The sequence below is a fragment of the Malania oleifera genome, chromosome 11 (assembly GCF_029873635.1).
Source record: "Malania oleifera isolate guangnan ecotype guangnan chromosome 11, ASM2987363v1, whole genome shotgun sequence".
Taxonomy (NCBI): domain Eukaryota; kingdom Viridiplantae; phylum Streptophyta; class Magnoliopsida; order Santalales; family Ximeniaceae; genus Malania; species Malania oleifera.
Genome location: NC_080427.1, coordinates 11358396 through 11424068, shown reverse-complemented (window position 1 = coordinate 11424068; position 65673 = coordinate 11358396). Strand labels below are relative to the sequence as shown.

General features: G+C 36.2%; 1 protein-coding gene across 2 annotated transcripts; it reads right to left on the bottom strand.

Moving 5' to 3' along the window:
- Positions 1 to 27438: 27438 nt before the first annotated feature.
- On the bottom strand, positions 27439 to 52647 carry LOC131168676 (uncharacterized). 2 transcript variants are annotated; one of them, XM_058128299.1, is made up of 9 exons: positions 52248 to 52529; positions 50456 to 50653; positions 50146 to 50268; positions 49938 to 49978; positions 49684 to 49852; positions 45145 to 48642; positions 44925 to 45050; positions 44565 to 44701; positions 27439 to 27804 (listed from the first exon to the last, which is right to left on the bottom strand). In XM_058128299.1, exons 1-9 carry the CDS (start codon positions 52326 to 52328, stop codon positions 27567 to 27569), a joined length of 4611 nt encoding a protein of 1536 aa, XP_057984282.1. In that variant the 5' UTR covers positions 52329 to 52529; the 3' UTR covers positions 27439 to 27566. The 2 variants fall into 2 exon arrangements, with proteins under 2 accessions (XP_057984282.1, XP_057984283.1); XM_058128300.1 differs by lacking the exons at positions 49684 to 49852; positions 49938 to 49978; positions 50146 to 50268 and having other exon boundaries at positions 52248 to 52647.
- Between the last annotated feature and the right edge of the window lie 13026 nt (positions 52648 to 65673).

The following is a 65673-nucleotide window of genomic DNA, read 5'->3' as shown; positions in this document are numbered from 1 at the left end:
ATAGAAATTTAAAAGGGGCATCAGTAGGGATTTGTTGACGAACTCAGGGTCTTCGTCGACAAATGTTCTTCTGGGCCTCGTCAACGAAGTACACGTGACTCATCGATGAGGATATACTGAGAGTAGAGAATTTCAGGCGATTAAGGGTTCGTCAACGAACCCATTACATTCGTCGGCAAACGCCCTTTTGTGGTTCGTCGACGAGTACACGTGTCTCGTTGACAAAGTGTCATGGTCCGACTATTTTCAAACCATTGTGAAGGGCCGTGCGGTGCTAGCTAAAGCACTTTTGCTTAACTAGCCAACCTATTGTTTACCAACATTCATCCACAAAAGCACTTTCATTAACATTCATTCAGATAGCAGCGAAAACAGTAATCAATTCATGAAAGTCGTGGCAAGTAAGCAATAAACATTGAATCAAACGTAATTCATTAACAAATCCTCCGTTGACATGTTGTACTTAGCGAGGGAGGCAAGTAGGCTAAGCACGTTGACAATTGCTAGTGAGTTTTACAATGATTGATGAACACTCACCCTCCCTTAAAGAGGTTTTTATGTAATTATTATCCTGGCACTAGGAAACATCAAAGTGACCGAGGAGTCATACTACCTTATTTGGCTTACAAAGACTCTACTAACAGAAAATAACCCTACACTAGTATTTACATGATGGAAACCCATCCTAAGCACACGAGATAAGCGGTCATAGGAAAGCATAATGCCCTGAACAAGCTTAGCTCATGACATTCTCCCCCACTTATGCAGTCGACGTCCTCGTAGACTTTTGGTGGTAGGTACATTTCAACTTTGTCCACGAATGGCTTCAAATCTTCCACAGAAATTCAGCTGATTTCTTTGTCATCAAGGCACTTCCACTTCACTAGGAACTTCTGTCGCTTCTTCCTTGAGGATATGAACTTTCTATCTACAAGGATCTCTTCAACTTCATGTCTGTCAAGTTGCACTGTCTTCAACTCTGTGCTATTTGTCTGACTTCTGCTTAGGTCCTTGGTGTTGGCGTTAAATGGCTTGAGGCAATTGACATGAAACTGCGGTCTTCTTTCCTGATCTGCCCACTTCTTCATCTACTCAGAAGCTTTCTCCAGATAGGTTTGGGCAAACTCTGCATTCTGTCTTCCTTCACCGATGAAGATGTACACCCTAGGACTCTTTCGTCTGTACGACTCGCCCACTGTGTGAGGTAACAACAGCAGCTGGCCTGTAACAAGCTCAAAAGGGCTCTTGTTGGTTGTTAAGCGCCTTTGGGCATTGCCACAGAATGGAGCCACATCAAGTAGTTGCACGCCATTCTTCTGGTTGTCGTTGATACAATGGCACAAGTGTTTATCTAGTAGCTCTGAATCTCTTCATTTGTCTGTTGGTGAGAACTCGAAGAGATGTCAATATGTGACCTGAATATCCTGAAAAATTCTGTCAAGAAGTTGTCAGTGAACATTAAGTCTCGGTCACAAATAATAATTTGGGGAACACCCCAATGTTTCACAATAGTCACAAGGAACAATTGTGTCGTCCCCTTTGCCGAATAGTACTTTGGTGCGGCCATGAAAGTACCATACTTCTTCCACTCCCCCTTGTCTTGCTGGCAAGTGAGACAAGTTTTGGTATAATCAACCACATCATCCCGTGTGTGCGGCCAATAATACCTTCCCAGTAGTCCTGTCATTGGAGTCATTCTCTGCGAATACCCCTCAATGAACTTCCTGCAGTGTTTAGTAAGGCCAAGAAAAGAACGCAACTCCTTCACTGTCGTGGGGATCTTCCATTCTTAAATCATCCTTACCTTCTCCATACCCCTCCAGATACGACCTTGTTCAACCACCTGACCAAGGAATTTGTTGCTCCGCTGAGTGGAAGAGAAATTCTCTTTCTTCACATCCAGACTATTTTCCTTCAGCCCGTTGAACACCTTCCGTAGATGCTCTTTATGTTTCCATTGAAACAACACCGATGCCCCCAACGGTGTTTTGGAAGGGCGAACACATGCCACTTCCAATTCATCAAGTTGCTTCCCCAACTCCACTATCTCTCGAGGCGCAATCCGACATGGCCCTTTAGCAGGTGGTTTCACTCCTGATAACAACTCGATCTCATCCTCCACAGTCTATCGTGAAGGCAAATTGTGAGGCAGCTTATCCGACAACACCTCCTTATACTCATCCAACACCGCCTGGATGGTCGTAGGCTCCAGCTCTTGGCCTACTTCTTTGTTTACCACCACCGTGGCTAGACGTGTCTACTCACCCTGACCCAATCCATCATTGAGTTGTATGGATGAAAGGGACTTCCCATCGTCTCCTTTCGTTGCAATGACTTGCACCATGCATGAGTGATCTCCCATCAGACACAGGGAACCAGCTGAAAGCATCAGCACTGCCCTCGTCCCCCTTAGGAACTCCATTCCTAAAATGACTGGAAAGTCATCCAATGGCACCACTGTGAAATTCGCATGACCTTCCCACTGTCCAAGCTTCACAGTAACTTGCTTGGCTACTCCCAGAGTAGGCTGGGCTACAGAGATAACTGCTTTCATGCGTCCTGTATCCTTCTCTAAGGATAAGTTGAGTCTCCCTACTTCCAACTGCGAAACAAAATTATGAGTAGCCCCCGTATCCACCATAGTGCGAGTACTCTTACCATTTATCCTCAAGTCCACAAACATTAACCCTTTTGCTCATGTAACTTTCAGTATTTTTGCCTGCTTTTCTAATGCGTTCACCAGCCGCACTGAACCCACCCTTGGGGCATGATCCTCTTCCCCATCGTCTTCCACTGCCTGTTCTATAATGGAAGCCTGTAAAGCATTGAGTGATGCTTTGTGAGGGCACTCAAAAACTCTATGAGGACCTCGACACAAGAAACACTCAAGTTTACCCTTCCCCTTTCCATTGGGTGTGTTGAACCCTTGAGACGACGAAGCTTCCTTTGAGGTGGATGGTTTAGAGTCGGCTCCCCCACTCTTGGGTTTGCCATTCTTGAAAGACTTTCCACTATTTCCCTGTCTGCCAAATCGATTGGACAAAGCGGTATCATCACCAGTGTAGTCAGTTAAGTGTTCTGCAGCCGCTTGTGCAGTTGACAAGTCTTGAACCCTTTGTTTATGAAGTTCCGTTCTTGCCCACGGTTTCATAACCTCAAGAAAATAGAACAACTTGTCCTTCTTCGACATATCCCGAATATCCAACATTAAAGCATAAAACTGTTTCACATAATCGCTGATCGACCCCGTATGCTTGAGATCTCTTAGTTTTCTTCTTGCATTATACTCAACATTTTCAGGAAAGAATTGGGTCCTAAGCTCTCTCTTCAAGTCTGCCCAATTATCAATTACACAACATCCAGTTTCAATCTCCTGGTACTTGGTACGCCACCACAGTTTGGCATCACCAACCAAGTACATGGTCGCAGTATCCACCTTTGCCTGTTCTGAGGCCATCCTCACAGCGTGAAAGTATTGCTCCACATCAAACAAGAAGTTCTTTTAACTCCTTGGCATTTCAAGCACCCCCATAAGTCCTGGGTTTTGGCACCTTAGTTTTTCTAACTCCTGGAGTGTTGGAGTTCCCCATAGCAAGAACCATCAGGTTCATATTTGCATCCAGATCTGCCATCCAGGCCTGCAAAGTTTCAACTGTGTGGTGAAAGTCCTCTAACATGTCGCCTATCAAACTTGCTTGATGTTTTTGTGATCCCATCACCTCATCAACAAGTTCTCTCATCTGGGCCACCTCCGTGGCCATAGTGTTGGTTGTTGTCTCAACTTGTGCTTCCAGCACGCTGATCCTCTCAATAGTGTTTGGTGCCATGGTCACTTACCAAAGCTTTCCAAATCCAACAACGAAGGCAATCGAATTCATATAGCAACTCAACCTTGGGCTCTCACCAAGTGTCACCGACTTGGCTCTGATACCAAATGTCACGGTCTGACTATTTTCACACCATTGTGAAGGGCCGTGCGGTGCTAGCTAAAGCACTCTTGCTTAACTAGCCAGCCTATCGTTTACCAACATTCATCCACAAAAGCACTTTCATTAACATTCATTCAGATAGCAGTGGAAATAGTAATCAATTCATGAAAGTCGTGGCAAGTAAGCAGCAAACACTGAAGCAAACGTAATTCATTAACAAATCCTCCATTGACATGTTGTACTTAGCAATGGAGGCAAGTAGGCTAAGGACGTTGACAATTACTAGTGAGTTTTACAATGACTGATGAACACTCACCCTCCCTTAAAGAGGTTTTTATATAATTATCATCCTGGTACTAGGAAACATCAAAGTGACCGAGGAATCATACTGCCTTATTTGGCTTACAAAAACTCTACTAGCAGAAAATAACCCTACACTAGTATTTACATGATGGAAACCCATCCTAAACACACGAGATAAGTGGTCACAGGCAAGCATAATGCCCTGAACAAGCTTAGCTCGTGACAAGCCGCGTGGCCAATAGTCCACACACACACACACACACACACACACACACACACACACACACACACACACACACATACATATATATATATATATATATATATATGTTAAAAACCAGATTTTCAGCGAAAAAAACTCTTCTCTCTTCTCTCTCTCTAGGTTCAGCTAGCCCACATTCTCTCTTTAGATCCAGCTCTATTTTACCCCGTTTCGAGGATCAGAAGTTACCACGATGATCCCGGGGTGATTCTCTACAAGATATCCGGAGCGAATTATTGATTTAGGGTTCTTGGGCACCATCCCAAAATTAGGGTAAATAAGGTATTTTAGGGTTTAAGTGCTTATTTGGAGTATATAGTGCTTAGGAAATGCTAAATGAGAAATATTCTGGGGTTGAGTTGATTAAACTAGAGGTAAATGCAATTTCAGGATTTGGAGTACTGAACGCCGCAGGCGTGATTTAGGGTCTTTCAATAGGCTTCTTAGGAAACATGTAATGGGATAGACTAAGTCAGATATTTTCAGAAAAATTATTATTGAATATATAGTATTTAATTCTGAAATTTATATATATGATTAGTATAGTTTTTGGGAATACTGATGTTGAACTAAGAAAACCCTAGAATAGATCTAATAATATTTTTTTTTAACTAAATATGCTTTTCTTATACAAATAGCATATTATATATAGTAGCACTCACTCGTGTGGCATGAGTATATATATTTTACAGCATTAATTGGTTGTCAAAATATTTATGACTTTACAAAACAAACATGCTCCAACGAAAGTTTTTATAAAAATTATAAATAGAACATAAATTATATTTTCAGTATATTGTGATATTCATCCAGCAGAGATGTCGTGATATTCAACCGGAGCAGATGCTGTGATATTCAGTCGGTGCAAATGCCGTGATATTTCAGCCGGCCCAAATGCCGTGACTAGATATGTTATAACAGTTATTCAGGAAATATTATCATTACAAATGTTATACATAATTATGAAGTATATTATATGATAGTAGAACCTGGATGACTTAGTTTAGATTCTGAGTACGGTATCGTCGCTATCAAATCAGGTAGTGCTACCACATGTCTCAAATAGAGTGTGGGAGATGGATAGTCGATTGAGCCAAGAGTAGAGTAGTGTGCCCCCATGGCAGTCCAGATTAGGCTGTGCAAGCTGATTGTACCTATAGACTTATTAGTTTTGGCTTAGCGTGGTAGGCCAATCATTGCTAGGTCCCACCTATGGGCCGCACAACCTAGTCATATGGGGATTAATACATGACATTAGGTAGCTATCCATCCGGGGTATGATTTTAGTATTATACAGATATAGTAGATGATTTATATGTATATAGAAATCTAGTATGACACAATATGTTATGTGGAAATATGATTTATTCAAATTTATACATAATAGTTTTACTTAATTTATTAAATGCAATTAAATTATGTACAGATTTTCCTTACTTATAAAATACAGTTTAACATGTACGGTATATATTATACTACAAGATACTCATGTTGCCACACATTGATTTTAGTATATCTCCCTTACTGAGAGGTGTCTCACTTTAGCAATACAAACATTTCAGGAAACCAAGATAGACGAGCGGACCGAGCTCCAAGGTAGAGAAGGCTGATTGTGCTACCCTAGTTGAAGGGTAAGTAGTTGGAATGAAATTAGAATGGATTTTTGAGGATATGATATTAGGATACTTACGGTTTTTTCTTTTGGGATGTATATATATATAAGTATTGAAGGACATAGTAGAACTCTGATATTGTGTATTATGTTGTGTAATTGTGGTTTCTGCTGCTTAGTTGACACGTATGTGTTGATTAAGGTGTAATCCCAAGAGGGGAGGGGGTGAATTGGGTATTTTAAAAAATTATTTAAAACTTATTTACCAATCAATCCTTATTTCTATTTTTAACTAATCAATGTATGGAATTTGATGTTGATTTGAATTACTAAATCAATGAATTCCCTTTTACCCAATTAAATACGTGTAAAGTTATTCAACATGCACAAGCAAGCAGGAAATTGAAATACGATGTGGAAAATAAAAAGGATAAGGGAAGAGAGAATGCAATCACAATTTTATGAGGTTCAACCAACCTGGCCTACATCCTCGCCTTGAGCAACCCACTCAAAGATTCCACTATAATCCCTACTCCTTAAATTCGGATGGAGCTTCCTTTACAATCCGCTGCTTACAAAAGGTACAACTCCCTCCTAATCTGCTACTTACAAGAGGTACAACTTCCTCCTAATCCGCTGCTTACAAGATATACAACTCTCTCCTCAACCCCGGTTCACAAATCGAACCTTGAATACAGTTTAATCTGCAAAATGTTGCTTCTAACAAAGCTAGTGAGTATAATTCAAAGTCCTAGTACATAATCATATGATAAAACTTGAAGCTCAGTATGAATGAAACGATAACATCGTTTTATGAATGAAATGCTTCGATACACAATTTCTCTTTTTAATCAAAACTCCTAAGTAATGATATATTTAAAATGTTTTGGAGAATTTTAGGGTTCTTGGTTCATTTTGCAATCAAAGTCCTTAGGCCACACCTGGAATCTCTCAAATATACAATCAAAAGGTACAATATAAGGGTGCTTTCACATAAAGAAGATTTGTACCCCAAATGTGCACAATCACAAACACCACATATGATTTAAAATGTAAGCTCAGTGTGGTCTTAATAGTTCAACTCTCAAAAATATTTTCTATTTGTGTAGTACGTACGTGAGAGTGTCAACAACAATCTGTGTATTTCAAAATATTTAATCAAACGTGCTCACACAGAATATCAAGCAAGCCTCAAGAATATCAATCAGTAGAATATCTTAATCACATGAATATGTATATGTTTGGATTGCAAAATAGATAATCTTTGTATTCAGCAAATGATATATACTTGAATAAATATTGCCACAAAGATTAATGTAACAAACAAAAATATCTTTTCACAAATAGTTCAATAAAGATTCCACAAGATATTTGAGTAAGTTTGAAAATGTTTTTACAAATAAAAAAAAAAAAAATACAAACTTCCAAAGATATTGCAATGAGAATGCAATACTCGGAAGTTCACCACAAGCCGTCTTAGGGTAGGCTTATTAGAGAAGCCTCCTAAGAATGCTTATGTTATGCTCTCGTAAAAATCGATTTCAAGTACTCACAAAATGAGAGAGCAAACCTTTTAATCTAAACACTCAAGAACACTTACAGATGATTTAATGAGTTTTGAATGTAAGTTAGAGTGTATTTGGAAGAGTATGAGCAATGAGAAATATTTTCCTTGAGAGAGAATTTGATTTTCTATTTTTGCTAATCGATGCTTAATTCTCCCAAATGAAAGAGTATATAGAGACATAATAGAATTTTTGACCGTTGGGGACCTATTAGGGATTGTTAGAAAAGTTTAATGACATTTAAAACATTTTAACCCTGTTTAAAAAATATTTAACTGCGGTAAAAATCAGGGTAACTCGAGAGATCCGGTCGACTAGAAATGTTTTGGTCGACCAGGACTCACATGGTTTGGTCGACCAGGGGGATTATGAACTGAGTGGTCGGTCGACCAAGAGAGGGCGATTTTTCAATTTTCAGAGGTTCGGTCGACCGGGCCAATTTGAACTGGCTGGTTTGGTCGACCAGACCGTTGGGATTTCTCCCAAGGACCCTTGGTTGACCAGGTAGTTGGTGTACAAAAATGGCTCGGTCGACTAGATGGTCAAAATGTTGACCTAGGGAGGTTTCGGTCGACGGGACTTTTTGAACTACTTGGTTATGTCAACAGGGCCTTGGTCAACTATTGACCCAGGCCTTGTTTGGTCGACCAGGGTAGAATGAACTACCTGGTTCGGTCGATCGAAAGTGCATAAAGTGTGCATTTCGGTCCCATTTTAATACACACAAATCCTAATGAAGTGCCTAACAAACATAGGTGCAAATGTGTGAGTCCTAGGGTCATTTATGATTATGAATACACCGAAAAAGTCTGGTGTCGGTCGATCGAAGGGAAAGCCTTAAGGTCATTCTACGGTCACTTTTTGGTTTAAGCTTACAAAATAAACCATGCATGTGTTGTGTGTGCTTATTACAAACCAAATATCCTAACTACTATTACAGACCAATTTGACCACTAAATATATATTACAACTGAAAATCACAAACTAGTCTTCAAGCTTTAAGTTTTCACGTGCCCTCAATGTATCTGCTAATATAGACCTGCACATGAACTAGATATTCATCAAATGCATGAGTATTTGTCATTATCAAAACCGGGCGTGACCAATAACGTCAACAAAATGCATGTATTTGTTTTGTGCAAAATCATTCAAAACCAAAACCCTAGGTTCTCCGGTTTCTTCTTGAAAAATATTTTTGGAAGAAAATTTCTTATTAGGGTTTGAATAGATTTACACACCCTTACTCTACTAAGCATTATTACGTATCATAAGAGAGTGCATATTTTATGAGCTTAAGCGTGTACATCTTTGCTTGTATTTCAGAAGCATATTTCATGTACAAAATGTTTTCATGTAACGGTTGGGTTCAACCTGTAACGACCTGCTTAATTAAATGGTTTATTATTATTATTATTATTATTATTATTATTATTATTATTATTATTATTATTATTATTATTATTATTATTATTTTTAAGTGTCAAATAACATACTCTGATACCATGATATTAACCTAAACAGCAGGAAGTAGAATCATACAAACATAACCATTATATACAATACAAAACGAATACCAAAGTACTACTGTGTTTCCCAAAATATACACATATAACTATTTTTCAAAAATTCCCTCAACTATACTGGGATATACAAAAACGATCCCAAAAATGATACTCACTCTCTGACAGGGCACTGCAGACGCCCCTCTATTTGCGAGTCTGATCTGCTTGCCTACCTGGATCACCTGAAAAATATTTCAATACTGGGATAAGCCAACGCTTAGTAAGAAGAAATATGCTATTACTAGTGTGTGGAAAATGAGCTACTACATATCAGGAAATCTATTTCATGTAAACATGAATAACTGAGTACAAAAGTACAACACAAATAATAAAGTACACCACCCTCCTTCCATGCTGCTTAACATAGTAGTATTTTAGGTTATAATTCAAAATACTTCTAGTGTACATAAGTAGGGTCCCTATTTCTGTAAATCCGTACGTATGTAATAATAACTGAAACTGTTCTCTGTGGCTATCTGTGTTATGACATGCTCCTCATGACGAGGTTGTGCAGGCCGTAGGCTGGATTTACCCTGGCTGGCCAACCAAGAATAAATCACTAAACTCCATCAGTCGACTTGCCCACCTCAACCCATATCTGGATGGGGAGCCTAACCTCTTCAAGGGCCTAGGTGGTCGACTTTACCATGTATTATCTGAATAGGTGGTTGCACTGATAAAGTAACATAGTATCTATAGCAACGATACCGTGCTCTGTAGCTGCAAGTCCAACAGGGTCTGATATCGTATAATATATTTCTATATACATGTTTATCTGATTTACCATGATTCTGAAGTACTGAAATAACCATGATGCTGCATGACGTACTAAAATCTGAATAATCATAACATGGAACTGCATATTCGTAATACTGGAATTCGTATAATCATGGTACTGAGATTCGTATAATCATGGTACTAAGATTCATATAATCATGGTACTAAAATCCATAAAATCATGGTACTGAAGTTCACATAATCATAGTACGTAAATCCGTAAAATCATGGTACTGAAATTCATAAAAATCATGAAACTACAATTCGTAAAACATATCTCCGTACTACATACATGTTCACAAGCCACACCATAGTTTAATACATAATTTTCGTAAATAAATACACTGTATAATATTTAGAAATTTCCTAGCATAACATATTTCCCTTACCTTATCTTTGAAAAGCCCCTACTGTACTCTAGCCTGATACCTACAGGGCTTCCTATACAACACACTGAAAATGATATTTTCCAGAACTAAACATCAATATTTTTTCGCCTACATTATTTCCTATAACTGCCATAAGGCCAAAAAGGGACTAAAAAGACTTACCCTGAATTTGGGATGAATTCCAACTCTATTTTCCCGACGATCCGCTCTGGCAGATTTGTGGAGAACTTTGCCAGGAGCGTCGTGGTAACCTCGGATAGTTGATCCGACTATTGGTGGGGCCGAAAATGAAAAGAGAAGGGAGAGAGAGTCGTAGGAGAGAGAGAGCGACGAGATAAATGAGAAAAAATCCTGATTTTCCCACTTATATACTGCCAGATTTGTCGACGAGACCTGCCACTTTGTTGACGAATTCTTCAGTGAATTCATCGATGAAATTCAGGCTGCCCCTAGACCCTTTCTCGGTGTTTTCTCGTCGACAAAGTCTACGGCCTCCTTCTATTTCTATTTCTATTTTCTCTCCCTCTTATTATTAAAATATTATTATTCTTCGGGTCACTACACAACCCATTAATTGAACTGGGAAGTCTCAGCCCCGTAAATGAGATCGGTTCGGTTCAGCCCATAATTGAATTGGGGAGTCTCAGTCCCGTAAGTGAGACTAGTTTGGCTCAGCCTAGTAATTGAGCTGGGTTTTCCTCGCCCCGTAGGGAGAGAATGTAAAAGACTTTTGCTCCACCCAATCAAGTGAGCAGGTATAGTGGAATCCTTGGGGGTAAGCTCAAGGCGGGGATGTAGGTTGGTTTGGCCAAACCTGAATAACAAATCTGGTGTCTCTTTCTTTATCTTATTTAAATTCCTGCACTTTATTTTTAGTATGTGTATGAATGTTTATTTAATGTCAAAATTATTCTCATGCACACATTTAATTTAAATAAGATACTGCACACGTGTATGTTTGCTTTTATTGTTAAACTCGCTTTACATACACGTATATACGTTGAATGGGTTATGAACTGTGGTGAATTGATGAAACGTTTAAATTAGCCAAAAAGTTTTTAAAACCCAATTCACCCCCCCCCCCCCCCACACTTGAGATCACACCAATTCCAATAGTATGTTTCTGAGTGATGATGGGCTAAAGGGGTGACTTCTACTGTATAGTATCTTCTCCCCCTTAAACATAGGAATGGTAGAAGTTTTTAACGTCTGAGAATCGTATGATTTGGGAAGTATTATGGCTATGACTAACATAATTTGACCAAAGAATCATGTTTTTCTTGTTTAAGTCCATGTTTTCTTTTTAGAATAATATTTTCAAAAATTTCACAAATATGTATTTTTCAATGTTTTTCTTGATAAGGCCAATGATGAAGCCCTAAAATCTATAAAACTCATGCATTCTACCACACTTTTTTAAACTCCAACTCCACTTTTCAAACTCACTATTTTCATGCACCATTTTTGAATACTTGTAATACAAGTTTGGTCCCCTTTTCTAGAAACTCTAGTTTTCTAGGTTGGCAATACAAGTTTGACGTTTTCAAACCAACAATTTTTGTCACTCATCACCATCATCATCATGTTTTCATAAAAACTTAGGGTTTTGAGGTCAAACCCTTTTAAAGTAATACTCTAGACTTCTCAAAGCCATGTTGGAGTGATTAGACAGTGATACTCTCACTGAAGGATCAAAAGGGGTCTTTTTCTTTCATTTTCTATTTATTTTATTTTTGAAAGCAGTATATATGTAATTGCGATAACTATTCTATGAATGACTATCACTAGTTGGTCTTGAAATGCTAATCATCACTAAGATGATTAGCTAGTCGCCTTCCCTATGCACAAATGTATTCCCAAACTTTAAATCTAGTTTTTTGTAAACTTTTTTCAAGGGTTTTTTCCCCCAATGTTTCAACAAAAATAAGGTGGTGACTTTGTGTTTTAGTTATTTTACCCTTTTTCCTTAAAAATTCTTCTCATTTGAGGACCGTTATTCCCTTATCGATGGCACCCCAAACAGAATTTGGCGTTGATAGTCATCATAAAAAATGGGAAGATTGTTAGTCCAATGTTCCAATGACCTAGTTTTGATGATAACAACCTTTATTATGTACTAATGTCTTTGTGCTTATGTTGAGTTTTCTACAGGATTAAAGCCATTGAAGTTGAAGATTTGAAATAAGAATTGAAAAGTTAAATTCTCATCTATTTATATTGAAATTCTCTCAATTGTATTATACTTTAACTAGTAAACTATAAGAAAATATAATGCATAACACAAATGAAATTAAATTTGAGAATTGGAATAAAAAGATCATTGAACTTGGCCTTGGTGCTCAAAGGCCAAAGGTGGTCAATCGTCCCCTAAAGGTGGTTAACTAGTTTGGTATGGTTTTCCTGCAATGGTCTTTTCTTTCTTTCTAATAAATAGTAAGTGGTTGACCGACCTAGTAAGCAGTCGAATGATCTAAGTAATATAAAAGCTCTAATGAGTAGAAGATGAGTAGTTTTTCTCCAATATCTATATATATATGTCCTCCAAAGCCTTAAGAACGTTAGAGAATATACGCACACTAAATATCCAAGTGCTCCAGCTTTAAAAAAAAAAATCTCTCTTATTCATTTTGTGCTCTAAATTGCTTATTCTTGAGAGAAACTCTAGTGAAATTTTAAGCCTTATATTTGATTGTTCTTTGATAGTTTCCTTTGTAAGCTTCAAATTGTATATCTTCCTTGTTATTGTGGCTCTTATACTTGGACAACACAGCATAGCAGCACAGACTTGTCGACGAAGCCCTGTGTTTGTCGACGAGGAGACAACAAAGGCTCGTCGACGAAGGCTCTGAATTTCGTCGACGAGTAATTACCGAGAGAAGGTGTTTTCAGATTTCTGGGTTCGTCGACGAAAGCCCTATGTTCATCAATGAGAGACGTCTGGGTTGCGAGTAGTGTTTTAGAATTTTTGAATTTAGAATGTTGGGTGGTTAGGAAAACAGGGGGAAACCTTCGAGGAACTTTTATATATGTTATTCCGGGCATATATGAGAGAGATTTGATCATTTTTGAGAAGTGTATTGTGTACATCTTGATTTCTTAGTGAAAAATTTGTGTGCCATTGCTTCTGTGGATGCAGGCTTTGCCGAACCACGTTAAATCTTTGTGTTGTCATTCTGATTGTGTATTTTTATTCACTTGTTGTTTTTATTTCCACTATGCATCTTCATTATCCGATCCGACCATTATCACTACAAATTGGTATCAGAGCGAAGTTGTTATGGCATCGGGATCGTCTTCTACAAGGTTTGACATCGTTAAATTTGATGGAACTGGAAACTTTGGTTTATGGTAGAGGAGTGTGAAGAACATTCTTATGCAACAAGGAATGACTAAGGCTCTGCTTGATACTCAACCGTAAGGAATGAATGAGACAACATGGGTAGATTTGAAAGCAAAGGCAGCATCTACAATACGCTTGTGTTTGGACGATGATGTTCCCTATCGGGTGATGGAGGAGGATTCTCTAGTGGCTATCTGACGAAAGTTAGAAAGTCGGTACATGTCTAAATCCCTTGATAACAAACTTTTTCTTAAGTAGCGTTTATATTGGCTTATGATGGTAGAAGGATCTAGTCTAGATCAACACATCAATGCATTTAAACAAATCATAAGTGATCTTATGAGAGTTGATGTGAAGTTTGATGAGAATGATAAGGCTTTGATGTTGTTAAATTCCTTGCCCTCAACTCATACCTATGAAAATCTTGTGACCACTCTTATGTGGGGAAAAGAAACTTTTGATTTAAAAGAGGTAACAAGTGCCTTGTTGAATTTTCATCAAAGATTAAAGATTTATGATGAAGAAGAAGGACTTGTGATAAAAGGTAGTAATGAGCGAGGCAAAGGAAAGTTTAAGAATGGGTCTAATCATAAATCTCGAATTGAATCCAAGAAGAAGAAGGAAATTTGGTGTTATAAATGCAGTAAAAAGGGGCATGTGAAACCGGAGTGTCCAGATTGGAAGAAGGGAAATGCTAATAAGCATGAAGGGATTTCAAAATCAGTGAATGTTGTTCAAGAAAAGGATTCAGTGGATGATGATGTTCTATCAATTTCATCGGAGTCGAATATTCTAATGAACTCTTGGATATTTGACTTGACATGTTCTTATCATATGACTCCAAACAAAGAGTGGTTCAGCACTTATAGGTTAGTAAACTTTGGATCAGTTCTTATGGATAATGATGCTTCTTGTAAGATCGTTGGCATAGGAAATGTAAAGATAAAAATGTTTGATGGTGCTATAAGAACATTGTGTAAAGTAAGACATATACCTGAGTTGAGAAAGAGTATGATATCACTTGGCACTTTGGATTGTAATGGCTTCAATTACAAGTCCAAAGGTGGAGTCTTAACGGTGTTGAAATGTAATCCGACTGTAATGCAAGGGCAGAAACTAGATGGAAATATCTACACGTTGTAGGGAACTACTGTTGTAGGTGGAGTTGCAGCCATGGATGCTGAATCAGATGAGACTATCTTGTGGCATTTTTGTCTTGGACATATAGGAGAACCTGGCATGAAAGAACTACACAAAAGAAATTTGTTGAAAGGTTTGAAATCATGTCAGTTGGAATTTTGTAGATTTTGTGTTCTTGGAAAACATAATAGAGCAAAATTCAGTTAAGCTACTCATAAGACGAAAGGAATTCTTGACTATGTACATTCAGATGTTTGGGGCCTAGTTAGAGTTGCATCAAAGGGTGGACATGTGTATTACGTGAGTTTTATTGATGATTACTCTCGAAAGGTTTGGGTTTATTTCATGCGTCACAAATCTAGTATGTTTGCCAAGTTTAAGATTTGGAAGGCTGAAGTGGAAAACTTGACAAGGAGGAGAATCAAATACTTAAGGTTGGGTAATGGGACTGAGTACACTGATTCTTGGTTTATGGAATTTTGTGTGGAGCAAGGCATCAAGAGACATTTTATAGTTCGTCGGACACCTCAGCAAGATGGTGTGGCAGAACGGAGGAACCGAACTCTTGCTGATAGGGCTCGGTGTCTCAAATTGAATGCAATGCTACCAAAGAATTTATAGGCCAAGGCAATTAGTATGACTTGTTTTTTGGTAAACTGATCACCGAGGGCATCACTAGCGGGGAAAGAGGCGGAAGAGGTTTGGATGGGAAATGCAGTAGACTACTCCTAATTGAAGGTATTGGGGTGTCCAACCTATGTCCACGTGTCTAGTGAGGAGAGGTCTAAGCTTGATCGGAAGTCTCGTCGTTGCATCTTCTTGGGATATCCAGAGGGTGTGAAGGGGTATAAGCTGTGGGACCCTGCGGCAAACAAGGAGGTGATTAACAGAGATGTAGTCTTTGACGAGAAGGCTATGGTGAAGCGTACTCAAGAGTTTGATGATCAGAAATAGGAGCCAGAAAGTTGGGGCAATGATAAACATGCCGTGTAGGTGGAGTTGGAAGCTCAGGGCAATGAAAATGATCATGGTCTCGTGGTTGCAGGGAGCTCTAGCTCGGAAAACTAGCAAGTCGACGATATTCCTATATGGAGATCCGGACGCACTATAAGGCCTCCATCAAGGTATGGTTTTTATGAATTAGTATCTTATGTTTTTTTTACTTGTTGCAAAAATCCAACTACCTTTCAAGAGGTAGTGCATGGCCAGGAGAAAGATAGGTGGATGGGAGCAATGATTGAGGAGATGTAATCTTTACATAAGAACCAAACTTGGGACTTGGTGGAGCTTCCAGATGGAAAAAGACTGATAGGGTGCAAATGGGTGTATAGGAAGAAGGAAGCAATTTTAGAAAAGGAAGGAGAAAAATTCAAGGCATGGTTGGTGGCAAAAGGATACTCACAGAAGAAAGGAATAGATTATGATGAGATCTTTTCTCCAGTGGTACGACATACTTCTATTAGAATTGTGTTGGGGTTGGTAGCTCATTACGATTTTCATTTGGAACAAATGAATGTGAAGACTGCGTTTCTTCATGATGACTTCGAGGAACAAATCTACATGGTACAAGCAGAGGGATTTATTGAATCGGGAAAAGAAAATTTTGTTTTCAGGTTAAAGAAGTCTCTTTATGGGCTGAAACAATCTCCAAGACAATGATATAAACGGTTTGATTCCTACATGATCAAGATTGGCTACAAATGGTATGAGTATGATTGCTACATTTATGTGAATAAACTTAAGGATGGTTCTTTTATTTTCTTGTTATTGTACGTCGACGACATGTTGATAACTGCAAAGGATTTAACTGAGGTGAATCAGTTAAAGGATCTGCTGCCTAAGGAATTTGACATAAAGGATCTTGGTTCAGCCAAGAAAATACTTGGAATGGAGATTCGCCGTGACAGGATTGTAGGGAGATTATGGTTATCTCAGGACGGTCATGTGTAGAAGGTCTTGGAAAAGTTTAGCATGATTGATGCAAAAGCAGTGAGTACACCTTTAGTGAATCACTTTAAGTTGTCCATTGCAGATTGTCCAAGTTCGAATGAGGAAATTTAGGACATGTTAAAGGTCCCCTATGCTAGTGCTGTGGAGAGTTTAATGTATGCCATGGTATGTACAAGACCAGATTTGTCGCATGCGGTAAGCGTGGTGAGCAAGTTTCTCTCTAATCCAAGAAGGTAGCATTGGGAAGTCGTTAAATGGATATTTAGATACTTGTGGGGTACATCGGGATATGACATCCTGTTCGGCAAGCAACAGAGTTGTCCTACAATTATGGGGTTTGTTGATGCAGATTATGCTGGAGATATGGATGACAGAAGGTCTACAATGGAATATGTGTTTACCTTTGTAGGAGGATCGGTATGTTGGAGATCCATGGTATAGTCTCTGGTTGCATTATCCATGATTGAGGTGAAATATATGGCAGTTACCGAAACTGCAAAGGAAGCCTTATGGCTTACTGGTTTAGTCAGAGAGCTGGGAGTACAACAAAATGGAGTGGTGTTGCATTGTGATAGTCAGAGTGTTATTTACTTGGTGAAGAATCAGGTATATCATGCTAGAACCAAGCATATTGATGTGAGATTTCACTGGGTTTGGGAATTGATTTCTTCGAGTGAACTTGTGTTAGAGAAAGTTCATATATCTGATAATGCAATAAAAATTCTGACCAAATTAGTTACTTCAGAGAAGTTCAAGCATTGCTTGGACTTACTTCATGTCTCTAAGTGATTGAAGGGAGACAAGCCCAAATCTAACGTTTTCAAGTTCAAGGTGGAGCTGATCATATTTTTAGGACTTTCCAAAGGGTCATATAATCGCCAAGGTGGAGATTGTTATTTGTGGCTCTTATACTTGGACAGCATAGCACAGCAGCACAGACTTGTCGATGAAGCCCTGTGTTCATCGATAAGGAGATAGCAAAGGCTCGTCGACGAAGGCTCTGAATTTCGTCGACGAGTAATTACCGAGAGCAGGTATTTTCGGATTTCTAGGTTCGTCGACGAAAGCCTTGTGTTCGTGGACGAAGTTTCTTCTTGGTTTCATTGACGAAGCCTTGTGTTCGTCGATGAGAGACGTTTGAGCTGCGAGCAGTTTTTCAAAATTTTTGAATTTTGAATGTTGGGTGGTTGGGAAAACGGGGAGAAACCTCTGAGAAACTTTTATATATGTTATTCTGGGCATATATAAGAGAGAGTTGATCATTTTTGAGAAGTGTATTGTGTACATCTTGATTTCTTAGTAAAAAATTTGTGTGCAATTGCTTCTATGGATGTAGGCTTTGCCGAACCACGTTAAATCTTTGTGTTGTCATTCTGATTGTGTATTTTTATTCACCTGTTGTTTTTATTTCTGCTGTGCATCTTCATTATCCGATCTGACCATTATCACTACATTCCTTACGAGAAATTTGCTTTTTAAGCTTTGTTGTATTTGGTTTCTTTGGTCTCTAAAAAACAAAGGGTTGTATATGTTTGCCTCGTCTTTGAAAAATAAGGGATGTAATTGGTTCCTTCATCTCCATTAAAACAAGAAGTTAGTGGAATATATATTAAGGCAATTGGCCTTGAGAGACTGGATGTGGGTGGGGCCGGATGGCTGAACCACTTAAAATGAGTTTTTTTTTTCAATCCTTTCTTTCTTTAAATTGCTTTGATATTGTTTGGTTTGCTTGTTTACTTAATTTTCTTTAAATTTGGTACTAATCATTTATTTATTTTTTATTAAACTCAATTCACCCCCTTTGGGTTGCGACTTGGGCCAATAGTATTGCCATATTTATGATTCAATCATTACTTTAGCGAATTTCTTTTGCTAATGTTTTCGAAACTGTCAAAAACTTGTCTATGAATTCCTCTCATTTGTTTCACTAAAATATATCTTTTGTAGCCACATCCTTGTCAATCATGATTTTGCTAAACATTCTGGTAAGAAATTTAGGTTTTGAATACCAAATGATAAGGATAAGAAATGGACAAAAGATTGTTGGAAATTGGGTTGAGGCAAAATTTACGTCAAAACAACAGCACGATTAATGTTGATTGTTTTGATAATACCTTTTATCTTCCATGAAACATAATAAGGTAATTTGAATACGGAAGAATGACATTTGAAATTCTTTCAAAACTGCCCAAGTTGAAATCCTTGAATATCTAAAGAGCTCTTTAACTACCCTAATATTAGTTGAATAAATTTTTATCCAAAATACTACTTTTTGACTTACTTGTAAGCTTTGATTTCTAAAATGAAATGACAAACATCAAATTCCCATAAGAGATTTCAACTTTGTGACTGTTCGGACTGAACCTATCATTTCATTTGGTAGGCTGTCTATGTACTCCTTTTTGGTCCATCTGTAGTTCAGACTTTATTGAGATGATGACTTAAGAAATCTTTTCCTTGCAATAGTCAATATTTCTTTTTGTTTTCTCTCTCTTTTTCTTCTCTTTGTCTTCCTTTATTTATTTATTTATAATTATTATTATTATTATTATTTTCCATAGATCATCTTCTATGAATAATAATAAAGCCACAATTGAAATTTAAGACATTAAGGTGAAAACTTTAAATTTATTAGTTATCAAAAGGTGATTACATCAGTTTTTGAAAAATAAAGCTTCTAAGACTTTGACTTTCTTGATCATATCAAATATATTTGAGACTCCTTTTTTTTTTTTTGTTAGTTAAGATTGTAGTTCCTCTAAAGAAAACTGATTTTACTGCACAAGGCCCTTGATAATGATGATCATTTTTATTGATGTTGTTGTCTATTAACTTCAACTCTTTAATTGATATACTTAAACGAACATTTCTAGTGTCTCTAACTCCTTATCTCTTTCACTCAAATTAGATAAAGTGATGTCATTACAATTAACAATGTCTTAGGGTTCAGGAAATGGACACAGAGAAACGGTCAAATATCATAAATACAAAAGAAACTAAAAAGAATAAGTATGTTTACAATAATGGTCTCTTTCTTTGGCTATGGGTCAAACCAAAGAATGAATTGTGTTTAACAAATTACTCATATATAAGAACATCCAGTTGATGCTTCTCTTGATCAATTGACGACCTGCTTTCAAATGATTTAATGAACTTCTTAAGCTAAATATCTTCTTTTGGTACAATCTCCAATTCATTTTTCATATTTTAAAAAATATCTTTTTTAGAAAACAATTATTTTTTTTTAAAAAAGGAAAGTAGTTTGGAAAAATACTTTTTCAAATAAATACTTATGCAAGTGTAAACCAAACACTACTTGTTGGCACAAAAACTTATAAAAAGTATTTTTTTAAAGTACCTTTTTTTTTTTTACTAGGATTTCAAAGGCTGCAGATTAGTTGTTTTACTTTTTATTGGCGAAATTCACCGTAAGACTTGCTTTTTTCTCCCAACTCCACTAGTATATGACTCTTATTATCTCACCAGAAGAAGAAGAATAACAACAATTGAAGTTGTCTTAAAAATTATTGAGATTATAGTATAATGAGTTGTAATATTTAGGAGTATAGTACCAAACCTAACATGTAAACCAAAATCAATGTTTTTAAATTCAAGGTTAACCCAAATAAAATCATTGATTGATATTTTTAACTTGAAGGTTAACTTGAACAAATACATGTGCACTCACAAAAACTATTAAGACTAAACTTTGTTCTAATACCATTAAAATATTCATAAATTTGAATTTTGTAGATTTTATGTTCTTGGAAAACATAATAGAGCAAAATTCAGTTCAGCTACTCATAAGACGAAAGGAATTCTTGACTGTGTACATTCAGATGTTTGGGGCCTAGTTAGAGTTGTATCAAAGGGTGGACATGTGTATTGCATGAGTTTTATTGATGATTACTCTCGAAAGGTTTGGGTTTACTTCATGCATCACAAATCTAGTATGTTTGCCAAGTTTAAGATTTGGAAGGCTGAAGTGGAAAACCTGACAAGAAGGAGAATCAAATACTTAAGGTTGGGTAATGGGACTGAGTACACTGATTCTTGGTTTATGGAATTTTGTGCGGAGCAGGGCATCAAGAGACATTTTACAGTTCGTTGGACACCTCAGCAAAATGGTGTGGTAGAACGGAGGAATTGGACTCTTGCTGATAGGGCTCGGTGTCTCAGATTGAATGCAATGCTACCAAAGAGTTTATAGGCCGAGGCAATTAGTATGGCTTGTTTTTTGGTAAACCGATCACCAAGGGCATCACTAGTGGGGAAAGAGGCGGAAGAGGTTTGGACGGGAAATGCAGTAGACTACTCCGGATTGAAGGTATTCGGGTGTCCAGCCTATGTCCACGTGTCTAGTGAGGAGAGGTCTAAGATTGATCTGAAGTCTCGTCATTGCATCTTCTTGGGATATCCAGAGGGTGTGAAGGGGTATAAGCTGTGGGACCCGGCGACAAACAAGGTGGTGATCAATAGAGATGTAGTCTTTGACGAGAAGGCTATGGTGAAGCGTACTTAAGAGTTTGATGATCAGAAATAGGAGCCAGAAAGCTGGGGCAGTGATAAACATGTTGTGCAGGTGGAGTTGGAAGCTCAGGGCAATGAAAATGATCATGGTCTCATGGTGGCAGGGAGCTCTAGCTCGGAAAACCAGCAAGTCGACGATATTCCTATACGAAGATCCGGACACACTATAAGGCCTCCACCAAGGTATGATTTTTATGAATTAGTATCTTATGTTTTTTTTACTTGTTGCAAAGATCCAACTACCTTTCAAGAGGTAGTGCATGGTCAGGAGAAAGATAGGTGGATGGGAGCAATGATTGAGGAGATGAAATCTTTACATAAGAACCAAACTTGGGACTTGGTGGAGCTTCCAGATGGAAAGAGATCGATAGGGTGCAAATGGATGTATAGGAAGAAGGAAGCAATTTCAGAAAAGGAAGGAGAAAAATTCAAGGCACAGTTGGTGGCAAAAGGATACTCACAGAAGAAGGGAATAGATTATGATGAGATCTTTTCTCCAGTGGTACGACATACTTATATTAGAATTGTGTTGGGGTTGGTAGCTCATTACGATTTTCATTTGGAGCAAATGAATGTGAAGACGACATTTCTTCATGGTGACTTGGAGGAACAAATCTACATGGTACAAACAGAGGGATTTATTGAATCGGGAAAAGAAAATTATATTTGCAGGTTAAAAAAGTCTCTTTATGGGCTGAAACAATCTCCAAGACAATGGTATAAACGGTTTGATTCCTACATGATCAAGATTGGCTACAAATGGTATGAGTATGATTGCTGCGTTTATGTGAATAAACGTAAGGATGGTTCTTTTATTTTCTTGTTATTGTACGTCGATGACATGTTGATAACCGCAAAGGATTTAACTGAGGTGAATCAGTTAAAGGATCTGCTGCCTAAGGAATTTGACATGAAGGATCTTGGTTCAGCCAAGAAAATACTTGGAATGGAGATTCGCCGTGACAGGACAGTAGGGAGATTATGGTTATCTCAGGACGGTTATGTGTAGAAGGTGTTGGAGAAGTTTAGCATGATTGATGCAAAAGCAGTGAGTACACCTTTAGTGAATCACTTTAAGTTGTCTACTACAGATTGTCCAAGTTCGAATGAGGAAATTCAGGACATGTTAAAGGTCCCCTATGCGAGTGCTGTGGGGAGTTTAATGTATGCCATGGTATGTACAAGACCAGATTTGTCGCATGCGGTAAGCGTGGTGAGCAAGTTTCTCTTTAATCCAGGAAGGCAGCATTGGGAAGCCGTTAAATGGATATTTAGATACTTGCGGGGTAGATCGGGATATGGCATCCTGCTCAGCAAGCAACAGAGTTGTCCTACAATTATGGGATTTGTTGATGCAGATTATGCTGGAAATATGGATGACGGAAGGTCTACAATGGGATATGTGTTTACCTTTGTAAGAGGACCGATATGTTGGAGATCCATGGTATAGTCTCTGGTTGCATTATCCATGACTGAGGCGGAATATATGGCAGTTACCGAAATTGAAAAGGAAGCCTTATGGCTTACTAGTTTAGTCAGAGAGCTGGGAGTACAACAAAACGGAGTGGTGCTGCATTATGATAGTCAGAGTGTTATTTACTTGGTGAAGAATCAGGTATATCATGCTAGAACCAAGCATATTGATGTGAGATTTCACTGGGTTTGGGAATTGATTTCTTCGAGTGAACTTGTGTTAGAGAAAGTTCATACATCTGATAATGCAGCAGAAATTCTGACCAAATTAGTTACTTCAGAGAAGTTCAAGCATTGCTTGGACTTACTTCATGTCTCCAAGTGATTGAAGGGAGACAAGCCCAAACTTAACGTTTTCAAGTTCAAGGTGGAGCTGATCATATTTTTAGGACTTTCCAAAGGGTCATATAATCGCCAAGGTGGAGATTGTTATTTGTGGCTCTTATACTTGGACAGCACAGCACAGCAGCACAGACTTGTCGACGAAGCCCTGTGTTCGTCGACGAGGAGACAGTAAAGGCTCGTCGACGAAGGCTCTGAATTTCGTCAACGAGTAATTACCGAGAGCAGGTATTTTCAGATTTCTAGGTTCGTCGACGAAAGCCCTGTGTTCATCGACGAAGTGTCTTCTTGGTCTCGTCGACGAAGCCCTGTGTTCATCGATGAGAGACGTTTGAGCTGCGAGCAGTTTTTCAAAATTTTTGAATTTTGAATGTTGGGTGGTTGGGCAAACGGGGGGAAACCTTTGAGAAACTTTTATATATTTAATTCTGGGCATGTATAAGAGAGAGTTGATCATTTTTGAGAAGTGTATTGTGTACATCTTGATTTCTTAGTGAAAAATTTGTGTGCCATTGCTTCTATGGATGTAGGCTTTGCCAAACCACGTTAAATCTTTGTGTTGTCATTCTGATTGTATATTTTTATTCACTTGTTTTTATTTCCACTATGCATCTTCATTATCCGATCTGACCATTATCACTACATTCCTTACGAGGAATTTGCTTTTGTAAGCTTTGTTGTATTTGGTTTCTTTGTCTCTGAAAAACAAAGGGTTGTATATGTTTGCCTCGTCTTTGAAAAATAAGGGATGTAATTGGTTCCTTCATCTCCATTAAAACAAGAAGTTAGTGGAATATATATTAAGGCAATTAGCCTTGAGAGACTGGATGTAGGTGGGGTCGGATAGCTGAACCACTTAAAATGAGTTTTTTTTTTTTTTTTTCAATCCTTTCTTTCTTTAAATTGCTTTGATATTGTTTGGTTTGCTTGTTTACTTAATTTTATTTAAATTTGGTACTAATCATTTATTTATTTTTTATTAAACTCAATTCACCCCCTTTGGGTTGCGACTTTGGCCAATAGTATTGCCATATTTATGATTCAATCATTACTTTAGTGAAATTCTTTTGCTAATGTTTTCGAAACCGTCAAAAACTTGTCTATGAATTCCTCTCATTTGTTTCACTAAAATATATCTTTTGTAGCCACGTCCTTGTCAACCATGATTTTGCTAAACATTCTGGTAAGCATTTTAGGTTTTGAATACCAAATGATAAGGATAAGAAATGGACGAAAGATTGTTGGAAATTGGGTTGAGGCAAAATTTACGTCAAAACAACAGCACGATTAATGTTGATTGTTTTGATAATACCTTTTATCTTTCATGAAACATAATAAGGTATTTTGAATACGGAAGAATGACATTTGAAATTCTTTCAAAACTGTCCAAGTTGAAATCCTTGAATATCTAAAGAACTCTTTAACTACCCTAATATTAGTTGAATAAATTTTTATCCAAAATACTACTTTTTGACTTACTTGTAAGCTTTGATTTCTAAAATGAAATGACAAACATCAAATTCCCATAAGAGATTTCAACTTTGTGACTGTTCGGACTGAACCTATCATTTCATTTGGTAGGCTGTCTATGTACTCCTTTTTTGTCCATATGTAGTTCGGACATTATTGAGATGATATCATAAGAAATCCTTTCCTTGCAATAGTCAATATTTCTTTTTGTTTTCTCTCTCTTTTTCTTCTCTTTGTCTTCCTTTATTATTATTATTATTATTATTATTATTATTATTATTATTATTTTCCATAGATCATCTTCTATGAATAATAATAAAGCCACAATTGAAATTTAAAACATTAAGGCGAAAACTTTAAATTTATTAGTTATCAAAAGGTGATTACATCAGTTTTTGAAAAATAAAGCTTCTAAGACTTTGACTTTCTTGATCATATCAAATATATTTGAGACTCCTTTTTTTTTTTTTTGTTAGTTAAGATTGTAGTTCCTCCAAAGAAAACTGATTTTACTGCACCAGGCCCTTGATAATGACGATCCTTTTTTATTGATGTTGTTGTCTATTAACTTCAACTCTTTAATTGATATACTTAAACGAACATTTCTGATGTTTCTAACTCCTTATCTCTTTCACTCAAATTAGAAAAAGTGATGTCATTACAATTAACAGCGTCTTAGGGCTCAAGAAATGGAGACAAAGAAACAGTTAAATATTATAAATACAAAAGAAACTAAAAAGAATAAGTATGTTTACAATAATGCTCTCTTTCTTTGACTATGGGTCAAACCAAATAATGGATTGTGTTTAACAAATTACTCATATATAAGAACATCCGGTTGATGCTTCTCTTGATCAATTGACGACTTGCTTTCAAATGATTCAATGAACTTCTTAAGCTCAATATCTTCTTTTGGTACAATCTCCAATTCATTTTTCATATTTTCTAAAATATTTTTTTTAGAAAACAATTATTTTTTAAAAAAAGGAAAGTAGTTTGGAAAAATACTTTTTCAAATAAATACTTATGCAAGTGTAAACCAAACACTACTTGTTGGCACAAAAACTTATAAAAAGTATTTTTTTAAAGTACCTTTTTTTTTTTTTACTAGGATTTCAAAGGCTGCAGATTAGTTGTTTTACTTTTTATTGGCGAAATTCACCGTAAGACTTTTGCTTTTTTCTCCCAACTCCACTAGTATATGACTCTTATTATCTCACCAGAAGAAGAAGAAAAACAACAATTGAAGTTGTCTTAAAAATTATTGAGATTATAGTATAATGAGTTGTAATATTTAGGAGTATAGTACCAAACCTAACATGTAAACCAAAATCAATGTTTTTAAATTCAAGGTTAACCCAAATAAAATCATTGATTGATATTTTTAACTTGAAGGTTAACTTGAACAAATACATGTGCACTCACAAAAACTATTAAGACTAAACTTTGTTCTAATACCATTAAAATATTCATAAATTTGAATTAGATCAGTATCCCTCCATCACCCATATCACCCATAGTCCAAGTGAATCGCTGAAACAACATTAAGCTCGTACCAATATATATATATATATATATATATATATATGCTGGTCTTCATAAGTTGACTACAGAGAGAACACACCGATAACTTCATATTGAAAATTAAACAAGTCCCAGAAAAAAAAAAAAAAAAAAGGATATTAGATGAAACGCTAGCTAGACCCTAGACCATATTGTAAGCGTATATTGTCTGGCTCGCCCTCCTGGAGTTTTCCTTGGAAGCCCAAAATCAGGAAGCAGCTGGTACAGAGACGAGACGCGAAGGAAGAAGAGAAATTGCCAAAGGATTGGAGTTGCCCTATGCCCCCTTTCAAAGGGTGATGAAATATGATTCAATTGCTGGAATGGTCTTCTATGGCCATAACCATTTAACCTGAAGATTCATTTGGTTGCAGCTGGAAGGAGGTCCATTGGCAGGGAGAGGGCTCAGCTGGTGAGCCCAGAGGACTGCGTCTTGGAAGTTCCACCTCTGCCGCTTGTAAATAAAGGGTTGTGGGAATCCGTCTTTCATGGGGTAAGAGGAAGGGGGAAAAAAAGTGAAGGAATGGAGGTCGCAAGTTAAAAGCATCTACCAAGGGATATGCCTTTGGCACATTCCAAGATGCTCATGCCACCATTTGATTCCATACGAAATCCTAGCAAATGATGGATTGATGCCTTGCAGGGGAAATTTGCCAGGAATGCCGAGTGGTAGGGAAAGGCAAAATTATAACTTCATTTTATAAGAAACGGAATGCAAGCAAAGGAAAAGTCCTCAGAAAAAGGATAAAAGAAGAACAGGCTTAGTGTATAAAAGCAAGTTTGAGAAATTTTGAGGGGGCGATTGGCCCCAAGTTCAAATCAAATTTCTAATTAATTTATATGAAACTGGAAATCAAATGCAAGCATTTGTTAAATTCTATCTATGCACAGGAACAACATGACCTTTTTATATCGAACAAATTACACATATAAAGCTCCGTTTTGACTCTGAGCTTTAACCCCATGCTATCACCAGGTTTTGTTAACTAATTAATAATTACAATCAATAATAAGAATGCCCAATCAATTTGCAATTTAATGAATACATTATCTGAAGCCCACCCCGAAGTGCTGAATGCTTTCTTAGTTAAACTCTGGCCTATTTTAATCAGAATTTCTATTCAGGCTCAAATTTGGTCAAGTGAACTACAACTCTTCCATTATTTACAAGTCGCATGCAATATATTATCTACATTCTCTACAATTATTCACTCTCTTAACCTCTTGAATATGAAAGCAAAATGAAATTTTTGACACATCAAAATGAGTAATCAAAATTTATAAAAAAAATGAAATTGATTTATTGAAAAATCCAATTGTGATTATAAAAAAGAAACTCACTTAAAGAATATCATGAATTCATGAGAACCACCTCTTTCCATTTTTGCTCCCCTTCAGCTTCATCACAAGTTCCTCACGCTGAGCTTCTACCTCAGCATATTTAAGGCTCATGTGGAAATAACGCTCACGAATGTCTCTCAGCTCTGCCTCTAAGGATGATTTTTTGCGTTCATACCTTTCTTTGGCCACTATGTCACCTTCAACCATTGATTTATCGGGAGCATCCACACCACAACTTCCACCCTCTGGAACCAACCTGCAGATGAATAGCAGTTGAGAAATAAGTTAAAAACTCTAAGGAGTGTGCTACTTGCACAGTTGCAATGAACACAGAACAATTTGCTCTAGCATAATGCATGTATCAAGGAGTGTGCTACTTCCTTAATCTGAAAATGCTTCTTAATTTGTTATTATTTACATATCGTTTTGGCTTTTCTTGCTTTCCCTTATGCTATATACTAGCAGTAGTCAGCCAATACAGTTGGAATGCACTGCACACGATCTAACGATTGCAACTAATTCAATGACCAACCAACACAGAAAGAATCAGATAAACTGATTAAAATACACCTATTTTTCTGGGTTTTAATTGACAAACTTGAAGAACAAAACAAAAGCGCAGGTACCAAATGTTATTTTAATATTAGAGAAATGTTATTTTTGAGCTTTTCAATCTCCAATCCTTGTATAACCCACAGTTAGCCCCCACAACCTCTGTCATCATACCTCGAGCCTCTCATCCCATCACGTCAAATAGATTCACCATCTAGTGCTTCACCATTCATAAGCATGTAATATTAATGAGTTCTTTACTCAACCTCCATTGATGTCCAGGCATCTAAATCTAACCTTCATTGTCCAATAAGATCTTCACAGAACAACTGTTAGTGGATATTCAACAACAGCTCTAGAGCAGCTCTCCATAATGTATTCTCTTTAAACAATATGATGGGGGAATAGAATATTGTTCCAATAAATAATGTATCCAGAATTAGCCAGTCCTCCCCTACCCAACCAACTTCATCCTCAATTAAAAACAAAAACAAAAAAAAAACAAAAAAAGGGCAGCTTGTTGATAGTTGACTGGTTTTCTGGAAAGACTTCTACAAAATAGATTGAAATCCGAAGTTTGTGAATGTGCTGGCTTGTCAATCCTTCCTCAAACAAAAACAAGTGAGAAGGCATTAACTGGAATGGCAGTAGTGAGAAGGCGTTAACTGGAACGGCAGTAGTGAGAAGGCGTTAACTGGAATGACAGTATTCTTATCCAGTCGTTGTTTCTTGTGTTGAAAAATCAAGGCATTTTTTCTGTTGTCCTAGTTTTAGGATGTTCAGTTTTTTTGCTTTTACACATTGAATAGTGCTCTATAGGAGTTAGTTTACATGCTTAATAGAGCTTGTGTTTATTGCCTATTTTTATGCTTTTAACTGTTGTGTAGTAGCCTAAATAAAGGTTGTTTCTGTGATGAATGATATATGAGGAGTACCACCTATCAGATTTTCCCTCTACCAATGGTATCAGAGCCTTAGGTCCCAGGTCGCATTGAGTGGTTCCAAAGAAAGAGAGAATTATTAAAGCAAGATAGTTCCTGAGATAAGAGTGATACAGCAGTAGCTCCCTTTTCTTTGGCAGCAGTAAAACTATGGCAACTGAAAATTTTGTCCAACCAGCCATTCCCCGCTTTGATGGTCACTATGACCATTGGAGCATGCTAATGGAGAATTTCATGCGTTCTAAAGAGTATTGGCAGGTGATTGTTTCTGGGGTAACAGAACCAGCAGCTGGTGCAAGGTCAACAGATGCGTAGAGGACAGAGTTAGAAGCGCTGAAGCCAAAATTTTTGAAGGCAAAAAACTACCTTTTCCAAGCTATTGATCACTCAATCTTGGAAACCATTCTTTGCAAGGACACTGCCAAGCATATTTGGAATCCATGAAGATGTGAGAAAGTCGTGAACCTACTGAAGTTAGCTAATTTAGTTATTTAGTTGAAAAGTTAGCAGACAACTCAGCTTACAGCCAGCAGAACATTCAGCAATAAAATTATTCAGTTAGCAAGTTGCAGCCAGTGTGATTCTTATTCAAAGTTCTGTTTTGTTTTTCAAAGTGGAATACAGTTGTCATCCATTAATAGCACAGGAGTGAGTTATTTAGTCTAGGAACTTGTCATATTCTTTGCCTTGTTTCTAGGTTTATTTAATGAATTGTTAAGTCCCTAGAATATTAAATTTCCCATCTATTCCCCATGTACTCTGCCCTATAAATAGTGGCCTTATCCCAGTCATTTTAAGTAGTGAAAAAATAGAAAAGAATCTCAAAAATCCAGAAAAAAGTGCTGCAGCATTGTAGCTTTTTATATATGTAATTTCTTCATCAAGTCAGTAAATTTAAAGAGGCATTTTTCAGTATTTTTCTTCACTGTTTTTTCTGTGTTTCTATTCTTCTGCTCCAACAAAATTTGGTATCAGAACCATGTCGTCCAGCACCTCTTCCTCTGCTGGAACTATGTTCAATTATTCTCAAAACCAAGTACCCATCTTCAAAGGAGAAAATTATTGGTACTGGGCTGATCAAATGAAAATTTTCTTCATTGCACAAGACTTATGGGAGATTATTGAAGAAGGGTATGATGGTTCAACTTCAGCAAATGATGACTCATCCTCTACAAACACAAGCACAACAACCTCATCTCAAAGATCTGCCCAGAATAAAGAAAAAATAAAAAAATAATGCTCTTGCTTTGAGTTATCTTCATCAAGGGATCAGCAAGACCATCTGTCCCCGCATCTTTCATATTCAAAAGGCTAAAGACGCATGGGAAACACTGCAAAAGGAATTTCAAGGAAACAATAAAGTAGTCTTGATTTGACTACAATCTCTTTGGAAGAACATTGATTGCTTGGCAATGAAAGATTCTAAAAGCATCAAAGATTTTTCTCCAAGGTTGCTGAAATAGTCAACCAAATCAGAGCTTATGGTGATCAGATAGAAGAAAAAAAGATTGTTGAAAAAATTCTCAGAAGTTTACCACCAAAATTTGATCATGTAGCTGCAGCAATTGAAGAATCAAAAGACCTCTCAATTATGACCATGTTTGACGTATGTGGTTCTTTAGAATCACATGAGGAAAGAATTAAAAGATCTTTAGGTCAGCCCTTGGAGCAGGCTTTTCAATTGAAGCTCAATTTGAACAGGAAAAATCAAGAGAGAAAGGGAAATTTTCAGCAACAAGACCAGTCTCAAAGAGGCTAAAATAATCAGTCCCGTGGTCGTAGAAGAGGCCGTGGCAGAGGCAGGAATTTTCGGCCTCAAAGGTCCAACAATCAAGGACGGAATTGCATTGTATGCAAGAAGTCAAATCACACCTCAGCTGAATGGCTATTTAAGGTGTAAAAGGTGCTGCATTCCAAACCATTCAGACCGAGATTGTTGGCACAAGAAGAACGAAAGTTCAGAAGCAAATTAGCAAGGAAAATGATGAAGAGCAAGTGTTTCTCACTTGTCTCAATACTGAAAGCAACGACGACAAGGTTTGGTACCTTGAGAGTGGCTGCAGCAGTCATATGATAGGTAACCGTGAGTTATTTGTTAAAATTGATGAAAATGCTTCAAATTCCATTATTCTTGGTGATGGGAAATTTGTAAAAGTTGAAGGAAAAGGTGTAATAGCAGTCTAGTCCATATCAAGTGAGCAAAAATTCATCCATGATGTTTTTTATGTCCCAATTCTTGCTCACAATCTCTTAAGTGTGGGGCAGTTAATTCAAAAAGGATATCAAGTCCATTTCGAAGGAAATGAATGTAGAATCATAGACAAGAAGAAGAACTCACTGATGGCTAAAGTTGAGATGACTCGAAATAAGGTTTTTCCACTCTCCATTAACTACACAAGTCCAGTGGCTTTGAAGAATGAAATTTTAGACAAATCTCAACTATGACATCTTAGATATGGGCATTTAAATCACAAGGGACCGCAACTTCTCAAGCAAAAGAATATGGTTCTTGGTCTTCCCCAAATAAATCAAATTAAAGGAGTTTGTGAAGGTTGTATTTATGGGAAGGTGCACCACCTTCCTTTCCCCAAAACTTCTTGGAGGGCCAAAGCTCCTTTGGAGCTTGTTCATGCGGATATATTTGGTCCCACAAGAACACCATCTCTTGGAAATAAAAGGTATTTCATCCTTTTTGTTGATGATTTTACTAGAATGATATGGTTGTATTTTATTCAGCAAAAATCAAATGGCTTCTCAATATTTCTAGAGTTCGAAGCCCTCATTAAAAGGCAAAGTGGGCTGAAAATGAAGACCTTAAGATCTGATCGTGGAGGTGAATTCATATATCACCCGTTCATGAATTATTGCAAGAAGGAAGGCATTCAAAGGCAACTAACAATAAGTAGATTTGAAGCCCTCAGTAAAGAATAGAACTCTTTATAAGGCTTGGAGTGGGAGAAAACCAGATGTTAGCCATCTGAAAGTGTTTGGTTGTCAAGCTTACTCACTCAACAAAGCTCCTAATAAGGAAAAGTTTTATTAGAAGGGAGAAAAGTTTATGTTTGTTGGGTACAGCGATGAATCAAAGGGCTACCAGCTGCTGAATCCTGTTAATCACAAGCTGACAATGGCAAGAGATGTCATTTTTGAAGAAAAGGGAGTATGGCAGTGGACTTCCAGCGGCCAAAACTCAACAAATATTCTAGATTTTGTACCAGCTGAAGCAACAAGACTTAAATCAGCTACTGAATTTTAGAATCCAGCACCCGGGAACCTTAGTTCAAAATCTGAAAATTCATAAAATAAAGGAACTTCATCCTCTTCACCTATCCTAAGAAGATTTGAAAGAGTTAGAAGACCTCCGGAGAGGTATGGTGATTTTAGAAGCTTTTTTTCTAATGAAAATTCAGAATTTGCTGTTTTCTCTTGTGAGCCACAGAATTTTGAAGATGCAATGAAGGATAAAAAAATGGAAAAAGGCCATGGAAGAAGAGCTGAACGTGATTGAAAAGAACAACACATCGAAGCTTGTGGATCCTCCTGAAGGCAACGACATTATTGGTCTTAAGTGGGTTTACAAAACCAAGTACAACGAGGATGGTTCCATTCAAAAGTACAAGGCTAGATTGGTTGCCAAAGATTATTCTCAACAACATGGAGTTGTTTTCAACCAGACCTTTGCACTAGTTGCAAGAATTGAGAAAATTCGGCTTGTACTTGCAATAGCTGCCAAATTGGAGTTAAATTTGTATCAAATGGATGTTAAATCTGTGTTTCTCAATGGAGAACTGAATAAGGAAGTTTATGTTGACTAGCCATGTGGATATGAAGTGAAGGGCAAAGAAGAAAAGGTGTACAAACTGAACAAGGCTTTGTATGGCCTCAAACAAGCTCCACAAGCTTGGAACAGTAAGATTGATTCTTATTTTTAGAATTCAGGATTTCAAAAAAGCTCTCATGAACCAGCTCTTTATTTTTTTTAAAAAGAAACTAATTTCATCATTGTTTGCTTGTACATTGATGATCTAATTTACTTTGGAAGCAATCTTCATTTACTTACTGATTTCAAGCACTCAATGATGAAAATTTTGAGATGATAGACTTAAGGACCATGAAGTACTTCCTCGGGATGCAAGTTAAGCAAGGAAGAAGGGAAATTTTAATTTCCCAAGAACAGTATGCAGCTGATATCTTGAAGAAATTTCATATGAAGGACTGTAAGGCTGTAAGTACTCCTATAGCTCTAAATGAAAAATTAAATTCTGATGATGGAGCTAAGAAATTTGATGAAAATCAGTATAGGAGTTTAGTTGGATCCCTTATTACTTGACTCATACTAGGCCTGATATTACACAAGCTGTTAGTATGTTGTCTAGGTTCATGCACAGCCCAAGTGTACTTCATTATGCAGCAGCAAAAAGGTTATTAAGATACCTTAAAGGCACACTAAAACTTGGACTGAAGTACAACAAAGATTCTAAGTTTGTTTTGACCGGTTTCACTAATAGTGATTGAGCCAGATCAGTTGATAATCGAAAAAACACATCAGCATATGTTTTCTGCCTTGGAAATGGCACCATTTCATGGTGTTCAAGAAAGCAAAACACTGTTGCCTTGTCATCTGCAAAAGAAGAATATATTTCAGCAACAAAGGCTGCCTGTGAAGGAGTTTGGCTGAGGAAATTACTTAGTGATTTAGGACTGAAGCAAGAAGGTCCTACAACCATTTATTGTGATAATATGTCAGCAATAGCTCTAACTAAGAACCCAGTTTTCCATGCCAGGACGAAGCATATTGAGGTTAGACATCACTTTATTCGTGACCTTGTGCAGAAAGAATAAATTTAGCTAGAATTCATCAGCACTAATGAACAACTAGTAGACATGCTCAGAAAACGTACTACTACTAAGAAGCTTTTGAAGTTCAGAGACATGTTAGGACTCACAGCTTTTGAGGGGAATTTGTGAGAAAGCAATGAACCTACTGAAGTTAGTTAATTCAGTTATTTAGTTGAAAAGTCAGCAGACAACTCAGCTTACAGCCAGCAGAACATTCAGCAATAAAATTGTTCAGTCAGCAAGTTGCAGCCAGTGTGATTTTTATTCAAAGTTCTGTTCAGTTTTTCAAAGTGGAATATAGCTGTCATCCATTAATAGCACACGAGTGAGTTATTTAGTCTAGGAACTTGTCATATTCTTTGCCTTGTTTTTAGGTTTATTTAATGAATTGTTAAATCCCTAGAATATTAAAATTTCCCATCTATTCCCCATGTACTCTGCCCTATAAATAGTGGTCTTATCCCAGTCATTTTAAGTAGTGAAAAAATAGAAAAGAATTTCAAAAATCCAGAAAAAAGTGCTGCAGCACTGTAGCTTTTTATATATGTAATTTCTTCATCAAGTCAGTAAATTTAAAGAGGCATTTTTCAGTATTTTTCTTCTCTATTTTTTCTATTTTTCTATTCTTCTGTTCCAACAGAAGAACTACCAAGGTACAGCAAGGGATAAGAGGCAGCAGCTTCAAGCACTTCGTTCGGAGTTCGAAATGCTTCAAATGAAATCAGGAGAGTCGGTTACAGACTATTTTTCAAGAACGATGGCAATCGTTAACAAGATGCAGATCCATGTCGACAAGACAGAGGATGTTACCATTGTCAAGAAGATTCTTCGATCCTTGACACCAAAATTTAATTTTTTTGTCTGTTCTATAGAAGAAGCTAATGATGTTGATGAACTTTCAACTAATGAATTACAAAGTTCTTTGTTGGTTCATGAGCAAAAAATTAACGAGCAGAAGAAAGAAGAACAAGCATTGAAGGCCTTATGAGAAAACAACTCTACACCCAGTGGAGTTGATAGAGGATGAGGTAAAGGAAAGGTCGAGGTATAGGAGGCAAAAACAACAATGATTGTGGAAACCAACAACAATCATCAGCATCAAGGAAGTCGATTTCAAGGAAGAGGCAGAGGACGTGGCAGCCACCACTCAACAACTTATAAGCCAAAGTCAGCAGACTAGCCCAGTGTTGAATGTTACAGATGTCATAGGTACAACCATTATAAGTCCAAATGTCAAACTAATTTGAATAGACAAAGTGGAGAAAAAACTAACTTTGCAGAAAAATAAGAAAAGGTGTCTCTTTTGATGGTGTGTCACATGAAGGAACAAACTCAACAAAACATGTAGTATTTAGACACTGGATGCAGCAACCACATGTGCGGAGATACGGAGGCATTCTCTAACTTGGATGAATCTTTTCGCAGCTCTGTTAAGTTCGGTGACAATTCCATGGTTTCTATTATTGGAAAAGGAAAGGTAACAATCCAAACCAAAGGAAATTCCACCCACACTATCGCTAATGTTCTTTTTGTACCTGAATTGAAGACCAACTTGCTTAGTGTGGGTCCGTTGCAAGAAAAGGGATACGGGATTTCTATCAAATATGGAGCATGTCAGATTCAAGATGCAAATTTGGGCTTAGTTGCTCAAGTAAACATGATGGTGAATCGTATGTTCCCACTTTACCTCCACAAGAGCACTCATTCATGCTTCTCAGCGAAATTGAAGGATGAGGCATGGCTAAGGCACTTCCGTTATGGGCATCTGAATTTTGATGGATTAAAAACACTACAACAGAAGAATATGGTGATGGGTCTTCCTCAAATTACAGCTCCTTCTCAAGTTTGTGAAGAATGTGTTGTTAGAAAACAACACCACAATCAATTCCCACAAGGAAAATCTTTGAAAAACGAAGAAGGCATTGGAGCTTGTTCATTCCGAAATTTGTGGGTCAATAACACCAAATTCTAATGGAGGTAAAAGATATATAATTACCTTCATTGATGATTATAGTCGTAAAATATGGGTTTATTTTTTGCAAGAAAAATCTGAAGCATTTGTAGCTTTTAAATGCTATAAAGCGCCTGTTGAGAAAGAGGTTGGCAACCCAATAAAAGTTCTTCACATGGATCGTGGTGGAGAATATAGCTCACATGAATTTGCAATTTTTGTGAGAACCATGGAATCAAGAGACAACTTACAGCAGCTTATACACCTCCAATAGAATGGTGTATGCGAGAGGAAGAATTGCACTATTTTGAATATGGTGCGAAGCCTTTTGACAATGAGAGCATTCCAAAAAGTTTCTGGCCTGAAGCAGTTAATTGGAGCTTTCATATATTGAACAGAAGTCCTACACATGCTGTTCAAAATATGACACCGGAGGAAGCATGGAGCGGTAGGAACCTGTTGTAGATCATTTCTGAATTTTTGGGTGTATTGCCTATGCCCATATACCATATGAGAAAAGGAGGAAGCTAGATAAAAAGGGAGAAAAATGCATTTTTCTTGGTGTTAGTGATTAGTCAAAAGCTTATAAGTTATACAATCCTAGCACCATGAACATAGTTATCAGCCGTGATGTGTTTTTTGATGAAAAAGGCACCTAGTCATGGAATGAAAATGGTGTTAAAACAAAATATTCCCGCAGATTTTGATGATGATGAGAAAGGGCAGCAGCCTATGGAGAACGAGCAAGAACAAGAAGCCACTCAAAATGTTCCAGCAGCTGATCAAAGTCCACTTGCAGCTGAATCACAAAGGTCTCAACGTGTTTGAAGAAGACTAGCATGGATGATTGATTATAAGGTAACTGGATTTGACCTAGGTGATAACCCAATTACACAATTTGCTCTGTTTTCAGATTGTGATCCTACCACTTTCGAAGTGGCTGTCAAAGAATCAAAATGGAGAAAGGCTATGGATGCTGAAATTACAGCCATCGAAATAAATGATACTTGGGAGTTATGTGATCTTTCAAAAGGGCAAAAAACAATTGGTGTAAAGTGGGTTTACAAGAAAAAGTTGAAGAAGAATGGTGAAGTTGACAAGCACAAGGCACGCTTGGTGGCTAAGGGCTAGAAGCAGGAGTTTGGTGTTGATTATAAAGAAGTCTTTGCTCCGGTTGCAAGGCATGACACAATCAGATTGGTGATTGCATTGGCAGTTCAAAACTCATGGCCTATCTTCTAGTTGGAGGTAAAATCAGCATTCCTCCATGGAGATTTGAAAGAGGTATTTATCGATCAACCTCCTGGTTATGTGAAAATTGGAAATGAGCATAAAGTGTATAAGTGAAAGAAGGATCTATATGGATTAAAACAAGCTCCACAGGCTTGGTATAATCGTATAGAAACTTATTTTTTGAAGGAAGGATTTCAAAAATGTCCTTATGAACATACATTTTTCATAAAGATTGAAGATGGAAGAAAAATGCTCATTGTTTGCTTATATGTAGATGAAAATCTACACTGGAAATAATGCAGCCATGTTTGAAAGTTTTAAGAAATCCATGATGGCGGAATTTGAGATGTTTGATTTTGGTATGATGCATTACTTTCTTTGCATTGAAGTGGTGCAGTCCTCTGCTGGAATTTTTATTTCTCAAAAGAAGTATGTGCGAGAAATCTTGGACAGGTTTCAGATGAAGGATTGTAATCCTATAAATACACCATCTGACTTTGGTTTGAAGCTAAACAAAGATAATGGAGGAAAGAAGGTTGATGACACTCTTTACAAACAGATAGTGGGGAGTTTAATGTATTTGAGAGCAACGACTTGATATAATGCATGCTGTTAGTGTGATTAGTAGGTATATGGAGTGTCCTACATAGATTCATCTCTTGGATGCAAAGAGAAACTTGCAAGGTACTAAGGAGTTTGGGCTGTTCTACAAGAGGGGAGAAAAGTCAGATCTGTTTGGCTTTACGGATAGTGATTATGCAGAAGATTCAAATGATCGAAAAAGCACATCTGAGCATGTTTTCATGATGGGGACAGGAGCTGTTTCATGGTCATCAAAGAAGCAACCTATTGTCACATTATCATCTACTGAAGCTGAATTTGTTGCTACAACAACTTGTGCTTGTCAAGCTATTTGGCTAAAGAAAATTCTTAAAGAGCTGCATTTCAAGGAGGATAGGCCTACTCAAATTTATTGTGACAAAAATTCAGCAATAAAGCTTTCAAAAAATCCAGTTCTACACGGTCGAAGCAAGCATATAGATGTGAAGTATCATTTTTTGAGAGATCTCACTAATAATGGAGTCATTACTCTAATTTACTGCAGAAGTGAAGGCCAGATTGCTGATGTTCTTACCAAGCCCTTCAAATTTCCTGCATTTCAGAAGCTAAGAAAGTTGCTTGGTGTTTGCACTTTGGATAATCCAATTTGAGAGAGGGCACTTTGGAACTAACCTTCACTAAATTGAATGTTGAAACATCAGTTTAAGGGAGGGATTGTTGAAAAGTCAAAGCAGTTTTTTTGTTGTCCTAGTTTTTAGGATGTTCAATTTTTTTTTTGTTTTTACACATTGAGTAGTGCTCTATAGGAGTTAGTTTACATGTTTAGTAGTGCTTGTGTTTAGTACCTATTTTTATGCTTTTAACTGTTGTGTATTAGCCTATGTAAAGGCTGTTTGTGTGATGAAGGATATATGGGGAGTATCTCCTATCAGAAAAAGCTCTTCTCTCTTTTTTTTTTCTATCATCTTGTTCATGCCATGAATTGTCGTTGGTTAGACTTCGAATTAAGTACTTGAGGTACTTGTAAGCCTCAAACATAAAAGCTTCAAGATGAGAAGAAAGTAAAAGAGAGAGAACTTTACAAGAGGAAGTGAATTTCACTAGGTGTATTTTGCTTACAACTTGTAGATGTATATATATAGCTATACAAGAGAGTGAGGTTATCCTAACATTCCGATGTGGGACTAAAACTATATACTATGTTCAATACTCCCCCTCAAGCTGGAACAAAGATGTTGATAAGTTGAAGCTTGGAGATAGCAATCTGTAATAAACTTGGGCCAACAGACTTTGGTGAAGACTTCAACAACTTGGCCTTTGGAGGAGATAAAGTAGGGATAGATAATCCCAAAACAAACCTTTTCCCTAATGAAGTGAATGTCCACCTCAATATGCTTGGTCCTCTCCTGCAGAACTGAATCAGAAGAGAGAGATATAGTAGATTTGTTGTCACAAAACAATAAAGAAGAGTTTGTCACAGGAAAGCCAATCTCAGATAGAAGAGAGCGTAGCCATAGGATCTCACAGGTACCTTGTGCCATAGCCCGATACTCAGCCTCAGTAGAAGAATGTGAAACCACCGCCTGTTTTTTACTCTTCCAAGAAAGAAGATGATCACCCTTGAAAGTACAAATACCTGAGGTAGATCATCTGTCAGTCTTGGACCCAACATAGTCAACATCAGTAAACACGGAAATACCTAGTTGTATTCCAAATGAATAGAACAATCCTAGTCTAGGTGAGGTCTTCAGATACCGTAAGATGTGATAGACAGCATCAAGATGTGAAGTTCGGGGAGAATGCATGAACTGACTTACTAGACTCACTGCATTGGCCAAATCAGGCCAAGTGTTGGTCAAATGGATGAGGCGACCAACAAGTCTCTGATACACCGAAGGGTCTGTCAATAGATCACCAAACTCTGCAGAAAGAGAGATTCAGATCCAAGGGCGTAGAAGCAAGGCGACATCCCAACATATCAGTGTCCATTAGGAGATCAGGGCATATTTCCGCTGAGAGAGGGAAATGCCCTTGCGGGAGCGTGCTATCTCAATGCCTAAGAAATACTTAAGAGGTCCCAAATCCTTGATGTCAAAGGTGTCTCCCAAGTCCTTTCTAAGTTGAGCAATTCCAGACAAGTCATTATCTGTAACAATAATATCATCCACATAGACAGAGATAATAGTGCAATGACCATGGGAGAGACGTCTAATAAAGCAAGTGTGGTCTGACTGGCACTGAATAAATCCCATAGAGAGAACCACATCACTGAATCTTTTAAACCACGCACGAGGTGATTTCTTAAGCCCATATAAGGACTTGCGCAATTTACACACTTTGCCAAAATACTCCCTCTGAGTACAAAAACCGAGAGGGGGATCCATGTAAATAGTATCAGTAAGATAACCATTCAAGAAGGCATTCATGACATCAAGTTGGTATAAAGGCCAAGTGAAAGAAGCCGCCAAAGATATCAGGAGGCGAACAGTAGTTAGCTTCGCCACATGAGCAAATGTAGCATGAAAATCCTAACTGGAATCTGCATAAAACCCTTAGCCACCAAGCGGGCTTTATACCTATCAATAGTACCATCTGCAAGGTTCTTAACTGTGAACAACCACTTACAGCCCACCGTGCGTGCACCTAAAGGAAGGGGAACAAGATCCCAAGTATGCCGCTGATGTAGAGCTTCCATCTCAGTACGCATGACGGCAACCCATTTGAGGTTCTGGAGGGCCTCATGAACTGAGCAAGGTATGATAATAGCATCAACCTGTCCCGAAAAGGCTTGATAACTCGAGGAAATATCCTGTTAAGAAAGATATTGGGAGATAGGGTGGTCAGTAGAACAGGTTAAAGAAAGTCTATCAGGAGCTCGACGGGTTCGAGAAGGATACCGTGAAGAGGGAGCAGGGGGATCAGGGACTACAGGAGACAATTATGCTAGCTTGATAACATGATATATTGTTTGAACATATAATGAGCTTGAGTGTATTTTTTTTTTTTTTTTCTTTTTTCATGGATCTTGAAAAATAAACTTACTTGAAATCTAACCTTGAATATTGAAACTTTTCATGATTAATGTTACAAGCATGCTTATTGTAAGGGGGAGCCTAATTAAGGTTCACTCTCTTTTGCTCCTTATTTGTCATCATCAAAAAGAGGGAGATTGTTGGCCTAACAAGGCTTACGATTCTTATTTGATGATAACAAATCAAGGGAATTTAACATGCTCTGGTTCAAGTGGTGATGTTTCAGGAAACTAATCTTAGAAGCTCAAGATCAAGTAATCTCAAGAGTATGAAGCCTACATCAAATGATCACAAGAATGCATTGAAAGCTTATATCCAAATCAAGTGATCTAAGGAAAGCTCAACAAATAAGAGTTTGTCAAATTATGAAAGCACAAAGAATGTTGAAGCTCAAGACAAGATTGACTCAAAGCAAAAATATACATAAAGTCTTCAAGAATTGAAAGTTTTAGAGTCTTAAGGAAATCATATGTAAGTACTTCAAACTTAAAGTCAATATGAATGCATTAAAGCTCTTCAAGAATAATCAAAGACCTAGAGACCCATTCTTAAGACATTGAAAAATAATTTTCAAAGTTACAAATTAAAAGGTCGAAAGAGCGAAATGAGTTTTTGAAATAAAAATCTTAAAAAAAAAAAAAAAATTGAAATGCTCAGGCGCCTAACCAAAATACCTCAGGCGATTGACCTTTATATGTTTTTTAAGTTGGGAAAACAGAATGTTGCTAGGCGCCTGAACTAGTCCTGACAAGCTCCTGACTATGCAATTCGAGGTGCCTGACTGTGTTTTCTCAGGCGACTGACAGTGCACTGACTTTCAAATTTAAACTAATCTTAATTTGACATGCGCCTGACCCCTTTTTGACATGCAATTGACAATCATATATTTTTGAAAAATTCAAGTGCTGGAAAGTTTCTAAATTTAGTTCCTTGGGCTCCAAACTTCGTATAAACTTGGGAAATACTCCAAGTAAACTTGGGGAACAAGAAATACACTTTTTAAACTCTATATATAGTCCCCAAGGCAAAAGATTTAATCACCAAGGAATACTTTCAGCAATCAAATACTCTCAATTGCTCTCAACTCTCAAAGGCTCTCTTATTCACATCTTGCTGACATTCTCTACTGAGTACTGCTGATATTTATTCATTGAAATTGAGTACAAAGTCTGAATCTTTCAATCATAGAAAGAACAACCCGGTGATAAATTTACTTTGAGCTTCAATTTCATTGCATATTGATTTTTACTTTGAACTATATTAGTGATTTAAATTGTACTAATCAGCTCCATCTGAGAACATCTTTTGTACACAAGTTCTTGTTCTTGTTCTCGTAGTTTTTGATGGTTCAAGGTTGATTGGATCGTTGGACTAAGCGTGGGGTATCCCTTGGAGAGGGGGCTCTACCCTTAAGGAGGCTTGTAACGGTTTGTTCTGCCTGGAAAGGAATAGTATAGTGGAGTTCTTAGGTGGTATTGGCCTAAGGCGAGGATGTAGGTTGGGTATAAGCCGAACCTCATAAAAATATTGGTCTCACTCTCTACCCTTTCTCTTTAAAATTCTGCATATATAAATTGTGTGGTGTGTCTCTGAGTGCAGGAAGCTAAAAGCTGAGATTGAGAAGACTTTTAATTTAGGGGAGTACGTTGATTAATCTTTTGTGGAAACCTTAAAGGGAGTACGTTGATTAATCATTTGCAGAAACCTTAGTTAAAAAGAAGCAAACAAAATTTTAAACAAGGCTTTAATCAAAATCAATACAATCTTTCATTCAAACTCTACTTTGAGTTTTTTACAAACGCTGAATATTGCCAAGTGCTGCAGCTTATACATTGGTATTTTGTTTGGTTGGTTGATTGTCATTATATTGTGTTGATATTGAATTATTGGGTTGATCAAATTAAGAATTAAAATTAAACAATTCTTGTGTGTTTGCTGAATTTACCAAAGGTTGTGAATTTATAAAAAGACATAAAGAAATTTTTATAAACCCAATTCACCCCTCTTCTTGAGACTTCACCTTAGTTTTCAGCTGCCTCAGTAGAAAACTCAGAAAGAGCTCATATTGGGCGAGCTCCTCCCACCGTGACTGGAGATAGTCGAAGAAGTCAGTCACGGATAAACTCAAAGAAGCCTGGATTGCTTGGTGGAGCTCCCGATAAAGCTCAAAAATCCGAGCCTCACACCTTGTGTGGGCGAACATTTTAGTTAAGACAGACCAAAGGCTATGAATAGTATCATGAAACATGAACATCCTGTAGAGGTGGTCTTCCATAGAAGCAAATATCTAACCCAAGATGACACAATTGTCAATGGACTACCCCAATGCTGGATCAGTATTAGCAGGGTGAGACTCCAATCCTGGCAGCCACTCAACCTTGCCATGACCCCCAAGATATAAGCGAAGGGACTGTGACCAAGCATGAAAGTTGCCGCCATTCGGAAGAATGCTGGTCACCTTCTGAACAGGAACAGTCTGAGCCAGAGATAAGACAGGACATGGAATGTTCAGAGGAGAAGAGGGGGATGTACTGTCCTTGGTAGCCATTGTAAAGAAAAGGAATAGGCTGCAAAAGTATCACTGCAGCAAAGCAAGTTGCCAAAACAATGGTCGGAAAAAATAGAGAGTGAATGATTGTGCTAAATTACACCAAGTAATTTCCCAGGGAAGTGGGGGGTCACAATGGACCGCTTAAGTCCCACTTTCCTAGACAGAATTTCCCTTAGACATGCAATTAGCACAATACATTACTACAATTATACCCGACAATAGAAATAGGCATGCTTTATATGGCAGGAAAAGGGTCGGAAAGCTGCCGGAGAAGTCGAAAAGTTGTCGGAGTTGATGAAGAAGTCACCGGAATCCGCTGTAAAGTCATCGGAAAAGGTACCGGAAGATGCCGAAAAGTCGTTAGAGTTGCTGGAGAAGTCACTGAAAGTTGCCGGAAAATCGCCGTAGATGCCGAAATGGTGATGGAAAAGTTATCGGAAGATGCCGGAAAAGTCGCCAGAGCTGTGTGGAAAGTTGCTGGAAATTCACCGGAAAGATACCGGGAAAGTTACCAGAAGATGTCAGAAAAGACACCGGAGCCGCCAGAAATTCATCGGAAAGCTGTCGGAAAAGTCGTCGAAGTCGCCGGGAAAGTCGTCGGAAGGTACTGGAAAAATAGTAGATTGAGTTTTCTAATGTACAAGATCCACTAAAGGTGGCAAGTACTGAGCATACGACTCAACTTACTACCAATGAAGTTTTCTGATGCACAAGCTCCACATACGTGGTGAGTGAAGAGCATACGACTCAATGGAGATCCCGGACCTTAAACAAGGAACCCAACTTTTCTCTGATACCAAGAATAAAGTAAAAGAGAGAAAACTTTACAAGAGGAAGTGAATTTCACTTGGTGTATTTTGCTTACAACTTGGAGATGTATATATATAGCTATACAAGAGAGTGAGGTTATCCTAACATTCTGATGTGGGACTAAAACTATACACTATGTTCAATAAGATGTGATAAAATGACTATGCTATATTGTAAGGACAATTAGCTTTGTGGTGATTACAAGTAGTAAACTTTCTCCGTAAATTTTTCTTTTTAATAATTCTGCTTCTAAAATATCAGCAAAAAATGAATTTAAAAAATGTTTCTTCTAAATTTTCTTGTTTTTTAGTCTAATTAGTTTATTCTCAATTAAGTTTTTTTGAGCATGATGGAGTTCCCCCAAGCATTCAAGATACAAACATGATAAATCTAATGGTAAACAAGGAATTGGAAATTAAACAAATATTTTTCCCTACTAATAAAGGTCATTTATGCCAACCAAACAGACATAAAATAAGAGTGCTAAGCATAAATAAAGCAAACATGTAAAAATTTATAAGCTCCAAATGTTTCATTTATGCCCACCTGTTAAGTTGAGCTTTGTACATGTTATTTGCTTCCAAAGCATCAGCAAGTTCATTTTCAAGTGACTGTATCTTTGACATAAGATCAGCTTGAATGGAATGAGGACTTTCATCATGATGGTCATACTCAATATTTCCCTGAAATGAGAACCAAAAAGAGGGGGGGGGGGGGGGGTAGGGGGAAGCAATAGAAGTATCCAAGAGTTAAATGAAGTTTCCAACATTGAGAAAATTCTTTTGTGATTAAACTGCAGTGCAAAAATCAGCAGGATACAAACACAAGATCTAAGAAATGAGAATAATTTTGATGATATTAAGTACATGGGAAAATGGGAGGAAGTGAAAAAATGAGATATCTAACCACTCTTTGACATTGACTTCTGTTTGGATTTTGATGGCCTTTGAGAAGTTCTTGTGCTCGACCAGATTTTGTAGATGGCTTCTTTCTTGTGTCGCGATGTTGATTGGTGCTCTTCACCATATCATTCTGTCAAATCAAAAGTGAAATTAGAAATCCATATATTGTAGTTTGTTGACATTCAAAATCAAAGTAGAATGTAACTAAAGAATAATGTACTAGCCTTGGTGTGCTTTAAATCTATATGATTTGAAGTAACTTTGATATCAGATTTAGAAATAATAGGAATCTTCTTTTTGCTGGTCTCATTTCGGCCTTGATTTTGATCCATCAATTTCAGTTCCTCTCCAAGAGCTTGAGCTTTCTTTGAGCATTCATCTTTCTGCTCTTCAAGAGTTTGTATTTTCTGCTGAAATTGCATGTTTTCTCTTTTGATCTGGTCGAGCTCATTTTTCAGCTCTTCATCTTGAGAAGATAGTGCCTCCCTTGCTGCTAGATCACCCTCCATTTGCCGAAGCTTTTCTTCTAAAGCAACACAATTTTGTTTGAAGTGCTCCAATTCAGAAACAGATCTTTGCAAGCCAGAAATTTTCTCAAGTAGAGCAATATTTTCTGCTTTCAATTCCTCACATTCCCCAGAAATTAAATGTAGTGATGCCTCCAACTTCTCCTTTTCCAAACTAGTTGTACTGAGCTTGCTCTTAAGATCCAAAATTACATCTTCAAGATGTGCTATTCTCTGCAGCTGAACCTTCAAATCAGTTGTTTCTTCCAGAAGTTGATGGCATTCAGACTCAGAAACTGTAAGCTTTGCTTTAAGACCATTTATGATGGTCATTAAATTCTCTTCTATTAATTTGTAGTTCTCCATTTTTTCACATTCATCCATCATCATGTCCAATTTTTGTTCAGAAGCTGCCAGCTCATTCATCAACTCCTGTACTTTTTTTTCAGATTCTTTTTTAATGCGATTGAGCTCGTTCTCAGTCAAGTAAACTTTGGATTGGACTTCCTGTAAAGTGTATTCAAGTCTAACCTTATCTGCACGTAATCTGTTTACTTCATCTACAGCCTCCTTCAGTTTCTTGTTTTCCAGAAGAAGGGCATCTAACTCAGAATTTAAGAAATTTTCCTTCGAGGAAAAATCTTGCAGTGCTGAACAAAGATTAGACTCTAAGTCTTCAAATCTTCTAGAGTAATCCGTTAAGCATATTTGTGATTCCCTCAGTTCGGCCTCCAAGTGTGCACAATGCTCATGCAACTCCAATTTTTGCTTCTTCAACTCTCCATGTGATTTCTGAAGAGAACTGCATTCTTCCCTCATGCTCTCAGCAGTAGCTTGTAAATTTTTATTTGCATTTTTCAGATACTCACCCTCCTCTCGTGCTTCTGAGAGCTGACTTTGCAAATCTTTTAGTGTCCATTTCAGATCTTCTTTTTGTGCTTCCATCTCCAATTCCAACATTTTGATCTCGTCTTGAAGGCTCATTGCAACAGATTTGGAATTTTCTAGTTCCAATTGGTTAGATTCTCTCTCATCTGTCAAACACCTTAGTTGATCCTCTAAGCCAGATATACGTTGACATAACAACATATTTTCTTGTTCCAGCTCTGACAAATGGAGCACTGGTTCTCGTTTTCCATTTTCTATTTCTGAATATTTCCTTTCAAGAATCTCACTGGAAGCAGCATGGGAATTAGCACTCTCTCCAGGCATCACCGGATCATTTCGTAAATCCTCCAAGTAGTTTGAAGTGATACTAGGTTCTGTCTGCACAATTTCCGTACTTTCTTCTACCTTATTTTTTTCATTTTGAAGATTAGAAACCTCAGCTTGTAATTCCCCTTGACGCTGTCTAAAGACTTCAATCTCCTCTTCTTTTGATAGCAAATCAGCCTCAAGTTCTACTATCTTAGACCTTTTCTCATCCAATTCTTTACCCAGGTAAGTAATTTCAAATTCCAAGTCCATCTTCAAACTCTCCAGTTCTTGAATTGAAAGAGAGAGGTTATTCACCTTTGTAATGTAATCTTCCATCTTCTTCTGAGTTTCTACAACATTTCTGTCCTCCTCCCTGATCTCAATTTCATTGTGTTTAAGAATTTCTTCACAGTCAGCAATCCTGGCTTCCAACAATTTGTTCAGCTCAGTTAAATGGTTGAGAATGGATCTCGCATGCCCCTCATTACCAATCACATCTGTAACAGTCAAATTTACCAGCTTGTCAAGATAAAAAAAATTGGCTTTTCTATTTACACGAGGAGAAATATTATGCCATGGCTTATTTAATTGAGAAAAAGCTATCTCAATCTGCTTAAAGAGTTCAAGTAATATAGAAGGTGTCTCAAAAGCAGCAAGCTGATCCTCCACAAGTACTTCCTCCTTTAGTTCCTCTTCCAGCTGGTATACTTGGGATTTAAGTTCACTTGCTTCGGACTCAGAGTTGGAAAATAATTTAAATTGCTCACCAGATGAAAAATCAAAAGATGGTCCTACTCTCACAGTGTTGTTTTTTGATTCCTTAAGCTTGATAACAAGGTCCAAGTTTTCCTCTGTGAGTTCATTGCAGTCCCTCTCTAGTTCCTGCACTTTTTCTTTTAAGGCTTCAATATCACTTATCAGATTTGCTTCATTAACAGACACGATTTTCTCTAATTGTCTTTCTTTAAGAGACTCTGACAATTTTGCTTCTAACCTGCCAATTTCTTCTTCTTTGGCAGATAATTTCCATTTATATGCTGCCTCAATATCCAAAAGGTTTTGCTTATTTGAAGTCTGTTCATTCTCAATCTCATAGTTTTTGTCATCCATTGCTTGTTCGAGCAATTGCATCTTAGCTTGCAGATGCTTCACTGATCCCTCTGACTGTTGCAGCTGGAGCACTAGAGTCTGATTTTCCTCCAAGTTCCCTTGGATAGAATTTTCAACTTCACTGCATTTTAATTTTAAGGCTGAAATATTCTCTATCTCGATCTTCTGCTTCTCTATAGTCACTTCTAATTCTTGTAGAACTGAAAGAAGCTCAATATTTGATTCTTGACTCCTTTTCAACTGCTGATTCAAATTAGCATTGGAATCTCGTTGGAACTTGATCTCATTTTCCAGTTCACAAACATGTGCTAGACCTTTGCCTTGCAACTTTAAATCCTCCACAGTTGCATGTTTCATTCTTGATTCCTCCAACAATAGTTTTAGTTGCTCAACTTCTTTATTCAAGCTATCACGTTCTGCACACACTGCTGAAAGCTCCGAGTCCATATTTTCAAGGATTTTTGATTGATCAGAGAATTCCTTCCTGAACATGTCAAGATCAAGCATTAGCTTATGGGTATTACTCTCCCACATCTTAGCTTCTCCTTGAAGCTCTTCGATTGCATCTTCCTCAGCACCCAACAGTTTTTTAGAAGAGCCAGCATTTCTCAAAGATGGCAGGGCAATAACATGTGAAGGGCTTTGCCCGGAGTCTTCACCAAGTTCCAGAGAATGATTGGTTGAGTCATTAATCCTTGAATTAAATGATGAGTGATTTGATTGACAATGGTCCCCAACCAAATAATTGCTATGTGGTGCACCATTTTGGAAGTTGTTTGAAGCAAGTCCTCCAATTGAGTCCTGCGCATCACCATTCAAGTTGCCTCTTATAAAGAAGTTTTCACCCTGTGCAGAACCCTCTGCTGAGTCAGAGCTCTGAGGAGTACCTGATCCAGTCAAACTTGTTTCCTACATTGAAATGGAGGTTTTATTAGTCAAATACTGAAACATAATTATTAAAAATACATCTTCTAGTATCCTCTTCATAGGAAAGCCATCAAGAACATAGAAAGCATAACAGGTATATCTTGGGTTTATATATAGAACTGGTGTAGAAATTTAGTGAAGAATGGTTGAAACAAATTCACGGAAGAGCAAATTTTATATTGAATTATATTTGACATTTTCATAATGTTTTAAGAGAAAGCTCCAGTAAAATAAATTCTCAAAAAAAAAAAGAGGTAATAAATAGTGCACAAGGAACCCGTGTATATAGAGTCCCAAATAGGAGCATAGATAAATTAGCAATTACCTAAATCCTGGAGTAAAAGCTTCTGTAACATGCGACCTAGATGAATATTTTTCATGATGCAATGGGAGGTCATACACTATATAACCCATACTAATCATCAAATGGAGCACAAACAATCACCAAACACTAAGCCCTGCAATCTGCTAGAGGTTTTCAGAGAAGTTTAAAAACAATAGAAATAGTTATGTAATATATGCCAGGTTCAGACACAACTGCAACAAAATAATATGCAGGGAGCATAAATATAATTTGACATCTTAAACTCAGCAGGTGTGCACCATCCCACAAATTGGATAAAGGACTGTGAGAGGTGAAATTATGAGCTAGGGAAAAGCTTGCTTATTGTCATTTTCACAGATATTGGGAGTTCAAACCAAAGAAACAATAAAAGAGAGGAAAAAAGATAGAAGGTCTAGAGTTATAGAGAAAAAAAGAGGATCATGGTATAAAGTCTAATGAGGCAGAATGAAAAGTTATTAAATGAATGAGAGCCATAATTAAGGCAGTAGTTCATGAGATTCCAGCAACATTTTAATACGTTACTTTTAAAATTAAAATCACATCAAAGAAGTATAGCTTATCTTAGGAAAAAAGATCCTTCAAGAGGCACCTAAATAATTTAAAAATAAATTACTATCTTTTTCAATTTCAAATGAAACAGATACGCATCCAAGTATAAGAGAAACATATAACCACACCCTACTCAAAAGTTCTCCTGGATGTGCATTAGAGTCCAATTCTTTACTGGAGGAAGGACCAATGCTCCTTGTAAATGTATCATCAGAGGCATCTGATTTGATCTCCATATTATCATGTTCTGTATTCAAGTCTACAGTACAAGAATTTGCATCTTTTAATTGTTCATCCCTGGATAATACAGTTCACATACACACAATCAGATAGAACACTGGAAATTTAAAACGAATGGAGAGATCGCACATCCAGCACATACCCAGATTTTTTTGTTCTTGGTGCAAGGCAGTGAATTTTGACCTGCAATCAGGTAGTCAAACAAAAATGTAATGTGTATGACTCATATAGTCATATGCTTAGCAAAAGTTCTTTGTTAAGTTCTACACAAGTTCTAACGCCTTTGTGTATTAATGAATATATAAAAAAATAAAATACAGGAAAGGAAAATCAAATGGCATATGACTGACTTTCAAGATTGTCCCATAATTGCATTTTTTCAATGGCAAGGAAACTGGCATGGAAGCACTTGAATTCATAAACCCTGTCACATTCATTGTAGCCTCTCCAAGGATGCTAGATCTAGCAGATCCCTATAACAAGCAGTTCATTTTCAATTGTAGCAATTAGCTATCTTCGTGAAGAAGGATGCATTAGCACATAGGGTTATTTAAGTATAAATTCTCAAACTTCTACTATAAATAATCATCTTCGAACATTTATTTAGCAAAAATAAGTCATCATAAAAAAATAAGCATATTGATCTGTTAAAAATCCTACCATGGCAACAATAAGCTTGAGGGTCTTCTCTTCCAGTTCCTTTGAAGTGTCATCCCGTGAAAACAATATAGATTCTGATAGGGTCTCCATCCACTGACAATTTCCATTTCGGACCAATGCTTTGCTTGTCTTTGCCATTGATTTCCCAGTTTCCACAGAGACAAGAGACACAAAAAGCTTGTCCCATCCCTTTGGTACCTGTTACAAGTAAATAAATAAATAAATAACCGCACAATAATTTACAATCCCATCACAAAATCTGCATTAATAATTTAAAAGCATGTATTTGTGAATAAAATTTAACAACCAAAGACAAGGAAATAGACACAGTTGTCAAGCCCCAGTTAATTGAACCTTTTTAGCATTCTTGTAGGAAATAGACACAGGCTGTTAAATCACAAACAACCTGATAATCATGGTTGAACTGATATGTGTACAAAAAGTGGAAATCACAAACATGCATTCAACAGCTATAGTCTAAAATGGTTGTTAAATCCTGCATTTTTCCAGCCTGTAGTAGTTGTAAATTTTTAAAAAATATAATTTTGTTCTCTGTTCTATGGTATGAGGGGAAAATGCCATATTGGAAGTGGCTTCGAAGGGCTATTGGTTTTACCTAGAGAAAATAAAATAAATAGGTTAAAGAAATTTCCATCCAAGATTTAATAGTAAAAGAGAAGCTAAGTCAGATGTTAGACACCCATCCTCAAAATTTACCTCAAATCTTTATCTACGAATAATTTCATGTCAAGTATGTTCAATGCCTAAAGCTCCTCAAATAAGCAATGAAATTTACAAATTGTTTCTAACTTCTCAAAAATTATTTATACAGAAATATACTGTGATTCCCAACAAATAAACAATGTTGTACGACATAGATTAAATCCACAATCTCCCTAAGCTATCAATAAACTGACTTTTCTAACTGAGCATCAATAGGGTTGTTTTTCATAAGATTTAGATTTGTCCCTGTGTTATAGTCTCTACTTTCTCTTACATTTAATCTTCATGATGATTACAACAAAATCCCAACAATTTTCTTAGTTTTCTATACTCACTTCTTTTGAACTTCCATCAAGATTACCATAGATTTCCAACATTTTCTCATTCTTTTCCTGCAAGTACGTTAAAATAAAAATTAAAAAAAAAAAAAAAAAAAAACCTTGAAAATCAAATTTAATTCCGTCAAATACATGTTTCCTTTTTCTCATTAAATTGCTTCACTTTTTTTTTTTTTATTATCAAATCTCTGTTCTATCAATGATATGCAAAAATAGAAAAGAATAAAATAGTAAGTCTATCTCATAATTCTCATTGCTTCCTAGGATAAATGTTCATAGTAGATTTTTTAATAAAGCCATGACCTTATTTACACGATCAAACAAATATAAATTGTGTCGCTAAAATTCCATCTTTACATTACTTACTGATAATCTTCAAACGCTAGCACCGATATCAATTTTTTTTTTTTTTTTTTTTTTGTGGGTAAATCATCTGTCCTCATACTAATCCAATTAAATCAAAACTTGCACTATTTGTAACACGGGGATCAATCCCATTTGATAACAAACACACTCATTCAAATTAATTTTTAGACAAAAAAGCTGGCATGGCAGGCAAATAATAATATGCTCGCAAGGCAGCAATAAATTAGGGAAAAAAGAACAGAAAAGATAACTGAAGCAAAAAATCATTCATAAATTCTAAATAAAAATGCAGAAATAGCAAGAATGGAGATCAGAAGAAGAGCGAGTAACGTAAATGAGTATCAAGAAACAAGAAGTGGAGGCACCTGAATCGCCTGAAAGTTGGAGAACTTGAAATCAATCTTCTCCCCTGACTTTGCAGGCTTGTTTCTGTGCAACCTGAACATTTCCCCTTCTCTCTCTCTCTCTCTCTCTCTCTCTCTCTCTCTCTCTCTCTCTCTCACAATAACATCAAGATTTCAATAATTCAACCATGAACAGTCTCACCACCATGACCTCAAGCTCAATATTCATTCCTCAAGATTTCAATCATTCAATTATGCAACCCAAACCACCATTACCAACCGAGAGAGAGAGAGAGAGAGAGAGAGAGAGAGAGAGGAGAAACAGTGAGCGTTAGCTAGCTGGTCAGTGGTCATTGTTGAAGCTGCTACTTTGTTTGCTCTCATTTTTAGCGCTTAGAGAGAGAGAGAGAGAGAGAATTTCATTAGAATTATAGACATGCGTAGTATTATTAGGCCCTCCCATACGCTCAATGCCTTGAGACGAGAAAAACAGCCAGCCACCCGTTATACGTAGAACGATGATTCCCTACGCCCCATCGCATGTAAAAGTTTTATTACTCGCCTCCGTCTGTCAACACCTGTCCAACGAGGTCAGTTTTTGTACGGACTTTGCCACTCGTCAGAGGCTTATAAGTCAATGAGGAGGCCGATCGTTGCGATTTCCTGCGGAAGGGGGGTGGGGTTCAGTTTCACCCGGCGCATAATAGCCAAAACGCCACCTTTGTATTAGCGTAGAATTTTAACTGAAAGTGTAGCATTAAATATTTGGGGAATCCAATTCCGAATGCAGTGGGGTGGGCAGGTACAACGGTGCATTCCATTCTTTGTTTTTTGCCTGCGTTTGTTGGTTAGTTTTATTTTTATTTTTTATTTTTTTTTCTTTTACTTGGTTAAGCATTTGTTTGGAGCTTAGGAAAATGTGAAGGAAATGGAAGGAAAGTATAAAAATTTATTTTGAGTAATTAAGAAAAATGAGATAAAATAAAATTATAGAGAAAAATAAGTTATAGAGAAAAATGCATTTACAGATGTATTAGGTGACGTCTATTTTAGAAATTTGATTATAGTGTTTTAGTTATTTTTATTTTTATTTTTCCTCTAATTTGGTTGTTTCTAATTTTAAAATTAATTTCTTTAGGATTTTGGTTCATTTATGCATAGTAATCTTAGGAGAGTTTATTTATTTAGGATTACTTTTTTTTTTTTGTCTCTTAGGTTTTTTTTTTTTTTTTTTTTTTTTTTTTTTTTTTTTTTTATGAATTTTCTTGTTTTCCCTAAAATTGTTTCCTTTATAAAATGTTAAAAATCCAAAATTTTTCAAAAAATTGATGAAAAATAACAAAAATTGCTAAAGGGGTTTTATTTTGTTTTAAAGATTTTCAAAGTGTTTTGAGCATATTTGCATCTTAATTTGAGTTTAAGAGTCAAAGACTATATGAAAACCAAGCCGTGGTGGTCCCTCATGTGCCCTATTTTGTGTGCATTTATCTATTGGTAAATGTTAATGTTGACTTTATAGGTCATATCCCGTTTTGATTATGACAAATACTCTAACATTTAATAATTGATGAGTTTGTGTGCAGGATCAATTAGAAGTATCATATGATGCATGCATATGGGCTTAAAGAAGACGAAGACTCAAAATGTTTATTCATTGTAATTTATATTTATCATTTTGGGTCAGTAATAGTAACATAGGAAAATAGTCTGTAATAATTAATGTCTTACTTGCATGATAAGATAGATAAGCTCAAGACTATAGATGAACTTTAGGGAGACGCCAGATTTTTAGGGGTATATACTCAAAGGCCTTAAATCGACCATAGGACCCACAAAATTGCATGAAAATGCCCCTCATAATCTTAGTGTTGATTATCATATGAATAGGGGTAACTTTATAAGCAGAAAGAGCGAAATGCACAAAAAGGGCATGGTTCAGTCGACCGAACTTCTACATGCAGAACTCTTCGATTGACCGAACCTCCACCAGGTCAACATGTTGACCGCTCGGTCAACCGACCAGAAATGTTCTCCAACATCTTGGTCGACTGAACTTCCCTGGGTCATATTGACTCTTTGGTCGACCGACCAGAAAATGAACTCCAATGTTCTGGTCGATCAAACATCCTCGAGAAAAGCCCCAACCGTCCGGTCGACCGAATTTCATAGTTCAAAATCACTTGGTTGACCGAACCGCGCAAAACGAAAAAATTGCCCTTCGGACACTTAGTCCAGTCGACCGAACTTTTAGTTCATTTTTTGCATGATCGACCGAACTTTGTCACTTGGTTAACCGAACCTCAAGTCCGGTCGACCGGTGCTCTCGGGTTGGACAATTATTTTTATCATGGTTAAATTTTTTAAACAGGGTTAATTGTGCTAAAACATTTTAAAACAATCCTAATAATACCTTATATGTCCTGAACGGTTATAATTTTGGGGAACTCTATATATACCCCCTCATTTGCAAAAATTAGGGAGAGAATAGAAAATATAATTAGCAAATATCCTCTGAATTTCAAAAAGTCTATTTTTCATATTCAAGCTTTATACTCTCATTCTTACTCATCCATATTGAAAATATCACTTAGTAAGAATGCTATTGTGTTCATCTCACCAAGCTTAAACTCTCACTTGCTCGTTTTGATTGAGATTAATTTTTCTTTGAGAGTAAGCTTCTAGTTTTTTTAAGGGGCTTCGTAAATAAGCCTTCTGTAGGAAAACTTCTTCGAGCTTCTGAGTTTTGTATTTTCATTGCAATACTCAAGAGTTCATATTGTGTTTTGATTGTTAAAATATTTTATAAATTATTTTCAAAATTATCTCCTGTGCTTATATTTGAGAAATATATATTTTGAGATATTTGCTTGAGTGCTAAAAGATCTGTGTTGCTATACCTTTTGATTGAGATTATCATCTTAATACAAAGATCACATAAATTTTTACAAACCATTTTTTGAATATCTCTTATGGTTTATATTGAGAAAAATTATTTGTTGAGATATTTGAAGGGTGCTTGTTATCTTTGTAGCTGCATTGTAATTGAGACTATTTTTTAACACAGATCCTATCACTTACACTCTCACGTGCTAATTGAAATATTAGCATAAATCTTTGAGAGTAGACATTAAGACTACACTGAGCTTATTGTATCTTATCTTTTGGTAGTGTATTGATTATACTGTGCGTATTGTAGTACATATCTTCTTGTGAAAAAGCGTCTTTCCGTATATAAAAATTTCATATCATTTGTTGTATTCCAAGCGTGGACCTAAAGAGGAAGACTAGCCCTGTTGAATAGTCCATGAAAATTAGGATTGCTTCCCAAGAGGGGGTGAATTGGGATTTAAAAATTTTATTTTCAATTTAATACTTCTTAGTTATAACAATAAATACACTTCAAACATAATCACAAAATTAATTCAAATTAATCACAACCAAAACAAAATAACCAACCACTTGATTCTTGTATCAATAGTCCATCAATAAGTAAAGCTTGTTGAATGTGTATTTCACAAACACACTTCTTCCCAATGTTCAGTTTTTAAATAAACTTTCAGTTTAATAAATTAAAGATGATCAACCAACGTAGTCCCTTTCAGTTTCCGCAATCAATGCTGATCAATACCAAAACAAATTATCTTCCAATCTATTTAACAACCAAACACTTAGAATTCAGAGTTTGATAAAACATCTACGCAATTTATAATCTTTGTTGAAAAGTAAAGAGTAGGGAAGAGAGAGAATACAAGGTTTTATGAGGTTCGGCTTCAACACAGCCTACGTCCTCGTCCTTGGCAAAACCACCAAAGGATTCACTATCACCGTTCCTTTACCAAGCAGAACAATACTGATTACAACACTCATTGGTTAAGGTTAGAGCCCGCCTTCTCTAAAAAATATTCCCTTTTTTGGTCCAATGATTCAACACTCGAACCGTCTATCAATCTGCTACAAAGATTTGAAATAAGACGTACAAGAATTTTCTCCTCAAAGAGCTGATTAGTACAGATTAAAAACTATGTACTTCAATAAAATTCACAATACGAAATTCAGATTGAAGCTCTAGAGATTTTTCACCGTAGGATTCTTTCAATAGATGAAAGAATTAGCAATTGTGGCTCAATATCAATAATAAAATCAGCAAGACTTCAGTAACTTCGTGGAAGTTTGTGAGCAACAAAAAGCTTTGATATTTTCAGAATGCTTGAGAGAGAGTTTGATTGTTGAATTGATTTCTTGGTGTACAAATCAATGTAACTTGAGGGTATTTATAGATGTAGAAAGGTATCTAACTTGTTCCCCAAGTTTACTTGGAGTAGGGTCCAAGTTTTATATTAATTTGGGCCTTAAGTAAATGAAATTTCAAAAATATATCCGTTGAGTATTTTGAAATTTTCCGCGAGCCAGACCACTGTGCAGTCTCTGCCAGTCGGTTGTCCATGCATTTCCAATACAAATTTCACAAACAGTAAAGTGGCAGTTGCGTTTCATCAGGGTGGCAGTCGTCTGTCACTGAACAACTTAGTTTTTTTTAAACATTGAAAAGGGTGGCAGTCGTCTGACAGAACCTACGCAGTCATCTCATTTGTCACTGACAGTCATCTGTCAAGTACTTGACAGTCATCTTTCATGCTTCTGTCTACTTAGTTAAGGTTCTTTAATATGCCAGTTAACTGTCATAGACAGGCAGTCGTCTGTTAATCAGATTTTCCTTCTTGAAAAAAGTTTTATCTCTCTCATCTTTGCTTAATTAATCTTGGAATATTAACTTATTTAACCTTGAAAAATATGATCCAAGACTTTAAAACTTCTGGTTTCTAAGTATGTCTTTTCCTAATGAGCTTCAAAATGAAAATTTGTACTTGAATCATATTTGAAGTACTTACAAAACTTGTTCTAAAAACTGAAATGAAACTTCTTTGCTTTGAGTTCTTTTTGTCATTGATCTTTGATCTTTCAGACCTCTTTGAGCTTTCATTATGGATCACTTGCATTTATGTAAGGCTTTGAGCTTTTGGAATTTTCCTTTTTATTATTGAAATCATCTTTGCCTGAAATAGTATCACTTGGAAACAAATTAGATAGCCTTACTTTGTTATCATCAAAATCAAGAGTTGTAAGCGTAGCTAGGCCAACAATCTCCCCCTTTTTGATGATGACAAATGAGGAGCAAAGATACAAAAATACTCCCCCTTTCAATAAGCATAATTTCAGAAAGTATTATTACATTAAGGCTCAATTTCAGATTTAACATAGAAGTATTGAAATACATATAAACATAGTTCAACAAACTAGAAACATAAACTTTGCATACACACATACTCCCCCTTTTGACATCAACAAAAAGAGAAAAAAAATGATTAAGTTCAAATAAAATCACATTTTTCAATATAGCATGTGTAATGTGTTTTAATAGTTATGTATATGAGTTGTAACATCTTTACTAACGGCTTTTTCCCCTTTGACATTATTCAAGATACCAAATTTTGATTTTATGATTCCAATTTAAAATTGAATTTATGATATCAATTGATTAATAGGGAAACAATCATAATATAAGTAATAAGTTATAACACTCCCCTTGAATTCAATACATTCAATTTTGTTACCAATTATGTTTTTATCATCCCATGTTTCAAAACAATGATTTACATCATGTATCAAATATCAATATCATGCTAATATCATCAATGTCATACCATGCTCATAGATATAATCATACTTGTCATGCTTAAAAACAAATTTAACTTTTAGATTGTGATACCAAGTTAGTTTTTTAAATTTTGATATCAATTAAAATATTCATGGATACCAAAGTACTTTATAGATACCAAAGTCATTATCACATCATGCATAGTTCATGGATACCAATATAACTATTATATCTTTCATAACTCATAGATATCAATATAAAAAGCAGTAAGTTTATCCATGTGATTTATCAATAGCATGCATGGTCAAGAATTAATCTCATATTAGAATTCATGCTTATGCTCAATAATCTTATGCTTAAATTTTCAACATAGTGAGCCATAAATTATCAAAATAAGTCAAGTCAAATCAAGTCATACACATGTAACATATAGCATATCATATAGACATGTAAGCATGTAGCATATAGGCTTTCATTCTTAAATATCTTTTTCTTAATCAAGGTACTTATGAAATAAGATCAATTTGATATTTTCTTGATATTTTCTTAAGTTAAGCCTTGTAAAAATCATCCTATGATTTTGGCCAACAATATTATTTGTGTTTGTTATAATAAGCTCTTAAACTTATCTTTAAGTGTTTTCTATTTCAACTAGTTCGTTTGTTGATCATGAATTAAGTTACTTTCTCAATTTTTAAAGGGGAATGACTTAATCCATGGAGTTTTTCATTTATAAACTAGTCTTTCATCTTGGTATCCATACTTTCTTTGATCCGCTTGGTTTAGTAAAACTTGATTTTTCTTTTATTCTCTATACTTGTTTAATTCTTACATCCTTTCTCTTTAATGGACATTCAAACTTTATATGTCTCTTTTTCTTACATTGATAGCATATGGTGTTAGTGTAGGCATTAGAGGATGTGCTAGCATAATCTTTGGAATCTTTTAAAAAATAATCCATGTAAAGATTCTTTTTCTTTTTATTTTCAATCCCATTAAATCCAATACCTTCTTTGTTTAAGGTCATCCTTTGTGAGCCTATCATTTTGTCAAAGTTTATCTTTCCTTTTGTGAAGTTATAAATGATTTTTTATTTATCTTCAATTTGATTTTTGAGATCATTTATCTCTATCTCTTTCTTGTCGTCAACCTTCTGTAGTGATTTCTCTAATTCTTGAGATAAATTTCTTATTTTATCCTCTAATTTAGAAGTATATATATCTTTCTCATATACCGTAGAGGATAGGGATCGAAGGTCTTCTACCATTTTTTCATTCTTGCTTTCTAATTCATTGATTTTCAAGTCTTTTTCTTTTTCAGCAATTCTAAGGGATTCTAACTCTTTCACTATACCTTCATTCTTATTTTTCAATGATGTGTTTTGTTTAGTTACTTTAATTAGCATCTTATGAACTTTGAATAAATTATTTTGTAATTCATCATAAGATGGCATACACTCATCATTGGATTCATCACTACAAGAATTATTTAAAGATTTAGATAAGGAGCTTTCCTCATCGTCTCAAGCCATAAAGCACGTATAAGCAACCTCTTGGTCACTTGATTCATTTTCTGAACTACTTGTACTCATGTTGTCCCAAGTAGTGGCTTTCATAGCCTTTTTGTTTTTCTTCTTAGACTCTTTCTTTAGTAATGGACATTCCGGTTTTATATGTCCAACTTTGTTACAATTATAACACGTAAGAGTTTTATTCTTTGATTTCTTGGTGCTAATATCTTCTTATTCTGATTCGGAGTCTTGGTTTCTTCTTTTAAATTTGCTTTTCCTTCTAAGAATTTTTGCAAGTTTCTTAGATATGAAGGCTAGTTCATCTTCATCTATTTCTTTTTCACTACTAGAGTTTTCTTTTGAGGTTTTAAAGGCTATTGATTCTTGGGCTTTGGTTTTTCCACTCATTTCATTCATTGTCATTTCGTATGTGAGGAGAGAACCTATTAGTTCATCTAAGGAAGTGGTTTTCAGATTTCTTCCTTCCGTTATGGCACTGGAATGATTATATTATGATGCTTATTTATGCCCATGACATTTGAATTATATATGGTGCCTCAATAATATGTGGTATTGTTTTGTCATAATATGAGATTATGCTTGAATCCTTATTTGAATGTTGAATGATTTGAATGAATGGAGATTTGAAAACCCTACAACACCAACAACAACAACAACAATGACAACGACAACAACAACAACAACAAAAACAACAACAACAACAACAACAAGCCTTAAGGTTCACTAGGTGGGGTCGACTACATGAATCCTTTTCTACCAATTCACCCAATTGAGAGTGTTTTCCTCTGTTAGATTAAGGACTATTAAATCCTTTCTCCGTACCTCATTTCAAGTTATTTTAGGCCTACCCCTACCCCTTTTCATGCCAAAAACAATAATAACTTCTCCTTACAAGTCCTCTACTAGGCTTGCGTTTTTTCGACACCAGATTCTAATTCGGGGGTGTGCCAACATATGAGAGTTGGATACACATTGATCCCCAAATAAGGAAAGTTAACAAGGATGTCAAAATAGGGTGAATAAGACTCTGAGAAGTGATGCAAAGAATAAGGGTTCAGGAGCATATTTATGTATAGGGAAGGTGGTACACTAACCATTCTAAGGAATTTAGCTAATCGTTACCCTATGAACACCTATTCTAAAAATGGTTTGCGCTATATGAGTATGTGTCCTAACTAAGGATAAAGGAAGGAAGAGAAAGAAGTTCTCCTTTTGAATCTTTCAGTTGAAGCATCACTGTCCAAGAGTCTAAATAACAGGGTTGAAACCCTGATGTGCTCTTTCTTGAAAGGGGAGTTTGGCCTCAAGTAAACTTAAATTTTGAAATCATAAAGTAGAAGGCTGAAGAAATGATACAAAAGGATTTTTGACTAATTTTTCATGGTAAATTCAAAGATGAATCTGTCCTTTTAAAGTTAGGATTAGCTGGAATTCAACATTAAAATGTCTTACTTCAATTAAGGCTAGATGAGATGCATGGGCTTAATGCTGACAAGTTGAAAATCTCCTAATTGACATCAGGTTTTAATTTTTTTTTTGGGCAGGGAGGGGGGCGGGAGGTTGAAGTTAATCAATTATTAATGAATTTCAAAATCCTTTTAATTGGAAATCATGATTTATATATGGTTGAGGCCAATCATTGATGAAGATTTGAAAATCTACTGATTGATGATTAGGGTTTTAATGGTTGATTGAGTCAATTTTTTAATGGGATTTTAAAATCATTAATTTTCAATCAGGATTTTAATGGTTGATAGAGACAACTCTTAAATAAGAGATTTGGAAAACTCCTAATTGCTAATCAAGGTTTTATTGGTTGATTAAGTCAACTCTTTAATATTGATCTGAAAATCATTTTTAGTCAAACAGGGTTCTAATGGCTGATTGAGCCAACCTTAAATGGGAGATTTGAAAATCTTCTCACTGCCAATCACGGTTTTTATTGATTTATTGAGTCAAACTTTTAATGAGATTTAAAAATTCTTTGATTGTCAAATAGGGTTTTTATGACTGGTTAGAGTCAACCCTTTAATAGGAGATTTGAAAATTATTGATTGTTAATCAGGATTTTAATGGCTAATTAGAGTCAACCCTTTAATAATAGTTTTGAAAATCATTGATTATCAATTAGAGTTTTAATTGGTTATTAAGTCAACCTTAAATAGGAGATTGGAAAATATCCTAATTGCCAATCAAGGTTTTTAATGGTTGATTGAGTCAACTCTTTAATAATATTTGAAAATTTCCTAATTGCCAAATAGAGTTTTAATGACTTATTAGACTCAACCCTTTAATAGAAAATTTGAAAATCTTCTGATTGCCAATTATGGTTATAATGACTTATTGGAGTCAACCCTTTAATAAGATATTTGAAAAATTATTGATTGTCAATCAAAATTTTAATGGCTAATTGGAGTCAACCCTTTATTAGGAGATTTGAAAATAATTGATTTTCAATTAGAGGTTTAATGGCTAATTAAGTCAATCCTCAAATGGGAGATTGGAAAATCTCCTAATTGCCAATCAAAGTTTTTGATTGGGCTAATTGAGTCTCCTTGATTAAGGTAATCAATATTTATGAAAGGTGATGAAATTTGTGTATTCCCAATAGGGGGGGGGGGGAATTGGGTATTTAAAAATTTCCTCCTAGGTTAGGTTCAAATCAACAATTAGTATTTCACAGCCTAAAGTCTCTCTAAGCAAATATCAATTACCCAATAATATAAAACTGAGTAGATAAATAAAACAAACAAAGCAAACTCAATACTTCTCAATCATTCAAAATAATTAAGATATAAACATTCAAGTGCATAAATTAAATAGCATAGGAAAGAAAAGGTGAACATGGTATTTGTTATCGGGGTTTGGCCAATATTGTCTATGTCCCCGCCTCAAGCTCACAAGCAAGAGAATATCACTAAGTGCTCACTTAATTAGTGGAGCGACACCGATTACACCCTCTCCTTACAGGGCAAGGAATCCCCCATCTCACATTACAGGGCTGAGCCTAACCTATACCTACACCTGACAGGACGGTGCTCCTAGTCCTCCTAATTGGGTCTAAACCAATCCGGTGCACGTTACAGGCCAATACAATCCTCTTCCGACCACACACTGGGAATACAACAATATCAAATAATATTTGTACAAATAAAAGCTTCTCAAAATAAGTACGGATGTACAACAATAAACCTCTAGAATGCACTCACACATGATATGAATTTAAGCTCAAGTGAGTATGTGACGTTTTTCTCTCAAAAATATATTTATGTAAAAGTGTGAGAGAAAATGATAATGATAATCTTTGATCTAAATACAAGATATTCAATAACTGTTTTTCAAAGATCAATAGCCCAAATAATATCTCCTGGAACGTTTTTCAAAACAAAGTGTAGGAGATTTTTAGAGTTTAGCTCAAAAATGGATTTTTTGCCATAAACAAGATGAGCTTAAGAAACTTGCAATAAATGTGCAAAGTTTAATAGGCTAGAAATGGTTTCTCCAATAAATATTTATCAAGAAAATATATGGAGAAAACCAAGATTTACTCTCAAGAAAAGATTTTCAAAACTAAGAATAGATGAGAGTAAATGCTTTTGATGATCTAATGAATGCCTAAAATAAAATGCTCTATTGTAAAAAGATTTTTCAAAATGAATAAGAAAGAGAGTATGGAATTAAAGCACAAAGATATTTGGGAGGATTTTCTAATCCAAGAATTAATTCAAAATTGAGTTATGAGGGGGTATTTATAGACATTCTAAAAAATATGACTATTAGGGACATATTAGATATTTTAAAACTTGTTTAATTAAAAAATTAAACTCATTTAGAGTTGAAAATTGTGGGAACCCGAGAGGTTTGCGACCGTGAGCATCGTCAGTCGGCTGACCATGGGAAAATCAAAGCCAACCTAAGGGGGTTGGTTGGTTGGGCAAAAGGTCGGTCGGCTGACCACTCAATGATTTTCAAAATATATTCGAGGCTTAGTCGGCTGAGCACACTATTGATGTCGTGCTAAGAGCGATTTCCAAACCTTTGTAGGTTCAGTCGCCTGGGGCTATCTTTAGGTCATTTTGGGCGATTGGCTGAGAATGTTGAAAAAGCAAAGTCTAATGGTCGGTCAACTGAGGAAGATGTGTTTATTTTTGTTCGGTTGGTTGAGGCTTTGTAAATAGCCCAACTATGAAGGATCAGTCGACTGAGGTGTTTATAATACGTTGTGGTTGGTCAATCGAGGTCCTTTATAAAACAAGGTATGCCCTAATTCTGACCTTAAAAAGATGTCTCCCTATATGTATAAATATGGCATTTTAGTTAGGGGATTTTTCATGAAAGAGTTTTGGGTCCTAAGGTTAGTCTACGGTTATCCTGAGCTTGAGCTTGACATTCATATCATGCATGACATGTGAAATATTAAAGACCAAATGTAGAAACGAAATGCAATTACAAAATAAATGACATGTCTTCAGCCTTCTTTGCTCTTTTGACTCTTAATGGAATGCGTCGGACAATGTGTTCTTTAAGTCCTTCAACCTTCCATTTTTAGTCCTCTTATGTGCGTTGAATTATAAGCATATTTAAGCACTAAATACACACATAAGTAACTTGTACTTTGTCAGCATCAAAATAGGGATTAGACTCAAAAAGTCAACAATTTCTCCATTTTTTATGATGACAAACATACTAGAGCAAAATGAGTTCAGCTTGAAAATGCTCCCCTTAAGAATATGCATAATTTAAAATAAGCAGTATAGCTCAAACATGTCAAAGAAAGAAGACACACTAATTTTATCATGCATTTAATATAGGCATTAAAACACAGATGCTCATAGCTCAGATATTTTTCCATTTAAAAAATTCCCCCCTTTACAATACATTTCAAATACTTTTAATTTCACTCAAAGAAATTTTCCCCTTTTGGCATAAGCAAAAGGGCTAAATTTTAAAACCATACGAGTATTATAATTTTTAAGTTAAAAAATAAATCTCCCTCGTTTTGAAATAATTTTCATATTTCTTAAAATGACACTCCCCCTTTTGATATAAAATTTGGGCATAGAAAATAGTTTTATAACTATTTGAAAAATATGCCAATTGAGCACACGAAAATAGTGTAACTGGTCATTAAAGATTGAAATGACATGATAAACTAGTTAACATGCATTTCATATATAATCAATGAACAAGTTATGCAAAGCAATAAAAAAAAAATTATTGAATTTCATGACAAAAATATGAATATAAAAAGATAGCACATGTCATGATGCTCATTAAGCACACTAGCAAGGAATAAAATATGTCTCATCTTAAAAGAATTTCACGCCATATATATATTGTTGGCCTAACATGGCTTTCAAATGTTATTTTGATGATAACAAATAATGGATAATTTAACAAGTTATGGTTTAAGTGATGATATTTCAGGAGACCTAGTATGTCAAGTTCAAAAGTGTTGACTTTATAGGTAATATCCCATTTTGATTATGACAAATACTTTGGAATTTAATGATTGATGAGTTTGTGTGCAAGATCAATTGGAAGTATCATATGGTGCACGCACATGAACTTCAAGAAGATAAAGACCCAGTCCATTTATTTGTTGTAATTTAATCAAGTTTATTTGGGTCTGTAATATTTAAATATTAATGGTCTGTAATAATTAATACATTGCATGCATGATTGTATAAAAAAGCTCAAAGGCCATAGACTAACCATAAGACCCAAAATATTGCATGAAAAGTTCCCCATAATCTTAGAATTAATTATTATGTGAATAGGGGTGACTTCATAAGAAGAATAAGGCTAAATAGCACAAAGTTGGTGTGTTCAGTCGACCGAACCCACACACACAGAGCACTTCAGTTGACCGAACCTCCCCAGGGTCAATGATTTGACCATTTGGTCAACCATTTGGTTGAAGAAGAAAAATGGCCTGGTCGACTGAACATCCTAATTCGGTTAACCGAACTTAGCCTGGTCGACCGAACCACGGAGGTTCAGAAATCACCTCAAGTCTAGTCGACCATCTCCTCAATTCAAGTACACCCTGGTTGACCGAATTGAGCAACCCGATCGACTGAGCCTTAAAAATGGTCGACCAACCCTCTCGGGTTGCTCGAATACCAAATAGGTCCCAAACGGTTATAATTCTTGGGGTGTCTATATATACCCCCTTTATTTCCATGGATTAGCAACGAATTAGAAAATACAATTAGCAAATTCTATCTAAAATTCAAAAACCCTATTTCTCATATTTA

Bases quoted from the DNA above. Each gene is read 5' to 3' on its own strand.
- LOC131168676 (XM_058128299.1), bottom strand. From the start codon at position 52,328: ATGTTCAGGTTGCACAGAAACAAGCCTGCAAAGTCAGGGGAGAAGATT. The intron at 50,654-52,247 runs GTGCCTCCACTT...TACTTGTAACAG, and splicing joins CCAACTTTCAGGCGATTCAG to GTACCAAAGGGATGGGACAA. The intron at 48,643-49,683 runs GTGTGGTTATAT...ATTTCAATGTAG, and splicing joins CAGGAGAACTTTTGAGTAGG to GAAACAAGTTTGACTGGATC.